Genomic DNA, 56,940 nt, shown 5'->3' on the forward strand with positions numbered 1-56,940 from the left:
AAAGCGACAGAAGGGATCGCCATGGGATCAATTAGGAGGCTAACTAATCTGATTCTTGATTTTTTAAGTATCAGATCAAAACGAATTTTAATGTAGAACTCAAAGTTTGTTTTTTGATTTAAAGGATTAGTAAATAGAAGGGGAGTTGCGAATTAAAACAGTCATGATACTTAAGTTTTCGTAAACCCTGGTCAAGAATCGATTGATTCTAGCACCCATCCCATGTAAGCAAACACGTCATACACATAGGTTGAGGGGCAACTCTTTTATATCACTAAGACATATGATCGGATAATATACCACCCAACTACAGTTGGACTGATTCTTTCATGCCACCTATAAAATATCAATGCACGAGTGCTACCCAAGTCCTTCTTCCATAATATGATAATTAGGAGACGCTCACGTGGGAAGGATGAAGGGGGCTTCAGAACCATTGTACAAAAACCAATGAGAATGTTTTTGCTTCCACAAAGTCTTAATAAAAATCCAACTTGTCGGATGAAGAAACGAAGGAAGAGCGCAAGTACATTATCAGCATTGGATATTTTCCGACCAAACAGACCAGATTCACAATTCCATTCTGCACACTTGATGGAACAACTATTATTTTTCATCTGGATAGTTCTGGATACTAAGAGTGAGCATTGGAGCAACGGAAATGTTGCTCCTTTGTAACCGAAATGTCACGAGTTCGAGTTGTGAAAACAACCGCTTTGCAAAGTAAGGGTAAGGTTGCGTATAACCTCTAAAAAATAATGGGTTTGTGGGTCAATTTTATTGTTTCATTGTATTACATTGGCTCCGTAAGCGTAAGAAGCTCTCTTTATATTACAAACTATACAACTAATATCTAATACCCTTAACTACATGTTCCCACCTCACTTGACAACATTTAATGTGAGGAGTAATTAACATTGACAATTGCCATGTCCATGTTGACAGACAACAACTTCTTTTATTGACAATAGCAACTCTTGTTGACACGTCCCCTCGAGTTGGTGCATAGATGTCGTGAATGCCCAACTTGCTCAATGAGCTGTGAAATATTGTACTTGTGACTGCTTTGGTGAGCATGTCTGCTAATTGATCTTCAAATTTACGAATGGAACTTCAATGAGTCTTGCCTCAAGTTTTTCTTTAATAAAATGTCTATCCACCTCCACATGTTTAGTTCGATCATGTTGAATCGGTATGTAAGCAATGTCAATCGGAGCCTTGTTGTCACAATGTAGACGCATAACATGCTTGGGCCTAAATCCCAAACTCTCAGTAAGTTCCTCACCCAAAGCAGTTCACATACTCTATGTGCCATGCTCTAGTATTCTGCTTCAGCACTTGATATAGCAACGACCTTTTGTTTCTTACTACCCAAGAGACTAGATTTCCACCAACAATAACAAAGTATCCTGATGTTGATCGTCTGTTAGTTACATCACCAGCCTAATCAGCATCAGTGTAGCCTTTAACGTCTAGATGATCATGTTTTGAAAACATTAATCATTTCCCATGAGCTGACTTTAAATATCTCAAGATACAGTTTACAGCATCCATGTGTGTTTCGCTTGGTGCATGCATAAACTGGCTCACCATGCTAACTGCATATGCTATATCTAGTCTAGTATGTGCAAGATATATTAGTTTACCAACAAGTCGCTGATATCTCTCTTTGTTGGTAGGTATCTGATTAGGATATTCACAAGTTTGTGATTCAACTCAATTGGGGTATCTACTGGTTTGCATGATAGCATCCCGGTTTCCGTCAAAATATCAAGAACATATTTCCGTTGTGATAGAAATATTCCTTGTTGTGAGCGGGCCACATCAATGCCCAAGAAATACTTTAAGGCACCGAGATCTTTCATCTCAAATTCACTTGCTAGATACTTTTGCAGTGCTGGCTTCTCTTTTGAATCATTTCCTATAACCACCATGTCATCCACATATACAATAAGAGCAATGATTTTATATTTCTTATGCTTTAAGAAAAGAGTATGATCTGAGTTGCTTTGCTTGTATCTAAAGATTTTCATCGATTTGGTAAATTTCACAAACCAAGCTCTTGGTGATTGTTTTAAACCATACAACGACTTTTTTAGTTTACAAACGTTGTTGGTCTGATTGGGATCCAGCTTGCATCCTGGGGGAAGCTCCATGTAAACTTCTTCTTCTAAATCTCCATGCAGGAAAGCATTTTTGACATCAAATTGTTGTAAAGGCCAGTCAAGGTTTGCTGCTAGGGATAAGAGTACACGAATAATGCTGATCTTAGCTACAAGGCAAAAGTCTCTTCGTAGTCAATGTCGTATGTTTGCGTGTAGCCTTTTGCCACTAATCTTGCTTTGTATCGCTCAATAGTGCCATCTGCATTGAATTTTACATTGTATATCCACTTGCAACCAATTGCTCTCTTCCCCTTGGGTAGGTTAGTTAACTCCCAAGTAGAATTTTTCTGGAGTGCTTCCATTTCTTCATTCATTGCACGAGTCCCCCTAGGATCATTCATAGCATCCTCTACACTACAAGGAATAGATACAGTGGATAATTGATTTACAAATGCCTCACATGATGTAGATAGCCTATGGAAAGACACATGGTTAGCAATTGGGTATTTAACCTTGGCTCTAGGATCAAGATCATACAACTGTTTAGGAATCCCTCAAGATTTTCGAGGGGGAAGTTGATATTTAGTGGACTCAATTTGACTTGACTCAGGTATGATCTCATCAGAAATAGAACTTCATCATCACTAGCCATTGTATAGGCTTAAGATCAGTGAAGTTGAAATAAAAGATGAAACTGATATGGGAAAAAATGAAGAATAATTTGCTTATGATGGTAATCGAGATATGACTTTGGCGAAAGCTTTTTCTGGTTTTGAGGTTCAAGAGTCAGTCATGATCGACTGCCCCGATACCATCTCAGAAATAATGGGTTTGTGGGTCAATTTTCTTGTTTCATTGTATTACATTGGCTCCGTAAGCGTAAGGAGCTCTTTATATTACAAACTATACATCTAATATCTAATACCCTTAACTACATGTTCCCACCTCACTTGACAACATTTAATGTGAGGAGTAATTACTGCCATGTCCATGTTGACAGACAGCAGCTTCTTTTGTTGACAATAGCAGCTCCAGCAGCTCTTGTTGACATAAGCCTCGCAAAACGGAGAGCCTTGTTGGCTTGGTGTTGCCCTTTATAGTTCTGGATACTGCTGATTCCATATGCTTTCTACATAAATGTGGATTACAGGAAAGAATAAACAGAAACGTGACTCCATTAAATCACCGATAAGTACTAAAAGAGAAGGGTTCCCATCGAAAACAAAAAACAGAGAATGGTTACACAGACGGGAATGGGGAGAACTAGCGAAGACACCGGGAGGAAAGATAACGAACAGGGAAGAGAGACACTAAGAACTCCTATGCTCTTTCACTGTTGTCTGAAGATGAACTGCCTGATAACATCACGCCTCCCCTAGCGCTTTCTTGATATCGGCCTGTGCCAAAGATAAGTTTTAAGCCATGATCAGAGTAATGCTTCTCTGTGAATACACAGAGAGAGAGAGAGAGAGAGAGAGAGAGAGAGAGAGAGAGAGAGAGAGTACCTCAATGCTCAAGGGGGAGGTGGTTGGGGCGTACCGTTCAATGACATGGCCATCCTTGTCAACTAAGAACTTGGTGAAGTTCCACTTTATACTATTCCCCAGAAATCCAGATTTACTTGCTTTGAGGAATTTGTACACAGGTTCTGTATCCGGCCCATTGACACGTACCTACATACAGAAAGGAGTACGGAATTTATTTTGAACAGCCAGATTTAGTTTACAAATCGCGCCACAGAACTAAAGATCTTAAAATAAGATACACTGCTCAGTGCTCAGACAGCAATCAACTGGATTAACACTCGTTATGGAGATAGCATAAGATAAGATAAGAGTATCTTAAACTGATGTGAGACATCAACAGTCAATTTCCGCTGCTTTCTCCTGGATGTAGGGCAAGCCAAATTTAAAACCAGTAACAGTTCCTCTGGTTAATAAATAAATATTTAATCGATTAGCTTGTTTGATTTCATGGTTTGTTTCCTGTCAATGGTTGTACTTTACTTTTGCACTCAGCTTGAAGCGCATCATCTTAGGAATTGAGAAGTGAAAGGTTTCCGAGTTCCACAGAAAAAGAAAATTGTTTCAGAAGTCGTGACCTCGAAGGGTGGCAAGGTTTGTTGTTTGTTTTCTAAAACATGTTGTAGTGGGGAAGGAACCCCATAATCTCGTGAGTAGAGGGTAGCATTAGGCTTAGCCAGCCCCTGCAGCCCTGCCTACGAATTATGTGAATAGGCCAAATTTACTTGGGATTTCCTTTTCTCAGAAATCAAAACAAACGAGGATTGGTATCCAGCAAGAGTAAGAGAATTCTATATCAGTATCAAGTTGTTGATCATGCCTTCCTCGAAAAGCTGTTTGAGAGAAAACGTTCTCTAACAGCTCGGGATAAATAGGCAGAAGGTAGCACTGAGCAGTATTTTTCTGTCCAGAATTTCAACATGGAAGAGAGATTAATGGCAAAATCCATGAGCCGCTAATAATATCACATCAGTAATCGTCTTTTTTCAAAGCTCAGAACAGTACAAGCACCTTATACGGTTAAGATAATCTGATTGATTAGCAGATAGTAATGGGGTAAAAGTTACTCGGTTACCTTCTTGAATATTGGATATTCAGCCTTGTATCTTGTACATGCAAATTGTTCAGCATCCTGACTTGTCCCGGGCTCTTGCTTTAGAAACTGATTGCACGGAAATGCCAAGATCTCAAAACCTGCAATCACTCATGTCCAAACCAAATCAAAAGACAAAACTAAACAAATATTCGCTCGAAGTCTTAACGGGCAAATGGCATCACCTAAACTTAGAAGTACAAGGGTAGCATGGCGAGGGATAAATCACACGAACAATTTCAATACACGGATTTCTACAAGAACTTGGAAACCAGCAACACAAACAAAATATAACATTTGGTTTACAAAACAGAAATAAAACCCAGAACTTCATTCAAGAATTAAAGCTACGTCCCAGAAACTCAATTCTAAAATGATACAACAACAACAAAGCTTCCACCAAGTGGGGCCGGCTGTATGAATCCTAGAACGCCACTGCACTCGGTTTTGCGCTCAATTCTAAAATGACAATCCCAACAATTTCGATAAACGGATTTCGCACCAGTAGTTGGAAATTAGCAATGAAATCATAACATTTGGTTTATGGAAAATGAAACAAAACAGAGTTTTTAAATGGGACAATATCATTTATTATTTAACCATAACTCAAACTCAATTCTGAATAACAAGTTCATACATATAGAGCTGCAGCAGTGAAAAAAGTAATTAAAAAGGAAAGAAAAAAAAATTAACCTTTCTCTTTGCATTTGCTGTAAATCTCAGTCAACTGGGTATAATTCGTATCAGTAAACCCACTGAAGAACAAAAATACAAGAATTAATCAATAGAAATTAAACCAAATTTAAAATTAAAAAAAAAAAAAAAAAAGTGAAGGAAAAAAGTGGAAGAAGAAGAACCATTTGGAAGCAACGTTGACGACGAGGACGACCTTCCCCTTGTAAACGCCGAGGTCCACCTCCTTCCCTCTGCTATCCTGCCACCACCACCCAGAGAAAATTCAGAAAGAACACAAAAAACCAAACTTTATCAAGATTTTCTGAACCAAATGACAGACTTGGAGAAGAAAAGCCATCATTTTGAGATGGGTTTTCTACCTTCACTGTGAATTCATGGATGGATTGTTCAGAGACAGATTGGAAGCCACCCATTTTCCCTGTTTCTCCCTCTAGACTCCCTGTTTCTCTCTCTAGCTGACTTTTACAAGGAAAAACAATAAACTGAGAAACTGTGGGAGGAAGGAGGAGGAGGAAAGGGTTGGACAGTTGCCTTATTTGTCATCAATCAATCCCATGGCAGGCAAGAGTTTCAAAAGTTTCTTAATTTAGAGGCAATTGGGTTTAAAATTTTCAGTTTCCAGTTTCTTGTTGGGTGATGAATCATTGAGGAGTCTGTTTGCTGGTCCAGCCAGTAATGTGTTGTTGTCTTTCTACAATTCCAGTTCCAACCGGTTTTCTCTACGGGTCAACTCCTACTCATGTCATGAGTGTAATACAGCGTTTTCGGTTATTTAAAACCATTTACGGCTCGTTTTAACTGTTTTTTTTCGTAAGAATTGTCTTGGCTGGTAATATTTTTTAAGTTCTTCGATGATTAGGTACTGGTTTAGTACTGAGGTTCTTTAATAAAAATTAGATATAAAAAAAAGTTTAGCTTAAAAAGGTATTTGGTAAATACTTAAAAATAGTTTATTTTCACAGTTTCAGGTGAAAAAAAAAAGTTGAAAACGTGAAGCAGCAAAAATGAGCTTATTCTCACAGCACATCAGAAACAGTTTTTTTCCACAGTACATCAATACCAAACCAATCCTAGAATTAGTCAAGGGCATCCCAAAGGCTTCCTAGGCCCAAGGACTAAACTATTAGGAAAATTGAATTTTTTTTTTAAATGTTGAATTTTATTAAAAATTGGGCAACTATACAAAACTAAATTTAGATTACATGTCAATGAAATATCAATTATTAAAGACACATAATCAAATATCGACGACATACTAAAAACCAATAATTTCAACAATTGAAATTTTAAAAATGATATGATGAAAATATTTAGAAAATGTTTATATTAGTTACAAGCATTTTTAAATTTTATTTTGTCTAAAGCATTCAGAAACGTTAACCCTTCCCCAAGAAATAGAAAACCCTTATTTTGAAACCAGTTTGGTATCTTATATTTGTATATCTACCCAACAAAGAACTAGTCTTTTTCTTCTTTTTTAAAGACAAACAGGGCATGAGACCGAAAAAATGAAAAACAGCTCATGTACCTTGGTGAGGGTCACGCTTTGAACAAAGCAATTGAGAAATAAAGCCGCATTCACTTGCATGATTGAGATTCTCAACAACTTCCCTCGTCAATCACACCAAAAATTGTTAATTAAGACCTTGTTTGGAAATGTTTTTAAAATGATTGAAAGCATTTTAAAAAAAATGCTTTGGAGTTCCAAAGTACTTGAAGTATTTCCTACAAAAAACATCAATTATGTACTTCTCATAAGAAGCTTCAAGTGCTTTTTTTCATGTTTACGAACGATTGGTTCTAAAAATATTTTCACCAAAAACGCTTTTAGTAATTTAAAAAAAACAATCAAATGAACCCTAAACTATACTCTAAATTGTGAACCTGGTGCAAACTTGGGGTGATGGGGGAGGTTTTCGAACCGGACTAGGATTCTCCGACTTCCTCTTTACATTCCCTTCCATCCCCTCCCCTCACATTCTCTATTTTGTCTTTCTTATAAAAACGTAATATAAGATATTAACATGACTTAACCGTAACCGTTCAAATAGGAAGGGAGGAAAGGAGAGGAAAAAAAAAAGGGAAGAGAACCCTACTCCTTTCGAACCCGGGTGCCATGAGCTTAAATGAAGGCTCCAACCGCAAAGGCAATCAACCACATGCAAACATACAAAGTTACTTCAAGGTTTCAAATTGTTGCATCATCTTGGTACTTGTATAAAAAGAAAAATCGAGCACATAAAAGTTGCTCCGAACCGACGAGTTTCTGTTAACAAATGTCACAAAATTCCTACGAAAGGGCTTTCAATAACTAAATTACTCTAAACATTTTGAGATAAAATTGGCTAAAAAAAAAAGAGGAAAGAAATGATACAATGCCAACCCTAAGAGTTAGTCACTGACGGCCTCTCATCAATTCAATCGTCTCTGCAAATGACCGTCTTCCCTGATCTGCGTTTGCAGGAGGAAGGATGATAGAATTACATATGTACAAGACCGAAAGCATTATATTCCAACGCTCGGTCTTCGGTGCCTTGTAGCCTCCTCCTCTTTCTAAACGTCTGTGCCTCGCGGCGTCAAGATGACCGACGCTCTTGAATAAGCGGGGCAGGAGCAAGATCAAAAATGGATCATTACCTAAAATTCATGAACCGTTATAGAATTAGCAAGAGTGTTTAGTGTTAACTAACAACTATTAGAAAAGGGTAAATTAAAGCACATTGTAGCTGCAACACACCAGTCCTGACGACAACTTGCTACATTTCGATCATCTTGGCCGCCAATAGCTTGGACCTGAAGCATAAACAAGAGTCGCTTAGCCAACGATTTTAATGTCCCTATATATTATAATGGAAATCCAAAACACCAATTTTTCCCAGCCTAAAACAGATGAACACGAATATATTAGGGGATAATTTTCTCCAGGCACAAAGCGAGTTATTACAGAAAATTCACACACCTCTGCCTGTGACGGGTATGGGACCTTCAAAAGGTGGTCTAAAGGGCATAGAGTCTCTGTGGCTCATCGAGCGGGGAGGATATCTCCAACCTTGGCCAGGTCCTCTTGTTGTTTCACATGGAGGGCCAGAATATGGGTCAGTTCCATAAGAAGTTTTGCCTTTATCAGGATATCGAGGACCTATTGCAAAAAGAGGGCCAACAATTCTGAAATCAAAATATTGCAATTAAATACAAAGCGTTGCTATCATAAAATTATTTGTACTCTAAAATCTTACCTGAAAAAGAATGTGAATGAAATCTCCAGCTATCGCGGGGCTCATACGGGCCAGGTTTCATTCTTTCATGGTTATTGTAACAGTTTTCCCTGTCCCCATAGTCAAATCTGTTGTGATGATAAGGAGGCGGAGCCTCACGTCGAGGCTTTACCTGTTGGTCTCCTTGAACATATGAGAACTGACTGGATGGTGGAGCACGAGGTGGTAGTAAAGGGTAACCTTTATTCTGGAAGGTATCACCATCAGAGTGCGGCACATTTCTATCTGAATATGTAGGAAAACTACTATAAGAGCACGATGTAGAATCAGGCATCTGTTTCTGATGATCTCTGCATTCAGAGGCACAATAATGCATGGCATCGGGAATTGTTTGGTTGACTCTTGGTGCATTCAACTGCTGAGGTGGAGGTTGAACTCTGTTGTCACGCACATTCTGCAAATGCACATCCAAAAGTTAGAAGAAAAGCAATATCATGACAATTTTTATACAGATTTAAAGAAAACAAGAGAAGTATGGCAAATACGCACATGTGTAACAGTGTAGGACTTTGAATCAACACCAATCATATAGGCATCGGGCAGAGCGCATGGATGATGGATCACATGAGGTGGAGGCAGTGGTGGTGGAGGCGGAGGAGAAGATGGTAGTGGAGGAGATGACGGTGGCACATCTCGAGGTAGTGGAGGGGCAAGGGACGGTTGATAATTCTGTTCAAACTGATTATGTGAAGCCTGCACACCATTGGCTCCAGTAACACCACAAGATGAACTCATGTTAACATCACAAGAAGGTGCCACATCCTCCATTTCAAGCTCTCCATCCACATCTTCCAAGATATGCCTATGTCTTTCAGTGGCAGGTGTGGTTTCTTCTTGTTCTTCATGGGCCTGAGGATTGTGCTCAGGAGTGACAGCCTCAAAACTTTCCCCATCAGAATCACATCCATCATCTTCATCCTTGAGCATGCGGGGCATACAAAGTCCCGGAAGTTGAAAACTTGAATTGCTGTAGCAAAAAAAGAACTCAATAAACAATTTGATATGAGAATCTGAGAAAATCTAGTAGTAAGGTCCAGCCAATTCAAACCTTCCATATTCGTCAACAAGCATACCCTCCATTTCTCTAAGAGGATCATCCAAAGACCTTTCCGTTCTCGCGGAGCGCCTGCCATATGCACCAGAAGAAGAAGACACACCATGAGTATCTAGTTCTCGCATATGGCGATGAATTATGGACTCTGGAACAATCCTTCTCTCTGACCAAAGTTTCAAAACCTTATACAAAAGAAGAGAAACAGGCAAGGCATTTAGCACAACGCATATGACATTGTAAGGTCCGAAATTTACGGAGTATTAAGCAATAATGAAGAGTGGGATGCTATTACAACATGCTATGAATGGGCAACAAAAAAAAAAGACCCTAAGGAAAAGTACTTGGCTTACCTTTAAACATTGTCTACGATTTTCATGTGCAGAACTTCCAGGAGGAGCAGCAGCTGACAATAACCGTGGCAGGATTGCTTGGATTGCAGAAGGGTACATACCACAGCCATCACCTATTTTTCAAAATCAATATCAAGACAACGAAATCCAACACATAGTATATTTGTAATTCCCTTAATTCTATTTGTGCGAGAGGATTAGCTCTGATAAACAACATAGATGTATTACCCTTCAACCCTCGGGTGCATTGAGCAATTGAATCCACCAGGAAGAATAAGTCTACCCTCCGGTGTAAGCTTGACTCAGTTTCCAAATAATGGGCAAGAATCTCCAATACCTGAGTTTTAAAGAAGAGAAATTATAAAAGGATGCATATTTTTCCTCCGCCAATATTTCAACATTATTTTAAGTACAACAAGAAATAGCAAAAAGAAGTTTTATGTATCCTCTACAACTACAAGGAGTGATGTTCCTGGTCTCCATCTAATCATCAAGAAAGCATTCATATACAACTACAATGACGAGTTATTACCGGTCTCCACTTAGTTATCATGAAAGCATTCATATATCTAAAATGTTTTACAAAAATTTGGCATAGAAAATTGAACTTAAAAAAGAAAGCCCGGAGGGGAAATAAGGTACAATTTTTTGAACCTACGTTAGAGATTAGATTTCACCTACCTTAGCAGCTACACCAAGCTTTCCACAGTCCATAGCAACACGAGTTGCTCGACCAATGCTCTCCTTGGTCCTTGTCAATGTTCCAAGCATTGTCTCAAATGATAAGAGGGTTGCATGTACTTCTGCATACCTGCCCACAGATTTTGGTCTTTGACTGACAACTGATTCAGACTTTCCGTCCTCACCAAGTATAGTAGATGCAGTTCTCTTGTTCTGCAAATCACCATCTGGACTACAACTGCCATTGTTCTGAAGAATATTACTACTATCTGAAGTTGACGTGTGACAGCCTGAGGTATTGGGAGGTGATGCATGTGCGAGAGAATCTCCTCCATCTGTTAGAGATGGACATGACTGGATACCAGAGGCATTTTTTTCACCCAAGTATTCATTTGGATAGGAAATTGAACTTGGATCATTCCCTGTTTTTTTATTTTCAACCTCTTTCACCACATCAAACCTAAGACAAAGAAATACAGAGCAATAGAGATTAAGAAAAGTACTTGCCTAAAAGTCCATCAGGTAAAGACACTGAGTGCAAAAATCAGTACCAAAACACCTCTATAATAATGGAAGGAAAAAAAAAGAATATACAAATTTAGAAACAAGGCATTAACTTACAAAATAGGAAAAGGTGGAGGGGACTCGTGAAATATGAACAAGAAACAATGAACTATCAAATTCTATGGCAAAACTATACTACTGAACAAAAGCTTACATGTCATTGATTTCTCTAGCATCTTGAACACGGGGTTCCAAAGCCTCAACTTTCTCACTGCAGCCCTCTCCACCATAATGAAGTGGACTAGCCTCGTTGAAAGGTGAAACTTCAGAAATATCATGGATGGTGCCTGATACAGGAGGATTTATGCTCTTCAAAGTATGCTCCGAAGTATCACATTCAATATCAGGATTTTCTGCTTCACAGTGGCTCAATTCATCTTTGTCTTTGCTTTTGTCCTTCGTAGGCAACTCATCAATTGAACTTTCAATATGCCGAATACCAGCCTCTCCTCTGTCCATATTAGGCGATAAATGCCCTGGACTTCCCATAATGTGACAACCAGAAGCACCACCACCAAGATCTTTACCAGCAACATGGTATCCAAAATCTGGTGATTCATCAATAGAACATTCATGATTTTGGGTGTTCGGACTCTCATTTTTTTTATCAGCAACCACTTCCACAACCGATTTAGCATTTTCCTCCAAGACTACAGGATTTAAACTGGTAGAGAATCCAGAAGCATCAACCCCTGAAGCTTTATTGCCCAAAGAGTCTTCACTCTGCAGTACCAATCCAGTCCCTGTATTACTTTCTACAGTAATAGCAGGGCATGTACTTGTGAAAGAAAGATGACAACCAACAGTAGACGTCTTGGCAACTGAAGATTCATAATTACATCTATCATCTTCAGCAACATTAGCTGACATGGCTTCTAGAGCGCGATGAAGACGCTTAGATGGAGGTAAAACAGCTTCGCCATCAACTGAGCAACTAAATGATTGGTCTTTCTTGGTGTTCCATAGCTGAGGTTCGTTTCCCAAAATGTGAGTGCAACCTCCGGAAGGTGAAATATTATCCAAAACTTCATTTACCACAGATAAGTCCCTATCAGAAGGACAATTTTCCTCACAATTTGATGATGTGCTGACTGGCCCCAGTGGATTGAGTACAACTTCCTTCTGACTTTCTTCAGTGTGTGCAAAGCTATCTACTTCCTCGTGAGCAGAACATGGTTTGCCCATTCGCACCCTGGCTCGTTTCACTAATGGTAGGTGCTCATCTCCATCTTCCTTGGAGGAATTTCCATTCATCTTCCCACAATCATTCTGCATAGTTTGATTACTACTTTGTTTTACCTCCAAAATTGTTTCCTTGTCCACCATAGCAATAGGGTCAGCTGCATCATTAGAAATTCGTTTTCTGTTTGGCTTCCTTTTCTTCTTGATAACAACTGCCTTTATTTGGAGATCAAGTGCTTTGACCAACTCAGCATCGCCATCCAAGAATTTGGCAACAGCCTCTGAGTGTTCACCTTTACAACCAGAATCAATAGCACTGCCTTCATTTAGACTAAATGTGTCAGAATCAACTGTCACAACTTCAGAACCATTATATTCAATACAACCATTTGAAACAAAAGCAGCTGAATTCACATCATCACACTCAGAGGCATCAGGTGATTTCCGTATTCGTTTATTCCTTCTTAGACATCTATCCCGAACTACGTTACCAGATACTTCCCCAGCATTCTTGTCATCATCATCACATGACATTCTTGAGTTGCGTACTCTACGTGATTCCATCCTGGATGAATGTCTTGACCTACGAGCTGGTGCTTCCTTTTTCAGTGAGACACAACTCCGTGATCGCAAGTCTCTTGATCTCTTTCTTGAAGAGTAGGTCACTGGAAGAGGTGTTTCAGTAACCATTGCTGTTGCAGCAGGTTCCTTGATTAAGGCTTCCTTATCGTGCATAGCATCTACTTGTTCAGTTGCTGAAGCGTCCTGTACAGAAACACTTGGCTCATTTCTATTTGTTGACTGTGAAGATTTAGAATGTGAATCCAGAATTGCTTCAGGAGCTTCTGACTGATCCTTTGCACACAAGTTCGACAAAGAGTCCACTGTGTTCCTTCCATTTGCAGTGGATTTGAAGTCATCAACTTGGTCCGCTTTCTTCATTTTATCATAAATATCAATAATCTCTTGGACTGCACGAACAAAATCAGCTCCGTGACGCTTGCCCAGAAGAGACTGTTTCTTCTCATCGGTAAATGCCTCGACGTCTGCAGGGTGGCAGAACGCTCTGCATAACAAAAACACTCAATAGAATAAGACAAACAGCAAGCTAATACCAAATCAGACTCATAGTGCACAGATACAGAATCAGTTGGATTAGTTAGGTCAACATCAACACAATCAAAAGGGCATGTGATGCAACATATATTGATATATATTGGTGAGCAACCTTATATTAACCAAGAATGTACTAGTTTATGATATTCATATTTCATTATTGATTGATTTAGCATTTATTAAGCCTCACAATTTCCATGTTTTTAAGATAATTTCCATCATTCCCATAATCTTTACCGGTATTCCCTTTTGTATGTAACCAGAGCATATGGAGTTCTCAGGATCCACAACTTTAAAGGCCAGAATCTGAGCTTACAATCATTCACCCACAATTCACAAAGCCCTCTGGGATGAAAAAAAATGCACACACGCACATAAATGCAAGGATACTCCTGTGTACATCCACATGAACAATACAAGTAAAGGGAAAGAAGAGATACTATCCTAGTGTATCAAATATAATTATATGCAACAAGTAGATAAATTAACTCATCCTTCATCATCAAAGGCTATGGAAACATATTTACACAAGTCTTGCATGTTACGACACAATTAAGATAGGAACAAATACACCCGGTATCAAACATGCTTTACAATTTATTACCAGAAGTCCAAGAGTGAACCCTGGATAGAGTATATTACATTCCAGTCTTACCCAAAAGGAACAGCATTCATCACTAACATCTCCCGTAGCTCAACCCACCCAAGTTAAATGCCTATAAACATATATATAGGGAAATATCGTCTTTCCAGAATGTCCAGCATGTTTGCTGCTAGATTGTCAACAGGGACCGATCAGGTTGTTACTTGATTGTGCAGTTCAGATTAAAAGTCTTGCAACATAGGATATTTGACAAGAGAACATTACCCTATATATGATATAAATTAAAATAGAAATTCTTCCTCCTTTCAAAAGCTTCACCTCAAAGCAAGGAGAGAAAAAAAAACAGTAAGGTCCCAAACAAATCCTCACTTATCGCTCTAACAATGGGTACAGAAAATCACACCCACCTTACATCATTCAGTGCCAAACAATAAAATTTACTACAGATTTAAAAACCAATCAGAAACTAACAAGCATTCATTATGGAAAACATCTTGCCCTATTACCATCATAATGTAATAATTACTAGCAGATTTGTTATGTTATTTTTATTTCAAAGGCAGATTTTTCCAAGCATAATTCAAAGGTGTGGACAGCAATTTCAAGTGTGGTCATTGTAACTGCTATTCAGCCAATTCTACATGCATATTTCTACATTTGTGGAAAAATAGGAAACAGAATGAAATATTCTCAGTGGGAGAACTAAATCCAGGAAAGTAGATTACACAGTATTTACATGTATCAAAACAGTAGATGCAACATATACTGGAGTCCATCCAATAAAATATCACAATCAAATCTAGAATTCAACTCACGGCCTCAAACTATGCTACTCAAAACTGACAAGATATACCGTAACCCACAATATCAGTAAACAATAGTCCTCCAAAAGCTTTGTTTTCCCCAATGTGGGACTATTGAGTAAAGGTTTCTATCCTTGGAGGGTGAATATGAAACTTTCTCATTTTAGTCCAATATTTGCAAGTTTTACCAACTATTTGTATCATTAGACATAGGGTATAAAAGACAAAGAGACTAGTAAGATTCAGAAACTCTTCAACTTACGGGTGACTAAACCAGTATAAGCAACCCATCTTTGAATTTTGGCATAACAATAAAACCTCAGATCGTGAATTAAACCAACCACTAAATCCATCCCATTTCTATCGATATATGTTAAATAATTCTTATTTTAAGGTTTAATTATGATATGAAACCAATTAAATAAACCAACTGAAAACAAGAGAGAGAAACTACATGCTAAAGAAAGTAAGAGAAAAAATTCGAATCAACTAAACCACTTTACTATAATGCGTCAGCTTAATTAAATAATTAATTATACTCTCATCTTTTGCAGAACATTGTTGGTGCATTCAAAGGAATGACGAATTAAAAGTTACTTATTGACCTTGTCACTGTACCTATCCAAATGACCATGTTTTATCCTGACTTAATGGAATAGGATAAGGTCCATAACTAATAACAATAAATCCCAAGTAACGAACAGGTTTTGGCTGTTATTACACACCATTTTCTAGTGCCATCGCTTTTCAGTCAGAGGCAGTCTACAGAAAAATTTCCACAACTAGAGTCTAGTACACCATCTTCACGTACTACTAATTAAACAAGGAGGACCAAAATGAAGGACAGGCACAATAACAGTGGTAGTGATTTTAAATTCACCAAATACATATATACAGTCTAGTCTAGCAACACAAGTTAGGATACCAAGTACCAATTTTAAAAGACAAGAACGATGTAATCAGCTTCATTCTTAAAAACACAGTACAAACATAGTAATCATACCTTACTCAAACAACATGACATCATATTATCATAAAGTACAAAGTTAACTTCCATCAGTAAGTCTGATCTGAAAGGAAAGTCATAACCAATCAATTATAGACTTGCACAACAGTGGAAACCACCACCATTGATGTTAGTTAAAGTTAATCAAGAAAGCATTAAGGACTTACATCTGTTGGGTTCCAAAGAAGAAGACTAGTACTTTCTTCCAATCAGCAGAGTAGCCCCACTTCTCCGGTTCACTTACCTGCAATCAGAAACTAAATTGATAAGCATTCGCACTGAACATAAACACAGACACCATTTTCTGCATTCCCATTTGGATTCACGGAAAGCAAGTCCGGTGACCAAAGCATGCGAAGAATCAAAACCAATGCAAAGGCTACACTTTCATAGCCACTGTGCAGAAGAATCACAATTATATATATAGGATGAAGGGAGCTTCCAACTCCGAATACCAAAAATAAAGAAAAATAACAAAATCCCAAACAATAGAATTGCCAAACCGAAATATTTACTCAATGAAATTAAACATAGAAATTGAAACTGAAATTTTCAGATCCAGAAAGAAAACCACCCATCCAAGAAGTATTCAACACAGTATCAAACTAACTAAGCTTGCAAAAAGCACAAAAACGCTAACCAGAGCATATTCCTCTACTGGGTAGTCGCCTTACCTCGGCATATGGCATAAATAAAGCGAGAAATAGTTCAATTTTTTTGGAAAAAGACTTACGGTAGCCGGCCAAGCAGGGAAGCCTTTGACTTTAGCAAGAACAAGATCGCCGACCTTCCATTGGCGGCGAGCAGCGGCGGCCTGAGCGGCCTTGCTAGCTCCTTTCCTCCGGCTGGGCGCCATTGAAGAACTACCGCACGCCGCTCCAATCTAATCGGGAAACCGCTATTTGAACTGAAATGAACACACGACGAACTCCGGGACGGCGGCGTGCCGCAAGCGCCCAACGAATTGAACAATCTGGCACTTCGCGGAAAATCTCCGGCGGAGATTCGCAGGCATTGAAGCACGAAGATCGATCGGCAACAGAGAGATAGAGGGAGTGACTCAGTCGAAACCCTAATTCTAGAGAGAGAGAGGGTCGGGGAGGGAGGGAGGGGGAGGAGAGAGAAACAGTATGATAGAAGAAAAGAGTTTTTATGTGGAAGAAGGGCAAACAGAGAGATGATGAGTTGGTTAGGCGAAGGGGTGACTAACGTGCGCATGGGGTGCGTAGTGTAAGTTTTGTTTTGGGCCTAGTGGTGGAGTGTGCTAACGTACGCTGGGGGTATAAGATTTCGGGTATCGCAAGGGCACTGACGTGCGAATAACACGTGACCCACCGACTGACAAATCAGTTCAGTCATATCCGATATCCGAAATCCAGCAGGCCATGCTTCCAAGTGTTCTGTTGGAAATGGGCCGACCCGAATATGTATGCATAGAAGGCCCAATACATATTTTTCTTTAAAACAAGTATTCTATTTTTATTTTACGATGAAGCCCACGCATTATGTGTGTAGATATTAAAAAAAATTATTTTTTTTCTTTATGATGACATATGTGTGAGGTTTGAGAAAAGAAACAGCAAAATTATTTTTTTTCTTTTTAAAAATGGGGACAACTGGTGGTAAGTTACGGTTATCGACCTCTTCCAGAGGCTGGGAAGACTCACAAAGACATTTCAGCCTCCTCCCAGTCACAAGTGTAGCTTCCACACCAGCAGCGAGTTTCGAACACGAAACCTCCAGTTTTTAGTTTTAAGGAAGCCTATTAATCTGTCATTTATCATTGGGTCATCAGCTAGTGGTTAAAAGAAATAGCAAAATTAGATTGTGTGAAATTGTATTACTGCTCATAATTTTATTTTGATGAAAAAAACTAAATTGTTATAAATAAGCAAAAATTAGATAAATAACATTTGTTAAGAGCGAGAGCGAATCAGATGTAATATATCACACTGTTTTGTTTATTAACTATAGAAAGATTGCAGGAAAAAGAGAAATTGGAGAATGCAAAAAATATTATGACTTGTCTTTCTTTTCTTATTGCTTTTGTATTGTATGTTTTGAGCACTAGTAGTGCTCTATTTGCTCTATTTATAAAGCAACTACCATGAAAATTTACAAAAACTTCACTATTTAGCATATGAATATTTACTGTATACATGTGAGCAAATATTCTCACTGATTACAACACTCCCCCTTGGATACCCACATATCAATATCAGTTACCTCGTTAAAACATTGCTTGGAAAAACCCAGTAGAAAAAAAAATCATACCGAAAGAAAAAAAGTACAACTTTACTATAATTCTAAGTTAATGAGGAAACGAAGTAAGAAGAACAAGAACAAAGAGAAGGAGGGAGAGGAGAGAATATATGGGTATTTTCTCACAGCTATTGGTGACTATTTTGTCACCTATATTTGAATAAATGAGAAAAGAATAAACGCAAGTGAACAAGAGTATGCGCAGAAAAGAAAAATAAGCGTATAAAAATCATTTTCTTCATTTTTTTAATTTTGTTTTTAAGAAATCATATATTTTCCAAAAAAAGAAAAAAAGAATGTAAAGTAATTGAAGGGTAGATCGGTCAAAGAACAAATTCAAATATCCCCTGCCAACGTTCAGAAGCGTGAGTCCAGCGAGGCCAAACACGCCTCCGAGCTTGTTGGCGCCATCCAACCGCTCTCTCTCTCTTCTGCCACCCATTTCCAAACATTTCCACCCAAAAAATCCCAAAATTTCACAATTCTCAGCCCAAATTTCGAGTCTCCACCCGTAATCTCACCACCAACCACCGTCGCCGTCACGGAATCCGAAAAGCTTTCGTCTTTCTGACTAGAAAGGCCGTTCGTTCGTGATCCCTTAACCTGTAACTTCCGCTGTGTCAAATAATTCATAAAAATGGCGAATTTTCAAGATATTATGATGTCAGCAGCCATCAACATTCTGTCTGCATTCGGATTTCTGGTGGCGTTTGGTCTGCTGCGGCTGCAGCCGTTCAACGACAGAGTCTACTTTCCGAAATGGTACCTCAAGGGGATGAGGGGAAGCCCCACGAGCTCCGGCGCCACCGTCAGGAAATTCGTCAATCTGGACGCCAAAACCTACTTCAAGTTCCTCAATTGGATGCCTGCCGCGCTGCGGATGCCCGAACCGGAGCTCATTGATCACGCCGGCCTTGATTCCGCCGCTTACATTCGGATTTATGTGCTCGGGTAGCCAACTTCCTTCATGCTTTTGCAAATTTAAATTTTTTGAGCTAATTACGATATACGTCTTTGAGATTTGGGGTCACTTTCAAAGAGGGACCCAAAATGTCAATTTTGTAGGGTCACTAAAGTATTAACGATTCAAATCATTTTTGTGTCTGACCGAAATTGAACGAGACAAAAAGAGTTGGTATGAGGCACCTGTTATGTAGACGTGCATGGAGGCCTAGATGGTTAGATACGACGCCGTTCTAATTACTCAACAGTTTAATACTTTAAGGTCGTAATGTGAGAAATTGTACGGAGGGGAAGATGTCTAGACACAAGAGGTTTGAATTGTTGACGGTTCAAATAATTAGAGCTCATTTGAATGTGTGTTTTGAAATGACTGAAAGCGTTTTTGGTGAAAATATTTGTAGAATCAATCATTAGTAAATATGCAAGTAAATCCTGAAAAAGTGCTTCTTGAAAGAAGCGCATAACTGGTGTTTCTTGCAAAAAGCACTTAAAGTGCTTTTGAAACCCAAAAATATTTTTTCTAAAAGCGCTTTCATTCATTTTAAAAGCACATCCAAACGAGCCCTTAGTAATGTAAGGAAACTGCAATGGCATATCCCTTGAAATTGACCTCGAACCTAAGGTGTATTTTGCAATTAGCTCTCTTTAGTTCGTTGTATGTCATAGAATTACCGAATCCCATTTGAAATTCAACGTGTCGTGAGAGGAAAATCGCCTATTATTTTGAAGTTAGACCTCTTCCAACTGTTAAGAGAGGTACCGCTAGAGTAAGAGCTAGTTCGTTCAGAACACATCGTGTTAAAACACTCGGAGTGCACATAACATGTTACATGTTTTCGAAACTCTTGCTAATTAACTCAGTAAATGACTTAATGATACTCATTTCACACAGCTTGAAGATATTCGTCCCCATAACCGCGCTTGCGCTTGGTGTTTTGGTGCCTGTCAATTATATGAGCAATACGCTGGAAAGGAGCCGTGAAGTAGTATTCAGCGACATTGATAAACTCTCAATATCCAATATTCCTTCTGGATCTCCCAAGTAAGTTTTTCATCTCCATTTCCATTTCCCCATGTTTTCTTCTTCTTTGTGAGAGGTACCCTACAGACGTCGTGGTCTCAGACCCAAGTTTTTTTTGTATCGTAGACAGGAGTGACAAGAGATGATCTTAATACTTAGTGCTACCATAGTTTTTCTGCCCTCAAAAGTTCATTACTTTTATACAATCCAAATCTGAGTTCTCTTTTGTTTTCGGTCTTATAGGTTTTTCGCACATCTCGTGATGTCTTATGTATTTACCTTTTGGACATGCTTTGTTTTATACCATGAGTACAAGACAGTGGCTACTAAACGGCTTCAATTTTTAGCATCTGAAAAGCGTCGTCCTGATCAGTTCACGGTGAGGCATCCCCATGGTGGTCTGTTTAGTTTTTTCAGTTATCTGTTTTTATACTTTGAGGAATCTGTTTACTCATAGCTGGGTTAGTTTTTTAGTTTGTAATTGTTTACGTTAACTCTACGTCCCTAACAGGTTCTTGTGAGGAATGTACCCCCAGATCCTGATGAATCAGTCAGTGAGCATATCGAACATTTCTTCTGTGTAAACCATCCCGGTCACTATCTTACGCATCAAGTAAGCGAGTTGCTGAACTTGGTTAGTTTTACTAGTTTGATCTGCGAAGGAATCAGCATATATATACTACTGAAAAACAAATTTAAAGAACATATATTAAACTATAAACCGACATTGAAATCAATTGTGTTACTTTAAATGCTTGTAGGTTGTATACAATGCAAATAAACTTGCACAGGTGGTCGACAAGAAGAAGAGTACGAAAAATTGGCTTGTGTACTACCAAAACAAGTTTGAGAGAAATCCCAAGACAAAGCCTACTACAAAGGTTTCTTTCTTTGCGTAACTTGATTTTTATGTTCTTGTGAGAGTCATTTGTTAATGTTTTGATTCCGTTGAGTTCGTCATCTCATATCCCATTAGACAGGTTTCTTGGGCCTATGGGGAGATAGAGTCGACGCGATTGATTACTACAATGATACGATCAAGAAATTGGTCGAAGAAGTGAGTATTTTTAAGGAGCATGTTTTCTTTCTTGTCACACAATGATATGTTGGACAGTCTGTGTTTGTTTCGTTCGTGCGTTCTAGATGCATAATAATGTAGATTTCATGCAGGAAAAGCAAGAACGAGAAAAGGTTATAAGTGATCCTGATGCCATAATGCCTGCAGCATTTGTTTCATTCAAAACGCGATGGGGAGCAGCTGTGTGTGCTCAAACTCAGCAGTCACGTAATCCTACCATCTGGTTGACGGAGTGGGCTCCTGAGCCACGCGACATCTATTGGAATAACCTTGCAATTCCATACGTTGAACTCAACGTGCGAAAATTGCTCATGGGTGTTGCCTTTTTCTTCCTTACTTTCTTCTTCATGATTCCAATTGCGTTCGTCCAATCTTTAGCTAACATCGAGGGGATTCAGAAGGCCCTTCCTTTCTTGAAGCCACTACTTCAGATGTGTGTCCCTGTTTCATTCTATTAGTATTGATTTCTTGTATGTGGTTTTAACTAATACAAAAAGGTTTTAAATCCTATCCCTTCTTTTCGTTTGTTTTTCTCTTGCAGAAGTTCTGTCAAGTCTGTTGTCCAAGGGTTTCTTCCAGGAATTGCATTGAAGATATTTCTCGCTATACTTCCCATGATTCTTATGCTTATGTCAAAGATTGAGGGCTTAACATCACTCTCACATCTGGATAGGAGATCTGCAGCGAAGTATCATTTGTTCATACTTATCAATGTGTTCCTAGGAAGCATTGTTACTGGAACGGCACTTCAGCAGCTTGAGAAACTTATGAACGAGCCCTCAACCGAGTAATGTCATAATTTTCCACAACTTAGTAGTAATGTTGGCATTGGCATTTGTGTGTACAGACTTGAAATTTTCAAACTTTCTTAATCAATGATGGGATAATATGACAGGAAATGTACGATTGCTTTTGCAGGTTCACAAAAACTGTTGGGAGGTCCATCCCAATGAAAGGTACATTCTTCATCACTTATGTCATGGTTGATGGTTGGAGTGGAATCGCTGCAGAAATCCTCAGATTGGTGCCGTTAATTTTGTTTCACCTCAAGAACACATTTCTGGTTAAGACAGAACAAGATCGGGAGCAGGCAACTGATCCCGGTTCCTTGAATTTCGCTACAAACGAACCTAGGACACAATTATATTTTCTGCTGGGTCTTGTTTATTCTGTTGTCACACCTATACTACTTCCTTTCATTCTCATATTCTTCGCTTTCGCCTACGTGGTTTATCGTCATCAGGTATGCTATCTAATACCAGCATTATGCCATTAGTAAATGCAGATTAGCTCATTGTTAGGTGGCTCTAATGGTTCCTTTTTGCTGCCAGATTATTAATGTCTATGACCAGAAATATGAGAGTGGCGCGGCCTTCTGGCCACAGGTGCATCTTCGTGTAATTATCGGTCTAATCATAGCACAAGTTCTACTAATGGGGTTGTTTAGCACATTAGGCGTTGCGAAATCAACATTCATTCTCATCCCGCAACCTATTTTGACACTCTGGTTCCATAGAGTCTGCAAGGGGCGATTCGAATCAGCATTCCTAAAATTCCCACTACAGGTAATTAGGTTGAAGTTCCCGGTACAAAGTTTTGTTAGTTATGTATAGAATGCCATTACCATAACGGCACATTTCTTGAGTTCTCATGCGTTTACTAACACACACGGAGTCATAAAAATGTGCGGCTCTCGCATTCTGAATGCCGTTACTATACCGTATTCTTAGCAATACCATATTCTCAATGTGCTTGGTTTGGCAACAAACAGGAGGCAATGGTGAAGGATACGGTCGAGCGTGCAACGGAACCAAACCTGAATCTGTTGAACTATCTGAAGGACGCTTACGTGCATCCCGTTTTCAAGGGAGGGCAGATGCAGAATCACGAAGTAGACGTTGACGAGGAGGAGAGCAGTCCTCTTGTTGTTACAAAGAGAACGTCTCAAATGGGAAGTAAACACGAGTCCGATGCCGGTCCTGAAATTCGCAGTTAGTTTTTCTTTCCGGCAGACACATCTTTTAGGTTCAAAGCCCTTCTCTCTTGTAAATGCACGAGGATCATGGACTTTATAGTGTTCATTCTGTGGATAATAGGGGGAGATTGCAGACATATTAGAAAGTCAATGTAGCAATGGAGCCTAATCTGTATGTTTAAACATGATTATTTTTTATTTACCAGCAATTCACCGTGTGATATGGAAGAAATTCTTAAATGTAACCGAGCGTATACATAAAAGTTTCAATTCACATTAAATTATTATTGTGGTTAACATTTGCTTTCATAATTACTCATTAAACTAATCGGGCTTGCTGGTTTAGTACGTATTCTTGGACTCTAGTTTGAGACCCCATAATTTTTCTTCTGATAATATTATATTCGAGAGAGGAGCCGTTTTAGAATTTTCTTTTCTCATACAGGCGACCAGATGGGGTGAGATCTGTGCTTAAAATATAATTATCGTTGAAACTATTGATATACAAATTTGTGAAAATATTGACTATACAGGGTGTTGCTCGGGTGGGATGGAAATAAGATAATGAACACTCATTTTTTTATAATCAATAAAATTTGTAAGACAAGTTGTGTGACACGTCAACACAAAACAGAATTTTTGACAAAATTGTGACAGAATGACCATAGTAATTTGACTACATTCATCGATGTTCAATTACGGGAACTATCGAGTCGTTCAATTTATGGACCATTTGTGATTAAAACCCCTTAAAAATATTATTAATCATAACAAAGTTTGAAGTTTAGCAAAATCGGACGGTCGAGCATTTTCGTAAGAACAGTTCAAGTCACTCTCACCCATCTCGATCTCGATCATCTTTGCTGCGTTGTGCGGCACATAAAATCCTGACAACTTTTCAGAGAACGAAATCCCAACAACTCTCTGCTTCTCTTTCTCTCTCTCTCTCTCTCTCTCTCTCTCTCTCTCTCTCCTGCTGTTTCTGCATTAGTCTGATTCTAACTGAGCAGGTCCAATGATGTAAGTTCGTATCTCCCTCTTTGTTGTCACCAAATCTCTCATTTTGTTAATGCTTATGATCTTCTGTCTAGTTGCTTACCTGCTGATGCATTTGATTTTTTTTTTTTATCAATTTTAGTTTTTAAACTTGAATTATGAACAACCCATCTGGATTTTTGTTGTTGTTTATACTCGAATTATGAGCAACCCATCTTAGATTTTCTCAGATTTGAAACTGGGTTCAACTTATTTTCTTGATTCATATAGTTTTTGATCATTTGTGACAACTCCCATGGATCCTGTTCTTTCTTTGATTTGATGGGTTTATGATGTGTATCTGTGTTGTCATTGCAATTGTATGTTGCAGCATGAAAAATTTGGAAATTATATGCTTCTTTATCGAATGCCGGTGATTGAAGAAGTTTGTTCATGAGATGATGATTTTCTAGGATCCAAATATATTAGGGAGATGTGGAAAATTTGTTTGTTTTTAACGAAAATTAATTTGCTTTCTCTTGAACAGAATGCCTCTGGACATTTGAGTAGGAGACCTTCGTGTTTGCGCTCTAGGATGGCAACTCTTCCGCTGTCAATCGCCATGCAGGCCTCCTGTTGTTTGAATTGTGGAACCACTGAATTGTCTAAGCTGACTGCTGCAAATCGTTATAGACACAGGCACAATGGTCTGCGTGGTTCTGTAAAACTGGGTATAGAGAGAAATCTAGTTTTCGGAGAAGTTGTGCAGAACTTCAAGGAAACGCCTCTAAGGGACCGTGACTTGAAAGTGTATGCTACATCCCGAGTTTCTGTTGAGCCAATGGAGCAAAGAGTCTACACCAGTACTGAAACTGAAGAAGCAGGCAAGGTATCAACTTATCGATTTAGAACAGAAACTGGGGATATGGTAAAAGTTTTTGTTAGAATGAAGAATGCCAAATGCATTGTGAATATTGAAGTTTCATCGTTGCACCTGTCTAGTAATGATAGATTACTGGTACTGAGTTGGGGAATTTATAGATCTGATTCATCTAGTTTCATGCCTTCGAATTTCAGAAGTTCGACCCCAGCTGACAGAACCACCACCCTTGAAACTCCATTCACTGAGACTTGTTCCGGCAGGTTTACTCTCGAATTGGAGTTTGAGGCTAAACAAATCCCCTTCTACCTCTCGTTTATTTTGAAATCCCCCGCAGATGCTGATTCGAGTGACTTGGACATAAGAAGTCATAGGAAGACAAATTTCTGTTTCCCGGTTGGTTTTGGTCGAGGCTATCCCGCTCCATTGGGTCTCTCTTTTTCTAATGATGGTTCCATGAACTTTGCCATCTTTTCAAGAAATGCAGAAAGTGTAGTTTTATGCTTGTATGGTGAGACCACAGCTGAAAAACCTGTGTTGGAGCTCGATCTAGATCCATATGTTAATCGATCAGGTGACATCTGGCATGCGTCATTTGAAAGTGGATGGGATTTTGTGAGCTATGGTTATAGATTTGATGAAGGGAATGTCTTGCTGGATCCATACGCTAAGATCATTTCGAGATCTGTTCCTCATGGGACAGGGTTGAAGTATCTTGGAAGGCTATGTGAGGAACCTGCTTTCAACTGGGCTGGTGACGTTCGACCTGACTTAGCAATGGAAAAACTTGTGGTTTATCGGTTGAACGTGACACGTTTTACAGAGCATAAGTCTAGTAATCTACCAACCAATATAGCAGGCACTTTTTCGGGTTTGACAGAGAAGTTGGAGCATTTAAAACACCTGGGTGTGAATGCAGTTTTATTAGAGCCTATTTTCCCATTTGACGAGCAAAAGGGTCCATATTTCCCTATCCATTTCTTTTCACCTATGAATTGGTTTGGACCTTCTAGAGGGCCTGTATCAGCTGTCAATTCTATGAAAGACATGGTGAAAAAATTTCATGCCGACGGAATAGAGGTCCTACTGGAAGTTGTTTTCACCCATACCGCTGAGGGTGAAGCTCTGCAAGGAATCGATATCTCATCTTATTATCACATAAACGGGGTTGCGGATTTGAAAGCCAGAAATGCTTTGAATTGTAACTATCCTGTTGTGCAACAAATGGTATTGGATAGTCTTCGATACTGGGTGACTGAGTTTCACGTTGATGGCTTTTGTTTTATAAATGCATCATCTCTGATGCGAGGGTCTAAAGGTGAATACTTATCTCGCCCACCTTTGGTCGAAGCAATTGCTTTTGATCCGCTACTCTCGAAGACCAAGATCATTGCAGACCGCTGGGATCCTCATGGCTCGGTACCAAAAGAAACTCGCTTTCCTCATTGGAAGAGATGGGCAGAAGTGAATTCGAAATTCTCTAAAGATGTGAGGAACTTTTTGAGGGGTGAGGGCCTTCTTAGTGACCTTGCTACACGGCTCTGTGGGAACGGGGACATCTTCTCGGATGGACGAGGGCCAGCATTCGCTTTCAACTTTATTTCCCGGAATTCCGGACTTCCTCTCGTGGACCTTGTTAGTTTCAGTGGTGTTAAGTTAGCTTCAGAGCTGAGTTGGAATTGCGGGGAAGAAGGGCCTACAGATAAAACTGCTGTACTTGAAAGGCGACTTAAACAAATTCGTAATTTTCTCTTTATCTTGTTTGTTTCACTCGGCGTTCCTGTTCTTAACATGGGAGATGAGTGTGGACAATCTACAGGCGGTTCCCCTGCATACAGTGACAGAAAAGCTTTCGATTGGAACGCACTGGGAACAGGTTTTGCTACTCAAACCACACAATTCATTGCGTTTTTAAGTTCGTTTAGGATAAGGCGGAGCGACCTACTTCAGGAGAGGAACTTCTTGAAAGAAGAAAACATAGACTGGTACGGGAGTGATCAATCTTCTCCAAAATGGGAAGATCCGTCCTGCAAATTCCTTGCCATGAAGCTGAAACCAGACGAAGAGGAAGCGACCGAACCAGGAGATGTTTCTCCCCCTATATGGGGTGACTTGTTTGTTGCCTTCAGTGCAGCAGCTCGTTCAGAGACTGTCATTCTGCCTCCGCCTCCGGAAGGTATGGGATGGTTCCGTTTGGTCGACACGGCTCTTCCATTTCCAGGTTTTTTCTCAACCGACGGCGAGCCAGTTCCGGAACAAATGGCGGGTTTGTTTGCGTACCAAATGAAGTCTCACAGTTGTGCTCTGTTTGAAGCCAGATGCTTGTAGCTTTATTAGTTAATCCATATAATTACTTTGTTGGTTAACTTTTAATAGGATACTTGGACAATAAGACATTGCAGTGCAGTAAAGTAGCACATAAGTCACTGCTGTAAATTCCATGTAAATTTTTGTTTAAAGCAATAAAGTAATTTTTATTGAATAATCTTTGATCTTTTGAAAACAACCACCACCAAACTTTATCTCACTAAATGGGGTCGACTGTATAAATCCTAGAACGTTTTGCGCCAAGTCTTCTGTTAGCTCTAAGTACTTTATATCTGTTCTTAGTCTCTTTTCGAGTCTTCCTACTCTTTCTCTACCCATTATGCCCTGACCCTCCGTCTCAAAGTCACACTTTTTAACCGGAGTATTTGTAGGTCTTCCGTTCATGTGTCCAATCTTTGGTCTTTTGAAGTTAAAGAGAAACCCTTTACTCCTTTAGCAAGGAAAAAGAAAAGGCTACAAAAACTACAAAAAACAAGGAACACAATTTTGCTACCACTGCAAATTAATGGCCAGGTCTAGTATCGATTCTACCAAGCGTATGGCACGCTGCTTTTCCTGCTGCTTCAACCTACTTGCAATGGCTTCAGGATCAAGCCCTTGTGCATTTTGTACCTCAATTTGCTCCGCCCGAATCTCTTGTAGCAATGCATTGACCTCCCTGACAAAGTCTACCCTCAGAAGAGCATCATCAGCTTCAACTGGTAGCCGGAGTGGTCCTTCATGCTGATCGAGAAGAAATATGACCGAATTAAGAAGTCAGAAAGGATAAACTTGACTTATAAATAGTTACAAATCATGACTTCCAACATAAATCTCAATCTGCATATTCCCAACATACCTTATCGATGTCAAATCCTGCTGGAACAAGAATGCTAAAGGGATCCTCCCGGGGGAAAGTTTCAATCATGCGCTTTTTGCATTCCTTCAGCCACCCTTCACCGTCAAAGCCATCATGCATATTCAAAAGATCATTGAGCAGTCTCATGGCAGGAGTAGCCTCCCGTTTCAGAATCTCAGCCTAAAGAAGAATACGAAAATTTTACACAAGGATTTAGGGGGTATCAAGGCTAATCTAAACTAATTTTGTAAGATGTTCTCATATGAAACCATTGAGTAATAGCAAAAGCTTAAATTCTCCCACTGGTTATGAAATCAAAGTATAAATAGGTTGACAGCGGGTTCCAAAATGCTAAAATGAACAATTTCATGGCTAGAACTTAGAATAGGATGAGAGCAGCTCGTACCTCGACCCTTCTGTATAGCAAATCAAGACTTCTAATAACATCCTTTTCATCCTGTAAAAAGGTCATAAATACCCAAAACCAATAAGCTGGAGAGAGAGAGAGAGAGAGAGACAGTGACGACGAAAATGTGATAGGTTATGTATAACATTAGACTGATCCAATCAACTTAATAGGTTGAGTTTGTTGATCTGGAGCAATCAGTAACCGCGGCCAGTTTGTAGACGGCAGCTACTGACTTTCTGGTTGCAAAACTTCATTTCTATATCTCTAAATCAGTTTCCTTAACAATCATTTTTTACCAAGCTAAATCAGTTTCTTTAGGAAATTGTTATAGTCTCATCAACTCACATCACGTCGAGCGAGGTCAAGGCGATTCCATATGACCATCAAAACAAGTTCAGTCAGTTCCCCTTTCTCAGCAGCTTCCTCAATTTTCTGCATATAAATCATGAACCTCAATTAAGTACAAGTACAAAAACAAAATGCAATAAAGCAAACATAAGAAACTGAAGGCAAGCCATCACAGGTGAAAACTGAATGTCTTCCTAAAGACTAAGACCAATTTTAGCACAACGGGTTTTCTGATATCACCTCTTCCACTTCTTCAGCAGCTCTGATAAAGCTCGAAATCAGCTTCCGAGCATTTCGGACATCTTCTTCGGGATAATCCTTCAATCTCATGCCAATCTCCCTATACTCTTCAACCTTTCTTTCCTCCTCTTCGTCCTCCTCTTGACGCCTTCGATGCAGCTCCCTTGTTTTCTCCCTTTGCTGAGCTTGCCATTCCTAATTCAGAAAAAAAAAAAAAAGCTTACTTCCACTTCCAACATGAGTAAAATACAAAACTTTACACATATAATTACAGAAAAACTTGAAATTTGAGTACCCATTTGGACAAATTAAAGGAAAAAGGACACTCACATCGTCGTAGTACTCTTTGGGAAGACCTTCAAGTACTGGTTCTTCCTTTTTCATGCTCCTCCTCAAAACTGCCACCAAAAACCCAGAAAAAAGCATACAAATTCAGAAAAGAACAAGTTCAACACTGCCATAAAAAACCCAGAAAAAAGCATCAAAATTCAGAGAGAAAATGTTCAAAGCTCCAACAAAAAACCCAGAAAGCATACAAACTTATTAGAAATAAGAAGTTTAAATTTGAAAAATCAAGTGACGTGAGAGTGCTGAAAGGTTGTGCTATGCACCTGAAACATGTTTTGGCTTCAACCGAGAGGGCCAGAGCCTTGCATGCGAGGAAGATGACGATGGCGTCTGTGAGAGTGGCAGCGCCGCGCACGTTAGCGGGAACCCCCTCGCTTCCATTTTCTCTTGTTTTCACTTGCTGAGTGTTTAACTGGGCGAGACAGCGAATCGTCGTATATTTACGATTAGTTTTCGTAAGCGAATGTTTGTGTTTAATTTAAATAAAAATATTTAAAATAATTTCTAATCATAATGAATTGATAAAATTGACAGATATCTGAAATCCTCACAAAGGAATCCGACGAAGATCCTTATTCGTGTTTACCAACTTTATGTTGGAAGCTCACGACAGGGGAGAGATTTGAGATAATATTAAAAATAGGCAGTGAGATTTCAATTTTCCCACAGTAATTTTTAAGGTTTTGAAATTTTTTCAATTTACAGATTTTAAATATTTAAATGTCTGTTAAATTGATAAGTTTTTTAGTCAATTTGATGCAAATGTGATTTACATGTTACTGTAATTACCAATTTCATGATCATCGTGTCATCGGTTTGATGAGTATTCAAATAATTCATTAGACATGAGGTGTAAATTCATACAATTTCAAAACTTTAGGGGTAACGTGAGATATTTAAAATCTCATGGTCTGTTTTGAAAATTACCCCAACCATGAAGGGTGTGAAATGTATTATTCTTTTTTCCATTTTTTTATGGGATGTGCTATTCACACACCTCTTTTTACTTCTCACACACCCTTTGTTAATTTTTGCACTTTGATCTTCTTTAATTCAGTCAATCCAATGGCCGCAAATTAAAAGGGTGTGTATGAAATTAAAAGGAGTATGTGGATAGCACACCCCTTTTTTATAAGATAAAAAAAGTGATCAGTTATTTTTGCTGCTAATCAATCGTCTATTTGGTTTAGTAATTTTCTTCATTTATTACTCGTAGATTATAACTTTGATCAACTTGATAATAGGATTGTAGAAAATTCTTTTTATAATTCCGTTTCATCGTTTCAAAAGAAAACTCGCAAGTAAGATAAAAGTGGGTGAAATAATTTCTGTGTCGTATTATTAACACTTCAAAATCATCATCATCATGTACCGCTTCTTCTCATAGTTGATTTATTTGGTTATTTTTTTGCTTGAGAGATGAGTGTTAAATGTTGTTTTATTTTCTATTTTTGAAGAAAAAAAACATTTGACTATTTCAAGTAATCAAAATGTTGAGCACAAAAACTCTTTATTATTCAAAAGAAAGAGTCGTGCAGTTTACTTGAATGAGCTATATTTCTCCAAAAACCACAACAAGGAATATCGTACAAGCAAAAAAGTTCTAAAAAACGCTAAGCACAAACCGGACAACGAGCAGGAGCCTAAGCGAGTTCTTTTATTTTTATTAAATTTATATGTAACAATAAAAACATATAAATAAGTTACTATTTATACAGTTATACTTAAAATATATAGTATTTTCACACACACACACTTGTATTTGAGAACATAAATGCAAAATAGAAGGATTTATAAATCATAAAGTGCTACAATGTTGATTGAATACATAAAATGAATAATGTACTATAAGTTATTTTACAAGAAAGAAAGTACACACTTATTTTACAAGATAGAATATTATATTCAAACCCTTAACCAAAAAAAAATCAAATAAATAAAAACGCCTAGGCCGCCTATGCTGCCGCCTAGAGACTTCACTGATTTCCTAAACGCCTAGCCCCTAATTGGGGTGCTCGGCCTCCACCTAGTGCCTAGGCCGCTTTCTCAAACAGTGCATACAAGACATACATGTCCGTTAGTCGTCTCTTCACTGAGAAAAACTTCTCTGCAACGGACAGCAGCATCCCCGTTGTAAGTAAGTTTTCCTCTGACGGACTCCTCCGTGCCTTGGCAACATTCAGACCTCACATTCAAGTACTAGTTCAGCTGCTGCGCCCATGGCCTCAACGCCACCGAGTCCCAGAAGGGCCAGAGCCAATTCCTCCTCATTCCACTGTCGAAGTCCCTTGCTCAGCATCTTCAATATTTCCACATCAACTTCCAGTACCCACTTTTGCGTGCATGCCACCATCAAGCTCACAAATCCAGCTACATAGGCTCGCCACATAGCCCAATCACAACCCAGTGATATTTTCCCGTCGAGTGCGCTTGCAATAAATCCCAAATGCCGCCCGAGAATCTTTGGTCGCCGCTTTGATGATGGTGATGCCGAGTCCACACCCCAAGCAAATGTCCCACAAAGCACTGCAAAGTAGGCAAGGGCATAACCACCCAACATGGCAACCATGCCACCAGATTCTTTGCCTTCCTGATCCAAACCACGGGTCGATATAAACCAAGAAGGCAAAGTTTCTCTGATCAAAGACTGAACTAAACTCGATCCGCCAGATATCCAAACTAAGGTGGCCCCAAGTGTAGCTGCAATCCTGACACGTGCCATTGCGGCAGCAAGAGAAACCTGTCCAAACCTCATCCCGTGCTTGGTCTTCCTCAATTTCTCCGCCCTCTCTCTGGGTAACCCGCAATTTGCGATATCTCTAACAGAATACATTAGAAGAGAGAGCACCTCTTCTGTCAGGAACATTACATCTCTGACAGATCGATGCACACGCAAGTATAGAATTCCGGGGGCAACAGGAGAAATCCCACCAGAGAAATGGGAACCAAAGCCATGACCAAGGAGGGCACCCACACTGCCGTTGCTGTAAGCACGAGAGGAGCTTAGCCCGAGAGTAGATGTAAAGCAGCTCTTAAGAAGCTGGACCACAGCATCGCTGTTGTGGTGGAAGACAGTTTGAGAAGCAGAAAAAACCAGGTAGTCACTCCAGCGCTTTACCTTCTGGGCCCACAATGAGGCTACGATCGGATTGCATGGCCATGGGCAACCAGCAGCTAAGGAGTTCAGGGCTGGTCCAATCAGGGTGAGGGCACGTTCAGAGGCTCTATCAAGTTTATAAGTTATTGTGAGACTTATGAGAGCAGCAAATGGTAAGGGAAGCATAGCTGGGGCGCTCCCACCTGCAAGCAATAAATTGAAGGCCTAACAGTGTTAACATGACAACTATTAGAAGTTTACAGCATAAACTCAAAGCTCCAATTTCACTAGTCTAAAATTTGTTGGTCAATTCAAATATCGACAGAACACATTCACTTTAGATCATGAGTGACGGCTGAAAGAAGTTGGCTCGAACTTCAGAGGCAATATGTCATGATTTTTCATATTACAACAATATAAGACATCTTGAAAAACAAAAAAGTTATTTCACAAAGTTGAATATAAGGACATACCAACTGTGAGGCTAGGCACATCAACACCAGTGGCAGCTAGAATTTTCTTTATCTGCTGCTCAACAAGTAATAAATTTGCAGCAGGGCTTGGCCAATCAGTTCCATTCATACAAGCTGGCTTCCATATTCCCCGTGTTACTTCAGCTGAAAAATAGCTTACCATGGTTCCCAAAGTTGCTGGAAGATAATCGGCAAGATCTTTCAGTCCTGAGATGAAGCATGCAATGAAGTTAACAAACCTTAACTCCGCATCTTTCTCAAAGGGGAGCTTTCAGTTCTGCTTTTCTATCAATGCATAAAGGGGATTCAACAAACCTGTAGCCAGTTCACGGGGAGAGAGTCTTCCATGGGCACATGCAGTAAGAGCAGCATCAAGGACAAATGGAGTTGCTTCAAGGATATCCCATGCCGGTACCTTGAGTCTAATAGTGGACTCATCAGTTCCCGATGCAGATGAATTACTACTACCTGAAGTTGCTGGAGTCAAGGGCTGACTACTTCTATTTATTTTTCTAAACATCAGGGTCAGGAGTGTATCAACAATCTGATGAACGGGAGTCCCAGGTACAAGCCCAGATAGGGTAGAGCAAATACACTTTTGATGTTGCTGGTACCAGAGTTTCAGTTTCGGAAAGAAATCCAGGGTAATGGTACCTGAAGGGAAGGTGATAAATTTTGAAACTCTTCTGCTTTTTATTCGATCCATGGCTGAATTACCAAAGGATGCTAATCGACAGTTTCGCAGCAACAAGAGGTATTCTGGACCACTTTGGCTTCCCACAGTTGGGTAGTCACCCATTATGTGTTCCAGAGGCGGATGATCAAATCTCCACAACCTCAATAGAAGTGTAAAAGCATTTGAGAACACCGCATGACATGAGAGTTCGTCCCCTGTTGTAGGTGTCCATGAGATATTGGGAACGCTTGAGCCAAAAACTTCGCAAATAGGCATCAATGCAGCTGCAAGTAGTGGAACCTAGAAGTGAATGACAAATAACGTTAGTTTTAGGAAAGCATGAAGGCCTAGGGAAAATTTCATTTCATAACACAAAGACCTTTTTCAATCTTATCTATTTCAACAAGGGATCCACATACCAATCCCAATAAGGAGAAAATCTGTACAGTATCTATAGATGATGCGCCAACCAGAAGGACATTAAAGAATGAAGCATAGCCGATCAAATGGCTATCACTCCCTGAGTAATCTGCAGGAACTGGAGGTGACAGCAATTTTATAATAAAAAGACAGGTGTGCTCCTGCGAAGGACAAAGAATTGAATAAGACTAACATGCAGTAGAGGCCAGCAGGAAGGAGTAAGGGAAGGAGAAGAGAGAAAGAGAGAGCCACCTGTATATTCCATCCACGAACAAGAGAAGCCCCGCAAAGAATGGTAGCAGTAGATATCTTCTCTTCATCTGAACCATTGACTGCAATCTCATATATTTTCTCGATCTCTGCTAAGCTTCCATCAAACCATGAGCTTAAATTCAGTTGCCATACCACTGGGTAAATTTACAAAATAGAGCATCTGATATACCTGGCTTCAGGAAAAAGAAGGGGGGTACCTAAAGATATGTTCTAGTCATTATTTGGTACCTAAAGATATGAGCTAAACAGCGCTACAAACTCAAAAATCATGGACCCAAAATAGATGATTCCCACTTGGAATTCATGTTTATGTAGTGTGACTATCACTGCCTATCAATCGCAGCCCTACTTACTTTGTTATGGCTAAACATACAAACAGACAAATTGTAGCAATGATACTATAGCATACCTAGAAGCTGGAGTGGCAACTAAAGCATTTGCCAGTGATGGAGTTAGAGGTGACCCCTTCATTATTGAAGACCAAGCAGGCACTTGGCCTGGAACATTGCGTAGCACTTGGTTGCTGCGTACACTCACATAGCCTGGCCAAAAATATGCTGATGTATCTAGGATATTCCGCGCAATACAAGCTTCAACAATCAGATGCCGCAAGTTTCCCACTGCAAGTGCAAAATATTAGGATAGTTCAAGGAAATATAGATAAAAAGTATCAAGCCCCCATAAAAGAATTAAGGAAAGCATGAATGCGAGATAACCATGATGGGAAGAAACATAAACAGGACCAAAAGGAAAACTATAGATGTTAAAACAGAACAAAACCCTCTGAAGAATAAGAAAGGAAAACACAATTGATCCTGAAAGCAGAATTAGACAAAAACATAATAATAATGGTAGACAAATGAAAGGTCTTAAACACCAAATCGAGAGCTATCTTATACCTTCTCAATAAAAAACTCCATCATACATCAAATTGCTGGGCTGAAGGAAAAATTAGTTTCTTACCACAATTTATTGGCATTTCGTTCACACTAATAGATTCGTGGTATCCATTACTGACTGTAAGGCCGGATCTGAACATTATAGCCTTAGCTGCAGCTTGATTTGCCACTGAACAAACAGACTGAGGTGGAGTCAACAAGGTCTCATAATCACCCAATCGCTGTAAGGAGGTAATTAAATCTCTGCGGCGCTTTCCAGGAGCTTGTTCCTTCCTTTGGTTAGTATGATCCCCTTCCATTTCCTCCATCAATTCAGCTTCCTCTTCTTCAATAATATTAGTAACCGCAAGTGTTGTAATACACAACAGCATGCATAAGCAGGTATCAAGACGAGGGACAGGTCCTTCTCTAGGATCCCTTTCCTATAAAACCAATCAAGAGGGAAAAGGGGATAAAAGGTCAATTGGACTAACACTTTTGAGGAATTTTTCTGTGCAATCAATCATTAGATATGGAAATTTCCAAATTGTTCGCATCAATTCTTACCCTTTGAACAAGCCGAAGAGCTGAAATCCATAAACCTAAAAATGCATTGTGCCATGTGGTGGCATTAACTGCCTGCAGAGCCTTCACTAAACCTGCAAGGTTAACTCAGATCAATATTCCTGGCTAGGAGTACTAGAATCTTATCAACTCTAGGTATGTACGATAGAAGAATTTAAATACAAAAAGTCGGCCCACACCAGTAAGGGATTCGACGGCACTAATTTCAGCTACTTCTGATCCATCCATAGCATCTTCAAGATACAGATCAATGGGAAGCCAAAAAGCAGATGAACTCACTCCGTGAGACTGACAGGCTGAAGACATTAAAGACCCAGAAGACAAGACAGCATGAAATTCTTGTTGTGAAATTGTTTTGCATTCCCGAGTCAGAAGTCGACGGCTATCAGATGTCAGCTGTAGAAGACCCTCTGGAGTTATATGTTTCATAGTCCTCAAAGCTGACGAGTTTGCCGCAAGCACTTGCAGTTTCTGAACGAAACCTCCCCAGTGCGATGGCCTGAAAAGAAGAGGTGATATGTTTGGTATCTTCACCAATGATGCTTTTCAGACTCTAATATGAGATTTTAAACTAGTCAAATTGCATCACACCAGCACTTGGCCAAACTGCTGTTTTCCCCCTTCTCCCCCACAAGCATGGTGTGACTAACAGAAAGATGCCCACTAACCAAAAAAGTAAATGGATATATTTAAAAAAAGAAAAGTAAAGGTTAAGATCCTTACATATTTCGACGGGCCAAGTACAAAATCCTTGAAGTTACTTTGTTTTGCAGAAACTCCACAATTATGTCAATAGCCATTGCAGTATTTGCTTTCTGCAAACCTTCATTTTGCTCACTTCTCTTCTCATTAAAGCAACCGTGACCATCTATTTCCATATCTTGTGGCCTGGTCGGCCATCTAGGCTTCTTATCTGGGGTAAGTTCCAGCAAACCTTCGTCATCTAGGGATGCATCAAGTAACTGCCATATGATTGAAAAGACAAACTCAACAATAAGAACTCCAGGTTCAGACACTTGAAGGCCATACTGCTGGGAAAGATGTAGAGCATCATCAATGGATTTTATGATCCTGCAATCGCATCAAAAGATATTATTAGAAATTATCATACAAGCATGAGACAGCAAAATGAAGAAATTACTGAGTTGACATAGATGGTGTTGAAAGGCTTTGGTTGGTTTGGTTGGTATTAGTTATAAAATTAACTTCTCTAAGATGAGCTGTTTCTTTAAATGGGGGACATGGGGGAAATGGAAAGGCAAAGGAGGCAAAAAAGTTCATCAGTAAAGAGCATTTCTTCAACAGAGGGTCAGGGAATCAGAAAGCACGAGACAGAAAAACCCAAAGAAATTACAAAGTAGACGTATATGCTGTTGAAACTTGAAAGACTTCGATTGGTTTATGACATTAAATTATACAAATAACTTCTCTATGAGTCATTGTTTCTTTCAAAGGGGCACTTGGGGGAAATGAAAAGGAAAAAGGGGCAAAAGAGTTCATCAATAAGGAGAATTTCTTTAACAGAGGAAAGGGGGGATCTGAACACCTTTGTGTAAACTGTCATGTTTAAACGAAAAATTAAATTCTTGAACTCTTATTAACTATTGAGAAACCAAATAAAATACGCAATTTGCATTCCTATGTATTGGCAGGATTGGTAGCACCTAAGAGCGCATACAAGCTAAAAAATCAAGGAAAAACAACTAAGCACAATATCTCATTGTCAAGGACTTTTTTGTCTCCTGAAATGAAGCCATGAATTAAGATTTTGTTGTCAAGAACTTTTGCAATAATGGCACATGGTAAAACAAAATACAAGTTCAAGGAAGGCTTATTGGGAAATAATATTATACAACAAAAAGAGAAATTTGAAACTTACTTCTGACTATTTGGTCCACTCAATTGAGAAGCAAATAAAAATGTATGTCTTTTAAGAAGTTCCATGTAGAGCCTATATGCTGCAGGGTGAAGCTGTCGATTTGGAACAACCCTGTATAAAACAAGACGACAATAAACGTAAGTTTTAACCAGTAAAAGTACATTTTAATAACAACAGCTGATTAAGCATAATTCTAAAGGAGATCATCCATCACACAAGACGGCACATGCATGAATTTTCGTCGACCAACACCAGCTCAGTCAAGAAACTACAGGCATGAAGACCTTAACTGCCTAAATAATTATTCATTCAACAATATCTTTCTGAACCATTTTCAAAGCATCGTCCGCCATATGATGATGCATAATTCAGCCACAAACTACCAACTATAATGCCACAAAGCCCCAGAATTTCATTTGAACTTGTACAAAGACTATAACTTTACAAGTAACTCAGACATTTCGCAAAAGCCGATCCCCTAGTGCCATATAGTCAGGTTAACCAATTCGCAAAATTTACCCGGCACGCGCATTTTAGTAACCATTCAAACCGAACAACCACACAGTCGAACATCGAAACGAATCAGATATTTCACCTACAACAATCAACCTCCCACAAAATCGTAAATTGTAAATACTTCACAATCTCAGATTCTCGCTCTCCTATAAACAACATACTAAAAATAGTAACTTTAACCCAAAAATTGTAATTCGGTATATCAAAACGAATGTAATGAGGGAGTGAGAGAGTACTTGGTAGAGAGAAGGGAAAGGACGAGCATGGGAGGGACGATCTTGACCGTCAGGGCCTTCTCGAGGAACTTCCACGTGATGGGCACGTGATTGGCCCAGCATATGTGGGAGACGAGGAGGTGCGCGAGCTCGACGGAGGGCAGGGAGACGGAGGCGGAGGTGAGGCTGGAGCTGAGCTGGACCGCCCAGAGGAGCGGGTCACTGTTCTTGTCCTGCGCGGACTTGGTCAGCTGGAGCACCGAGTCCCACAGCTGACTCTGCGGCGGCTGCTGTACGAACACGGCCATCGTCGTCGTCGTCGTCGTCGTCGTCGTAGTCGTAGGAGGAAATTAGGGTTGCATTAGAGAGAGAGAGAGAGAGAATCGGAGGAACTTTTGCTTTATTGGATTAGAATATATTCCGACTTCGAATTTGTGTATGATTTGGAGAGTGAGGGAGGAGTACAGAAGGCGCGGTTGAAGTCAGTTTTGGAGGCGGGTATTACATTTTTCTCCGTTGACTTGACTGGTAAAATCGTCCGTGACGTGCATTTCTAAAAAGGTAGGGGTCTACTATTCACCAATCTACTTTTCGGCCTTTCATATTTTTTTAATTTCCGATTGTCGAATTAATGAATTGAAGAATATTAAAGAAAAGAAGTTAATAAAAGGTAAATGAGAAGTAAAAAGAAGTATGTAGATATCACACCTCAAAAGGGTGATGCTACCACTGTCCACACTCCATTTTTACATCTCTCATACCTTATTAATTTTCGATCGTCGAATTGAAGAAGATCAATGATAAAAAATTAACAAAAATGTGAATAGCACTCTCCAAATTGAAAAAGGGCACTTCATCGTGCAGCTAAGTTGATTAGAGCGATGTCTCTTTTTCGTAATTTAAGAGTATAGGGTATGTTTGTGCTAGTCTTCTGTGTATGTTAAAATAGAATATCGCTCGGATAAAAATAATGTAAGATTATATTGTTTATGTGTATGTATCACTTGAATCTGCGGTCTCATCTTGTAATATTGTAGTTTGACGATCAAATACTTGATAACCCTCCATTTTAGATATCATTTCATTTCTACAAAAGGGATATTGTGCAATCTTCGTATTTTTATTTTTAAGTATAAAAAGGTTGGAGTGCACGATAAGATTTTGGAATGACGATAACACCACCCTTATTGAATTGTTAATTAAATGACTAAACGATTTTCCATTTGATTGAGATTTTTTATATTATTTTTAGAAACAATGATTATTAACAAATTTACTCAAAAATGACGATTTTGATTATCATATGACATTGCAAAATTGGAAGAACAAGAGAAAAGCAAGAAAAAGAAGATAAATATATTGTGGTAACCAAGTTTACTAGTGTGCACAATAATTTTATTTTTTAAAACATAGAAATTTAGATTTCAGAATAATATTTATTTTTAGAATATCAATAACAACATTCTTATTAAAATTTTAATTGAAAAATCAAACGAATCTAATCTAATTGAGTTATTTTATTTTATTTTTAGAAGTAATGATTATTTTTAGAATTTACTAGATAATGACAGTTTCGATTATCATATGACATTGCAAAATTGAAACGATAAGTAAAAAAAGAAGAAGAAAGATAAGATAAAACTAGAAGGGCAAATTTAATTCCCCTAGCTCTGGTTGTCGGCCAAAGTTAAAGCATATGTGGTCTTTCAAAAAAAATAAAATAAAAGTTAAAGCATATGTGTTTACTTAATTTCGTTGTTATTTCGTTGTATGCCATTGCCTCTACATTTTGTCTTGGGATTACTATTTGCTTAAACTTTCACCCTTAATTGACAAGTGACTCGGTAATGAAAAGGTATAGTTGAAAAAGTTGGACTAAAAATAAAATAATGACTGGGGCTCCGACCACATGAAAGTATTATATTACGATTAACTTTTTAAATTGGTCCTTGGATTTTTATAATTTTGGTCTCTAAATTTTATTTAACGTAGAGCATCAGAATTTTGACTTAATAAGAAGAGAAACTTTGTTAAAATTGTCCTAGACATTTCTCAAATCGAACGAGAGTAGCATGGGATGAAACAAAGCAAAATACTTGCATCTCCTTTCGAAGCCTATAGTATATTGTCAAGGACAATTCTCAAATGGAACGCGAGTAACATGAGAGGACCATGTATATCACTATTATAATGTTTGAGAAATTTTATTTGAACTCAATTATCTTATCTTTACACCTAATTAAAAAAATTTGTCTACCAAACTTCCAAATTCACCCTTAAATAAATAAAAATGAAGAAACAATTTTATAAACCCAAACGCAAACAACAAAAATTTCTCTCTCTCTCTCTCTCTACACCCATTTTATTTAATCCGGTGAACCTAAACTTAACACCGGCAACCCTCTCCAAAACCGTCAACACCCACCATCCCCTTACACTCTTTTTTTTTCTATTGTTATTATATGATGAAGAAAGTACCTTCTTTTTGTTTTTTCATTTGATTGGGTTATTTTTACAAGCACATGTTGGGTGGTGTTTTATTGTTTTTGAGCGGAAATTTACAATTCTTTTTTTTTTCTTGTTAGATCTCTGTTTTTTTCTCTAACCGTTAAAAGTTTATATCGTTTTCAATTTGGTTTAATGTTCAACAAATGGGTGCTGGAGTAAAAATGCACAGAAGCCTTGCGGCTATGGGGGTTTGACTATTTTTTTTTTCACTAAAATCCAATGTGTATAACTTATCGAAATTAAAAGAAAGCAAAGATGTAAGCCAGGAATTCAAGAGATAAGAGGAGACATATGAAGAATATTAGAGAGGGATCGTGGTTGTTGATGATGTCGGAGAAGAGTTGCCATCCTTAGGGTTGGGTTCACCGGATTAAATAAAAAAGGTGTACAGAGATTATTGTTGTTTGTGTTTTAGGGGTATAAAATTAATTTTTAATTTTTATTTATTCAAGGACATGTTTGGAAGTTTGGTAGACAAATTTATTTAGTTAGGTTTAGAGATAAAAAAAGCTGGGTTCAAATAAAATTTCTCATAATGTTTCTATTTTTAACGTATATTTTAAGTTGTGACTATAATTTTCAACCCAAAATTGCAAAAAAAATAAAAATAATAATTACGTTTTTTGAGAGGAAATTACCCTCTTTTTTGTAGCGAAATGAAAAATAATAATCATATGTAATGTCTTTTCAACCTGCAGAGCCCATGTCTTTTTTGGAAGGAATCCTCTACGGATTCCCTCCACCAAATATATCCAATCATCTAATTCGGGTCTTTGAAATTTAATTAAACGGCTAAAGTTATTATAACTTTTAAATGAGTCCCCTGTTTGTAGCCGTTGGATTAAATTTCAAGGGCTCGGATTAATTGATTTGGTGAATTTGGTGGAAGGGATCCAGAGAGGATCCATTTTCGTCTTTTCTCACCCAGAAACTAATCTGAAAGCTTAGTACCCTCCATTCTTTGCATCTTCCATCTTCCCCCTCATTCCCTGCGACTTCCTTCCTTCCTTTCCTTTGTTTTCCTCTTTCCATCTTTCGCACTGCTTGTGAGAACCCACTAGGGAAATTCCAACCTGCTTCATTACCTCTTCCCCCTGGCGCTCCCTCTTCTACTATTCTCCACTTCTCTCACCTGTTTCTTTTCCCTCCCTCTTGTCTCCCTTCTCTCTCCCATTTATTTTCCCTCCTTGATGGCTGACTTTGCTCCATCTCTCCAAAGGTGATGGCCTACCCCATCTCTTCTTAGATGTGGTGAGCCTCAGTCCACGAATGTCGGTATTTGTGGGCTCGAGAAACGTTCCAATTTAGGAATTTGTTTTCCTCTCTTTTGGTTATCCTCTAATTTCTCCCTATTCCTTGTTATTGTGTTCCAGATTTTCATTAGACCCAAATGAACCTCAAATCCCTAACCCATACTACAATTTCAACCCTCAAAACTATTTGTTGTCGTCAATTGCCTGCTTTCAATTGAGAAGTCCAACCGAGCTCCTATGTCAGATGCCACCCTGAAAGCAAATCATTGCTCATTCAGGTGAAGGTGTGCGAAACCAAGAGATTGGTTTTGGAGTGGAGCTTTGCCTTGCCTCCTTTATTGGTTTTGAATTCATGTCTACTCTGTCGGCGTTGGAACTATATTCTTGCATGTCCCAATGCAGTTGATATAGATGTGAGGTTTGGCTGCTCATTTCGGTTTGAAGGTTAATTGGTGATACTTTTCAATTTTATTTGGGCTATTTTGATGGTGTATGTTTGGGGTTTAGCTTTGTTTATTACTTGGGTCTTTTAATAGTCTGTATATGGCAAGATGTAGGGATGAATAAGTGTTTTTTGTGGTGCGGACTTGACGGTGTGGGTTGTCAACCGTTATTGGTTTCCAGAAAACTGTGGCAAGTCATTCGTCACCTAGGCTAGAGTTTCTTTACTAGCCACCTTTGGATCTCTTTTTGGGTCAAAGCTCGTTTATGTTTTTTCCATTTGTGTAATATTTTGTATTTGCTACAATGAAACCATTACACATGCTTTGTTTTCATAAGTGACATCTTATTTCTCTATGCCAGTCCTTTTTAGCGCTCGTAAGCTATAATTTGTTTGTTTCAGGCTTCGCTTAATGAATATTCTCTATTGTTGATGCACAAAACCGGAAGGTCTTAGAACAACAAAAATCCGACCGTGAATCTACAAGAAAGTAAAGAATACAAGATGTATCGTGGTTCACCCCAATGTTTGGGCTACGTCCACACTGATATTGATATTGTTTCACTCTGAATGGCGAATATACGAGAAGGCTAGAGGCAATGTGCTCTCTAGCCTATTTTCTGTGTTTGCCCTCTCTGAGATGTTTTCTCTCTTCCCATGGCCTAAACCTTGACCTCTTCTAATGAGAAGAGTGAGGAATCCTTTTATAGAATAAGGGCTCCTCACTTATTACATATTTGCCCATTCATTTATTACATAATTACATTTGAGTCTCCCGAGTATTTATACGAGGGCTAAATACGGAGGCCCTAAATATGGTACAAACAATAGTCCCCTAAGTCTTCAGTCAATATAATATGTTGGTTGGAGACTTAAAATTCAGTCTATGTGTGGGCCGAAGTAACTAGATGTTGTCTAAAACTGATACTCGATATGAGGCGTTGCTCAATGTGAAATGATGCTCAACTAAAAGTAGCACATGTTGCGAGGCTGTTTGGCTTGTGGCTTATGTTGCTTTGGTTGGCTCGGCTTGTGGCGTTGAAGGTGAGAGAGTCCCTTTTATAAAATAAGGGCTCACTCCTTAATACATAAATGATGGGCTAGAGTTGATGCTCGCAGCGAGGTGGTTGCTCAGCAGGCAGCGATGCTCTCTAATGATGGTGAAGAAGTCTCTTTTATAGAATAAGGGTTTGTTCCTCAATACATAAGTGATGGGTTAGGAGTGATGCTCGCGGCGAGGCGGTTGCTCAGCTGGCGTCGATGCTCTCTAATGAAGGTGAAGGAGTCCCTTTTATAGAATAAGGGTTCGCTCCTTAATACATAAGTGATGGGCTAAGAGTCTCTCTTTAATGAAGGTGATGGAGTCCTTTTTATAAAATAAGGGTTCGTTCCTCAATACATGAATAATGGGTGTTTTCTAATGAAAGTGAGGGAGTCCCTTTTATAGAATAAGGGTTCGCTCATCAGTACATAAATAATGGGCTAAGTCCCCCAAGTATTTTTCATGAGGCCCAGTTGCGGAAACCCAATATATGGTACATAGTGTAGTCCCATAAGTCTTCAATCAATAAAGTTTGCTGGCTGGAGACTTCAAATTCAATCCATGTATGGGCCGAAGTGGCAGTTGTTTGGAGGCGGTCTTTGTATACCATGCACTAAAGCTTTGTAGGTGAAACTTTGAAAGTGAAGTTTTATAGGTAAGGCCTTGAAAGTGAAGCTTTAAAGCTGGAGCTTTTGTAAATGAAGCTTTGAAGTCGGAGCTTTGTAAATGAAGCTTTGAAGTCGGAGCTTTGTAAATGAAGCTTTCGAAGCTGGAGCTTTTGTAAATGAAGCTTTCAAAGCTGGAGCTTTTGTAAATGAAGCTTTCGAAGTTGGAGCTCTGTAAATGAAGCTTTCGAAGCTAGAACTATGTAAATGAAGCTTTCGAAGCTGGAGCTCTCGAAGCTGGAGCTCTATAAATGAAGCTTTCGAAGCTAGAGCTCTGTAAATGAAGTTTTCGAAGCTGGAGCTCTATAAATGAAGCTTTCGAAGCTAGAGCTATGTAAATGAAGGTTTCGAAGCTGGAGCTTTGTAAATGAAGGTTTCGAAGCCAGAGCTCTGTAAATGAAGCTTTCGAAGCTAGAGCTTTGTAAATGAAGCTTTCGAAGTTGATTGACATGAGTGATGCTCATGAACGTTTATGTTGATTGACATGAGTGATGCTCATGGATGTTGACATGAGTGATGCTCATGAATGTTGACATGAGTGATGCTCATGAATGTTTATGTATGATTGACATGAGTGATGTTCATGAATGTTTATGTATGATTAACATGAATGATGCTCATGTATGATGGTGATTGTCATAAGTGATGCTCATGTATGATTTTTTGGAGGATGGGTTGTACTTTTGATCACCTGGTTGGTGATAATAACGGCAGGCTGCTGAATAATTTTGGAGTACTGGACGTACTTTTGATCATCTAGTTGGTGATAATAGCGGCAGGCTGTCGAATAAGTTTGGAGTATTAGACGTACTTTTGATCACCTGATTGGCGATAATAGAGGGTGAACCTTAAGTGTAGGGATTGAGGTTGGAGTTTGAAGCCATAGGGCCTGGCTCTTTTGGGCATATGGGCCTTCACCCTTCACATAACATTCCAGCCCACTATTTTGGGCTTGCCGACATTTTGCCCTTTTTTTTTTTGGCATGCTGCCTTATTTCTTTATTTATGAATACCTTCTGGTGGGGTTATACAGATGTCTCCAAAAGATAAGAAAAGTAAATCACATCATTCAAAAAAGCTGCCGGGACTTGGCAACAGCGAGATTTCTTCCTTAACATCAACCTCAGCGGTCTAGCTGTCGGAGGAAACCTTTAAGTGGAGGCAGGTTTGGTCAGCAGGCATGGTCTCTCAAGTAAGAACCCATTGTATGTTTCAAACCATTGAGGTAGACTCCCCATGACTTGCTGCTATGAGATTTGTGAGAGTAACGACAAAAAAACGACAACTAATTTTATCTGGTTGTAGGGATTTGAGGTGGTTCGAGTATTGAAGAGATTTGAGATGGTGATGAATTGATGAGTCATTTGATTTTTTTTTTTCTTTCAGGCAAGGTTCGATGGATGGAAGAGAGATAGATGAGATTAAGAGAGAGTGTGTGTCTGTGTCTCTGTGTGGGTTAGTGAGAGGAGAGAGAAGGAAAGAATGTGATTGTGTACTTTCATATTGAGAAAACATCATGATGGGTTTCTTTCATGGCCAACAATATCAAAGTGAAAAGTAACATCATGATGGGTTTCTTTCATAGCCGACAATATCAAAGTGAAAAGTGGAGACTTAATAATAAAAGTGTACTTATCTTAAATCTTTCCGTGGGTAGTAGGATAGTGGGTTGTATCATTAAAGTTTCATCATTTTCTGGTAGTACGAATCAGTGCTGGCATCGCTTTGATTTGATTCCCAAAACCCATTGCTCCCACTATCTATATCCATCATCAAGTATCGAGAGGGCAAAGTGGGGCCTAGGAGGGTCGTTCAATCCGTCATTGTCGCTTGGTTGGGCAAAATCAAGAGGGGTTGCTTCTAACATCAATGGCTTGCCTGGTTGCTGCAGTGAATTCTAAGCCTAATTATGGTGCTTCATGAGAAATTGAGAAGAGACAACATTTAGCTGAGAACCCCAACCAATAACACCAATTTGCTTAATACCTTTGAAAGCATCGGGCAATAAATGGAACAGATCTCTTCTTCCTCGCACAATATACTCCTCATGACCAGCGAGGTTGATCTTCTCCTTGGTAAAAACAGAGGTCTCGAAATCGAGAGAATGATGGGACTTAATGGACGGCAGTGACACCATGCAAGCTCTGAGAGCTGAGCCAATGTCGGAGACAATACCGCCGCGGTAGCTTTGGCTCTCAGAGGGTTAATGTGCTTGGAAACGGCAAATGAAAACCCTAGACTGGAGAGAGTCACCTGGGTTTTGGATGTTGACGATGACTGGGGAGCAGGGCAGTAGGTGGTGTCACCACCATCGTCGACGATCGGATCGGGTCCACCATTGGGGCCCCAGTCGAGGGCGCGCTCAGTACACCACCAGTACTCTTGGAGGGTCTCGCCCTTCCAGGCGAATACAGCGGCGTTGTCGCGAGTGATGACGGCGGCGTGGTCCTGGGTGGAGAAAATATTGCAGGAGCACCAGTGGACCTCGGCGCCGAGTACGGTAAGGGTTTGATGAGGACGGCGATCTAGATGGTCATGTGGAGGGATCCGGTGATGCGGGCCCCCTTGAAGGGTTGGGAGAGTCTGAATTCGATGCAGCAGAAGACGAGGGTTTCACGGACAGTGAGGTGAAGGTAGAGAATGTCGTCTTGAGAGACGAAACCGGTCCTATGGAGGATGACTTTGGTGAGGGCTCGATCGTTGGCGATGATAGTGCCCTGATGTTTGTGGGTGAGCCTACCGGCCAGAGCATTGAGGAGCGTTGATTTGCCGCTTCTTGATGGGCCGAGAATGGCTAGGATTTCTCCAAGGGACATCATTCTTGTGATTCTATGCAGGATTGTCCGTTCTTGTTTTTCTTGTCTAGGCTTATCCTTGTGACCAAACAAACACCATCTGTACTTTGATTTGTTGTCTATCTTCACTTTGTAACACATGTCCACGAACTTAAGAGTGATAGGAAAGCAATTAGTGGAAGAGATTAAGGAGGGCAAATGATTCGATGATTGATTTGAACCGTTGGGAGTTTGATTTCTTGGGTTTTTTGCAGATTCACAGTGGATATTGTGGTGAGATGAAAAAATGAAAAAGAACCGACAAAGCTTTTCATGTCGTTTCCCACAGACGGCGCCAAATGTTGATGCACAAAACCGGAAGGTCTTAGAACAACAGAATTCCGACCGTGAATCTGCAAGAAAGTAAAGAACACAAGATGTATCGTGGTTCACCCCAATGTTTGGGCTACATCCACATTGATGTTGATATTGTTTCACTCTGAATGGCGAATATACAAGAAGGCTAGAGGCAGTATGCTCTCTAGCCTATTTTCTGTGTTTGCCCTCTCTGAGATGTTTTCTCTCTTCCTATGGCCTAAACCTTGACCTCTCCCAATGAGGAGAGTGAGGAGTCCTTTTATAGAATAAGGGCTCCTCACTTATTACATATTTGCCCATTCATTTATTACATAATTACATTTGAGTCCCCTGAGTATTTATACGAGGTCTAAATACGGAGGCCCTAAATATGGTACAAACATCTATCATTGAAAAAAAAAACCCACGCTTTTGATTTGTTTCTCTAATTTTCGAAGGTTAAATTAATAAATATAAAATAATTTTTTTTGAAAAAAGTTGCATTACATATGTGGAGTTGGTTTTTGCCCTCTCTCGTCGGCAAGCTTTGCTTGGAGCTTGAATTAACCACCACCGGTGCTTGCACTACCAAATTTTATTTCCCCGACAAGAACATGTTAGAATATAGGTAGGAAACTAAATATTATAGAAGGTTTGTAGTGTTTCAATTGACATAGAAATGTCTTGCTAAAAAGCTTAAAACTATCATAATTCTAATAGGACAGTAAACTAGGATTGATCTATTATAAATAGTGGCCACGTGACAACCCATCCCGATTTATTTTACGAAATTTCAGAACGAAGGTATATTGGACTTTTCGCGGGTGAAAGATTTTTTGGGTTTTGCTTTTAGGCCTTACTTTGTGAGCAGGTGAGACCCATTTGCTTTTGGTTTCCTGGCCTCCCTTATCAATTTTTTGCGAAGTGGCAGTTCCTCCCACTTCCCCTTATTCTCTTCCCTTCCTGCGAATTCATCTTCTCCTCTCTCTTTCTCTCTATCTCTCTCTCTCTCTCTCTCGCTCTTTCACCCTCCATCTCTGCAACTCTCTCTTATTCTCCCAAACTACACACACACACACACACAACACCACCACACTACCCCACCATCTCTGGCAAACCCATGAACCACGCCTCAAATCACCATCATCTTTTCTCTCTTCTGTCTCTCTCATTCTGGTCATGGTAGCACAGTGACTGTGCTTGGATTTTCCCAGCGAGCTTCGCCGACTTCGACCAAGGTGAGCACCCTAGATATCTTAGATTTTGTTTTTGAGTAGTTTAGGGTGTTTTGAGGCATTTTTGGGGTGGTTTGAAGGTAGAGACAACTTGGAGGTTTATATTCCCATTTTTCGACGAGGTGTCGTGACTTGCAGATGTTTTCTGATCATATTCTGGCCATGACCCTTGCTTCATGGGCTTCATTTTGGTATTTTATTTGGTGACTTTTACTTGAGTTTGGAGCTCCATCGGAGCTCGGAACATTTTGTCTGTTTTCTCCTTTGATGGGTCCGGTGGCCCGTGAAAGTAATCGGGCCGATTGTGACCCACAATCTAGGAACCCAACCCAACTCCAGGCCAAATCCTTTGGGCCAAGCATCCCAATTGACTAGGCCCGACCCTTTTCCTAAGCCCTTAGCCTTAGTTAACCCTTTAACCCATTTGAGATATATATATCTCTCTCTCACAAATGCACCACCACCTCACTTTTAAATGGCCAACCAATCAATTACTAAATTGATATTGGCCTTTTCATTGCTGAGTGTTACTTCGACCGAACCTCTCCGATGGTGGCCTCCAAGGAATTAAATATCGGTAATATCGGAAATATTGGTAATCCAGAAACACGAAAATATCGATGGAAATATCGGGATATTATCGATATCGATAAAAATAATATGGAAACCACGGAAATTGTAAGAAAAACTTGGAAATTTTTATTGAAACTTTGCAGGATGTTTATTTAGTCAATTATCTATTAGTTTATCACAAAAAATTGGAAGGAAATGCATTGCATGATGGATTTAATTGATTTAAGTTGATTATATAGCGAGCTGGCAAACATTGTAAATGTAGAAAATATGTAGTAATTAATGAAAGAAGTTTAAACACACCATAATCATTTATATATAATGAATTAGTACAATATTTTACACTTTATACATTGCATGGTAAGATACATGAGTGACTTAGTACCACATAGAGTTCCTATGAGGTTCAAAATTTTCACTATCTTCGTCATCTCTATGTGTAGAGTAAGTGTATTTTAGCATATTTTCACAAAAACATAAGTGATATGGTGGTCAAGGTGTTGAAGGAGTAAAATGGGAGGGTTCGAATCCTCTTGGTGTTTTTTTAAATATAGAAATTTATCCTAGATAATAAATATTAGCTTGCAAGCCTTGCAGACATATTAACAACCATATAAATATTACAGGCTGAATATGTAATTACAAACACATCTATAGCGAGTTGGATAAGGTCTAGGTGTGTAGTTGACAAAGGGAGGGGTTTGAATCCCCTGGTGTTTTTTTTTCTTTCTTATTTTCTTTTCCTTTTCCTTTTTTTCTTTTCTTTTCTCCTGCTTTTCAACTAAATAATTCATAATTTAAATTTATATAACCTTTATATATATATATATATATATAATATATCTCAAACTTTTAAAATTATAAAACACCCACGTAGTGTGGGTGGATCTCAAACTTGGACAACTTTTTAAAATACAAAGAACCCACTACGTGGGTTTTCATAATTAAAACATGACCACAACTCTTTAAAATACAAAGAACCCATACGTGGGTCTCTCCCCTACCTCGAGACCCCATTTCCTTCTCTCACTCTCTTTTCTGCACTGTCTATCTCTCTCTTCTCTGCACTGTCTTCCTCTCTCGAAAGTTCGAAACCCTCTTACCTCTCTCCTTCTCTTGCCGTGACCACACACACACGCAGCAGCACCATCTGCTCGACTCGAGCAGATCGAGGACACCACCATCATCACACATCATCAGTCTTCTCTCTCCCGCCTCTGCGAGAATGGCGGAGCCCATAACTCTCCGGCGAGTCTTCTTTGATTTTCCGGTTAGGTAAGTCTCGGATCTCTCTCTTCGTGTTAGTGTGATATGCTGCACTGCCCTTCGTTCACCACCGCAGAAAGAACAGATAGGGAGCTTGTACTGATCTAGGGAACTATGGCGAAGGTAGCGCATTCGTCATCGCCGTCGTCGCCATCGCCGTCGGTGGTCATGTCAACTCCCGGTCCCTCACCTTCTTACCTTTTCGATTGATTCATGCATATGAATTGTGGTTGTGTTTTCAATCGCTCTGTAGCTTAGATCTTGATCTTAATCATGTTTTTGCAAGGTTTTTGGGATGAAATCGGCTCGGGAATCGGCACACCCATTTCCGGCGTTCTTCTCCGAGTAGCCCAGTTCCAAAAATATCCCGATAATTTCATAAATATCGCGATATTTTGACGAAAACCCTTTGGATACCTATTAAAATATCGGTCCGGCGAAAAATCGATAATATCGACGATATATCGCCGATATTATCGGCATTTTGTTCCATGGTGGCCTCTCATTGCTCGACCTTGATTGCAAGACAGCATCTGAGTTTAAGATCCTTGACAAACTCCAGCTAATGACTGTTTCACCAAAGAAGGATATCCCACGTGAAAGCCTACCACTTGAAATGGGTGGCTTTTATTTATATCACGAACCTGCCCTTATCTCCTAAAATCATATAATATTTTGCATGCCATCTTTTTTGGCCAAAAAAAATATGATTACACCAAAATTTTCTCTTCCTGACAAATGCCACCGAGTGGACCAAATGCTGATGAAAAGATCCTCAGCCAAGAGATAACAACTGGCCAAGACTCTACCTTAAAAACTTGTGAAATTAATGGGTACCACTTCACCATTGAACCACTTACTGCCAGCTAGAACCACCGTCGGCTATTTAGCTAACCTAAAACACCATCAGCACCGAGATCATGGTGAGGCAGCACCTTTAGACCGCCCTCTCCATCTGGTCGAATAGGATAAAGAAAACGGGATTGAGAAAAACTTGATACTCAGTAGCTCGGTCTACCATTAATTCTCGGCCATCGCTTCAGTGAATACTGCTTTTTGCCTCTTTTTCCCTACTTTTCTGCAGTAGACAGTAAACAAAAAAAGCCACATCGCATGCTGACTTGCAGTACAAATATATGCTGCATATATCTTTCCGTTCGTACCACACGTTGCCCTCTGCGAACATGGTCCTCCTGTTACCCTTGCTCTTGATCTTGTTACATAAGGAACTTCCAACTCTCTCATGTGATTCCATGTGCTATGAAAATTTGATTTTCCTCTTTTTTTTTTTTTTTTTTTTTTTTTAACAAGGCAAAGTAGTTGAAGCGTTGATGACTGGGAAAACAGACAAATCCCACTGATTGCATGTTGAAGTCCAAGGCCATTATGCACACCTCATACATCGTTGTTGATGATTGGGAAGAAAGACAAATCCCACTGATTCCATATGCAAAGTTCCATCAATTCCCCTTAATACTGTCAGCGTCTTTGCCTACCCTGCTGAGCTTCTCAAGCTTAACCAAACCGCCACCAAGTCGGTGCTTACAAATAGCAAGAACATTCACATCTTCCTAAGTTGTCATCGAAAGCAGCTGTCGAGCTCGACAAGTACAAACATAACTCGGCGAAAACAACTCTGCCGAACGAATCCTTCAAGAGGCACCTAAGGTGGCTATTTGTCGTCCTCTCAATAAGTGCACCTATACATAAAGACCTAATAATCATGTTTCCAAACGTGTGGGACTCGACCGAATGTGATTTTGAAGACTAAAGAGAATGACACGATCACTACGACCGAATACCAACCAACAAACCTCACCGCTAAACACAAATATTTATTTGGCGAAAAACATCCTGATATATTTGGTCCCTTTTCTTTTTGGCTTTTGACATGTACTGCCTTCACCGAACTTAAGCCATCTAATCCACATGCTAAGACAACTCGACGAGGTTAAAAACAAATTTTAAACGCCGATTATATCACATGGTCGCCCCTTTATTTTCTTAAGTATCGGCCCATAAAGCCGAATGGTCAAGAAAATAATTTATTCATATATATATATATATATATATATTAGCATATGAAAATAAAAAGCCGAATGGTCAAGAAAATAATTTATTCATATATATATATATTAGCATATGAAAATAAAAGTGACTAAACTTCAACAAGGAGGAGGCCAATGATGCTTTATTCCGAGCTAAGATCTTTTTATATCAAAATTCTCAATTTGATTTCGCTCTAGGCCAAATAAAGAATCATCTCCAAATACTTTTGACTTGGCGAAATATTTTTCATTATCGGCCGCCGAATGTGTTGGACAATTATTAAGCCCCCCAGGCATGCTAATTTCGGCTTTTAACTCGAACAACTTAGCTGAACGAGGTTTCTCCATATCAGCTTTATCGCCAATAATCATGTCGATTGGCGTAGTTTCAGCGTCTAAGACCATGTCACCAATTACTATATCAACTGATGTGGTTTTATGGTCTAGAGCCGTGTATCAGACTTATTCGTAATTGGAACATTCCTCTGACGAATCACTTTCGAAGTCGATTTTTGACTTAGAAACTTGAACCTTTTCTTCTAGGCCCACCACACTTTCAGTCTCGACCAAAAAAACAGGTGGCCTAGGTTTTTCTTCAACCGTCTTGACAATTTTCTTAGGTCGAATTTTGATTGTGGCCGGAGCGAAAAATTGCCCCTCGACCTTCTAATCCAACCATTCCTCAAATAGAATTGATTTGTAGTGGGGAAAATGTTCTCCATCTAGCCAGGCATTAAATCGAGCCCTGTCTTCATTTACCCATTGCTCTTGCAGGTAACATGAGCTTTTATTCTCAACATGTAAGTGGATGACTTTTGCATCTCTCAATGGCCATAAAGAACTTTCTCCACTTCCAAAGATCTTTTACTTTCCTCATTGTGTTTTTCCAATTGCCCTAGGAGCTCGTACAATCGGCTACATGAAGCCGGATAGGAATCTTGATATATCATATGAACTTCGTAGTTTTAGCACTGGGTCCTACTGGGCGTGCCAAAATGTTGACCTTAAAAACAACCAAGCCTACGTGGCGTACAGGCCGAGTAACTAATGAGCTAACTACATCATTTGGTTATGTGCGGGGCGCGCCAACTCGACTGCCGATGAGTAAAATGTGTTGATGTTGAGTTGAGCGCGTTGCTGACTTCTTGATCTTGCGACTGTGACCAAGGAAGGAACACGTCTCGGCTTTCGGGTTCCAGAGCCTGAAGATAAGGCTGCTAGTTTTGCAAAGTTCAATATCAGATTCTGCTTTCAATGTGCCGAATGTAATAACCTGGTAACATCTCACTTCACTGAGAAGGCTGATAAGATGACCTCTACCAACAAGGACTCGAAAATCCTTGTCGACCAAGACTTGGATAGGTAATCAGTCGACTTCGAAGCAGTGCTGTTTATCCAAACTGAAGATGCTCCGCGATCGGCTGACTCTACAGCAACAATGTTGTTTATCTAAATTGAAGATGTCACCGGTTGCCTTTACATTGTTGTGGAGTAGAGATGGAAGCTTTAGAGAACACGTGTCTTGAACTGAATAGAAGGGCCTGCGCTTACCACTAAAACACATATCAATCTTGTATTCTGTCATTCTACCAAAATTTTCCAGTAAAGTTGGTAAACAAAAGTTCTAGTTTTTTATGAAGGTTTGAACATTAATTTGCAGAAGAAACAGAAAAGCAGATGAACAACCGAAGAAAAGAAATGCAGGATTGTAGAGGAGAAAGAGTTGTTTATCATCCACGTTAAGCTCAACTGAATGAGCATTACAAACTTTTGTCCAAGAGTTGCTACAGAAGCTCTCTTAATAGAAAACTAACAACCTCTCTTAATGGAAATCCAACTAACATAATCACTCTTAACAAAAAACTAATTGATTTCATCACAAGTACTATCACTGCTCACTGGCAATGTTGCTACATCAATAGAATGGGACTCTTCAAGTAGTGATGGTGGCTGTTCTATCATCGTCTTCAGTTCCTCTCTTTGACTCCACAAAACCATATATAACCCACAGATGATTAAAACCCCTCCTAATATGCTGCAGGGCATAAAAAAAATATAGAGATATTAGAAATATTTCTCATGCAGTTTTCTGTTTTTTTTTCTCCCTTATAATTTAACCAGAAAATAGAACAAAGTAAAATACCTTCCTAAGTGTAACTTCTCATCTAACAACAAAGTCGCAGCTAAGGCCACCAGCAGAAGGCCAAGAGGGTTGAAAATAGCCACAAACAAAGGCCCTCGCATGAGCACACACCATGCGGTCAGAGTAAGAACCAATCCCGAAGTAATGACTCCCTACATCATATAAAACACAGGTGTGGAACAGCTTAACCTATAGTCTTGACAAACTGAGGATGCTAAGCTAAATACAGAGATAAGGCAGGATATGGAGAAACTGTAGCTCACAAGGATTCGCAGCAGAAAATTGCTTATGGCTAAATACAGATAAGGCAGGGCATGCTAAGCTAAATACAGATGGTGCAAAGAATAATTGCTTAGTCAGTCATATTACCGAATACACTGCCGTGAAAAGTTTGATGCCCCAGCCCAACTTCCACTGACTCCAGTCCCTCTCCTTGCAGAGGGCAAAAGCAGTAGACTGGATTGATGCCATGATAGACATCAGGGCCGTACTTGAGTACTGGCAAGGGTAATCCCTAGTCATTTTTTTCTGTATTGTATATATACCAAGTTAATATTACAACACAAGTTAAACAAATCATACGGATTAATTTATGAATCCATGGCTGGTTACTATTATACATATTAATATATTAATAACCTGAAATATCAGCCACAGTGCAAAAGAGATGCTACTGCAGAGTGCTAAGACGGAGCCCAGCAACTGAGTGCGAGTGTTTCTGTGCAAGACCTGGCTGCTTTGGTGGGAATATTTACGTAAAAGGTTTACGTCCGTCGACCAAATGACAATCTCGTGGCCTTTGTAGAAAGTGAAGATCATTGTCCCTCCTACACAAACCAATGTACCCACAACTTTTGCCCTACCCGCGTGTGTCCCAAGGGCTAACTTCTCCATTCTGAGATTTAATTTTAACCCGAATTTTCATATTAGTCTAAATCTACATATTTGAATATGAAACTGCTGTTTAATTAATTAAGTAATTACTTATGTACAAGTATGTTTAATTAATTAAGTAATTACTTCTGTACAAGTACGTACCTAAAACATAATGCTATGAGGAACGTGATGACTGGAATAAGGTTATTGAAGGCTACGGCATATGTTGCCGATGTTAAGCCTAAGCTCTCTATGTAAAAGTTTTGTGCCATGGTTGCCCTGCAATAATTCAACGTATATAGAAGTACAAAAATAAAAATAAAAATAAAAACTGAAATACACTAATTATGACTAAAACACATCAAACTAAACTTTAATGTTAGAAATTCTTGTTTATCTCCAAGGTATATTATAAAAGAGCAAAACAAAAAAAACAAAAAAAAATCATGCTCGGAAATACAAAATAACCTAAATAGAGTAAGATATGTGATTAATAAAGAAACACAAAAGGGAAATTTAACTTTTGAATATGTTTTAGCATTCTTACCCCAATAATCCGGAGATAAAACCTTGAAACAGGATACCTAAGGTAAGTTTGGGCCTCTTCCTGTTATTTTATAAGTTAAATAACAACAATTAGCTAAATGAAATGAGGAGAGAAAGAGAGAGACAGAGATAGAGAGCATATTATCATATATTAATTTCGAAGAGATCATGATCATTGATGAACCTTTCAAATATAAGGGCAAGAGGAAGCATAAGGGCTGCAGAAAACATGTTACGGTAGGCAACAAGGATGGTGAAATTCATTCCAACCTCTGCTACCAGTTTGTAAGATATATTCATCCCTACATATGACGCCTGAACCACCAGCATCATCATCACTGGCTTCAACCCTTGCACTACACTAGTACTACAACACATCAGTTTCTGCCCCATCCTATCTCTCTCTCTCTTTCTCTCTCTCTCTCTCTCTCTTTCTCTCTCTCTCTCTCTCTCTCTCTCTCTCTCTCTCTCTCTCTCGCCGTC

General features: G+C 39.2%; 6 protein-coding genes across 9 annotated transcripts; 2 read left to right on the plus strand and 4 right to left on the minus strand.

The window, feature by feature from the left end:
• Positions 1 to 2,935: 2,935 nt before the first annotated feature.
• Positions 2,936 to 17,215, minus strand: LOC103449033 (protein HUA2-LIKE 2-like). 3 transcript variants are annotated; one of them, XM_008388308.4, is made up of 16 exons: positions 16,786 to 17,210; positions 16,220 to 16,296; positions 11,496 to 13,589; positions 10,778 to 11,237; positions 10,325 to 10,433; positions 10,097 to 10,209; positions 9,741 to 9,928; positions 9,182 to 9,659; positions 8,654 to 9,086; positions 8,377 to 8,556; positions 5,777 to 5,862; positions 5,579 to 5,655; positions 5,415 to 5,476; positions 4,704 to 4,822; positions 3,611 to 3,778; positions 2,936 to 3,502 (listed from the first exon to the last, which is right to left on the minus strand). In XM_008388308.4, exons 1-16 carry the CDS (start codon positions 16,906 to 16,908, stop codon positions 3,470 to 3,472), a joined length of 4,800 nt encoding a protein of 1,599 aa, XP_008386530.1. In that variant the 5' UTR covers positions 16,909 to 17,210; the 3' UTR covers positions 2,936 to 3,469. The 3 variants fall into 3 exon arrangements, with proteins under 3 accessions (XP_008386530.1, XP_028945030.1, XP_028945032.1); XM_029089197.2 differs by lacking the exons at positions 2,936 to 3,502; positions 3,611 to 3,778; positions 4,704 to 4,822; ... (1 more) ...; positions 5,579 to 5,655; positions 5,777 to 5,862 and adding exons at positions 7,597 to 8,054; positions 8,155 to 8,210 and having other exon boundaries at positions 16,786 to 17,215; XM_029089199.2 differs by lacking the exons at positions 2,936 to 3,502; positions 3,611 to 3,778; positions 4,704 to 4,822; ... (2 more) ...; positions 5,777 to 5,862; positions 16,786 to 17,210 and adding exons at positions 7,597 to 8,054; positions 8,155 to 8,210; positions 16,050 to 16,116 and having other exon boundaries at positions 16,220 to 16,287.
• A 1,463-nt stretch (positions 17,216 to 18,678) lies between these two features.
• Positions 18,679 to 23,648, plus strand: LOC103449034 (CSC1-like protein At4g02900). Its single transcript, XM_008388309.3, has 11 exons — positions 18,679 to 19,265; positions 20,170 to 20,319; positions 20,542 to 20,677; positions 20,810 to 20,911; positions 21,060 to 21,179; positions 21,275 to 21,355; positions 21,469 to 21,809; positions 21,918 to 22,163; positions 22,295 to 22,619; positions 22,708 to 22,941; positions 23,148 to 23,648. Exons 1-11 carry the CDS (start codon positions 18,952 to 18,954, stop codon positions 23,370 to 23,372), a joined length of 2,274 nt encoding a protein of 757 aa, XP_008386531.1. The 5' UTR covers positions 18,679 to 18,951; the 3' UTR covers positions 23,373 to 23,648.
• Positions 23,649 to 24,200: 552 nt separating this feature from the next.
• On the plus strand, positions 24,201 to 27,691 carry LOC103449035 (isoamylase 2, chloroplastic-like). Its single transcript, XM_008388310.4, has 2 exons — positions 24,201 to 24,371; positions 24,874 to 27,691. The coding sequence occupies exon 2, from the start codon at positions 24,922 to 24,924 to the stop codon at positions 27,532 to 27,534; it is 2,613 nt and encodes an 870-aa protein (XP_008386532.1). The 5' UTR covers positions 24,201 to 24,371; positions 24,874 to 24,921; the 3' UTR covers positions 27,535 to 27,691.
• Positions 27,692 to 27,943: 252 nt separating this feature from the next.
• On the minus strand, positions 27,944 to 30,276 carry LOC103449037 (protein PALE CRESS, chloroplastic-like). Of its 2 annotated transcripts, none has more exons than XM_008388311.4 (7): positions 29,981 to 30,276; positions 29,700 to 29,767; positions 29,370 to 29,564; positions 29,127 to 29,213; positions 28,779 to 28,829; positions 28,373 to 28,552; positions 27,944 to 28,257 (listed from the first exon to the last, which is right to left on the minus strand). In XM_008388311.4, exons 1-7 carry the CDS (start codon positions 30,096 to 30,098, stop codon positions 28,024 to 28,026), a joined length of 933 nt encoding a protein of 310 aa, XP_008386533.1. In that variant the 5' UTR covers positions 30,099 to 30,276; the 3' UTR covers positions 27,944 to 28,023. The 2 variants fall into 2 exon arrangements, with proteins under 2 accessions (XP_008386533.1, XP_070664415.1); XM_070808314.1 differs by lacking the exon at positions 29,981 to 30,276 and adding an exon at positions 29,832 to 29,902 and having other exon boundaries at positions 29,700 to 29,775.
• A 1,216-nt stretch (positions 30,277 to 31,492) lies between these two features.
• On the minus strand, positions 31,493 to 39,265 carry LOC103449038 (mediator of RNA polymerase II transcription subunit 33B-like). The gene is made up of 12 exons (XM_008388312.4): positions 38,751 to 39,265; positions 37,999 to 38,109; positions 36,843 to 37,190; positions 36,299 to 36,618; positions 36,102 to 36,193; positions 35,620 to 35,977; positions 35,066 to 35,276; positions 34,636 to 34,750; positions 34,383 to 34,544; positions 33,603 to 34,263; positions 33,288 to 33,494; positions 31,493 to 33,017 (listed from the first exon to the last, which is right to left on the minus strand). The coding sequence occupies exons 1-12, from the start codon at positions 39,035 to 39,037 to the stop codon at positions 31,897 to 31,899; spliced, it is 3,993 nt and encodes a 1,330-aa protein (XP_008386534.2). The 5' UTR covers positions 39,038 to 39,265; the 3' UTR covers positions 31,493 to 31,896.
• A 15,450-nt stretch (positions 39,266 to 54,715) lies between these two features.
• On the minus strand, positions 54,716 to 56,832 carry LOC103449059 (WAT1-related protein At1g68170-like). Its single transcript, XM_070807793.1, has 6 exons — positions 56,642 to 56,832; positions 56,074 to 56,190; positions 55,675 to 55,930; positions 55,405 to 55,563; positions 55,036 to 55,187; positions 54,716 to 54,927 (listed from the first exon to the last, which is right to left on the minus strand). The coding sequence occupies exons 1-6, from the start codon at positions 56,791 to 56,793 to the stop codon at positions 54,756 to 54,758; spliced, it is 1,008 nt and encodes a 335-aa protein (XP_070663894.1). The 5' UTR covers positions 56,794 to 56,832; the 3' UTR covers positions 54,716 to 54,755.
• Between the last annotated feature and the right edge of the window lie 108 nt (positions 56,833 to 56,940).

The sequence above is a fragment of the Malus domestica genome, chromosome 11 (genome assembly GCF_042453785.1).
Source record: "Malus domestica chromosome 11, GDT2T_hap1".
Lineage (NCBI taxonomy): Eukaryota > Viridiplantae > Streptophyta > Magnoliopsida > Rosales > Rosaceae > Malus > Malus domestica.

What these genes read in the sequence shown, in the direction of transcription:
- LOC103449035 (XM_008388310.4), top strand. Translation starts at nt 24,922, where the DNA reads ATGGCAACTCTTCCGCTGTCAATCGCCATGCAGGCCTCCTGTTGTTTG.
- LOC103449059 (XM_070807793.1), bottom strand. Translation starts at nt 56,793, where the DNA reads ATGATGATGCTGGTGGTTCAGGCGTCATATGTAGGGATGAATATATCT. An exon ending in CTTGCCCTTATATTTGAAAG is followed by an intron (nt 56,191 to 56,641) that starts GTTCATCAATGA and finishes GAATTATTGCAG; the next exon opens with GGCAACCATGGCACAAAACT. An exon ending in CTCATAGCATTATGTTTTAG is followed by an intron (nt 55,931 to 56,073) that starts GTACGTACTTGT and finishes ATTAAATCTCAG; the next exon opens with AATGGAGAAGTTAGCCCTTG.
- LOC103449034 (XM_008388309.3), top strand. Translation starts at nt 18,952, where the DNA reads ATGGCGAATTTTCAAGATATTATGATGTCAGCAGCCATCAACATTCTG. An exon ending in AGACAAAGCCTACTACAAAG is followed by an intron (nt 21,180 to 21,274) that starts GTTTCTTTCTTT and finishes ATATCCCATTAG; the next exon opens with ACAGGTTTCTTGGGCCTATG. An exon ending in TCAAGAAATTGGTCGAAGAA is followed by an intron (nt 21,356 to 21,468) that starts GTGAGTATTTTT and finishes GATTTCATGCAG; the next exon opens with GAAAAGCAAGAACGAGAAAA.
- LOC103449038 (XM_008388312.4), bottom strand. Translation starts at nt 39,037, where the DNA reads ATGGCCGTGTTCGTACAGCAGCCGCCGCAGAGTCAGCTGTGGGACTCG. An exon ending in GTTGCCACTCCAGCTTCTAG is followed by an intron (nt 34,751 to 35,065) that starts GTATGCTATAGT and finishes GTTTGATGGAAG; the next exon opens with CTTAGCAGAGATCGAGAAAA. An exon ending in TGTGCCTAGCCTCACAGTTG is followed by an intron (nt 33,018 to 33,287) that starts GTATGTCCTTAT and finishes TATTGCTTGCAG; the next exon opens with GTGGGAGCGCCCCAGCTATG.
- LOC103449037 (XM_008388311.4), bottom strand. Translation starts at nt 30,098, where the DNA reads ATGGAAGCGAGGGGGTTCCCGCTAACGTGCGCGGCGCTGCCACTCTCA. An exon ending in GAAGCCAAAACATGTTTCAG is followed by an intron (nt 29,768 to 29,980) that starts GTGCATAGCACA and finishes TTTTGGTGGCAG; the next exon opens with TTTTGAGGAGGAGCATGAAA. An exon ending in TTGACCTCGCTCGACGTGAT is followed by an intron (nt 28,830 to 29,126) that starts GTGAGTTGATGA and finishes ACCTTTTTACAG; the next exon opens with GATGAAAAGGATGTTATTAG.
- LOC103449033 (XM_008388308.4), bottom strand. Translation starts at nt 16,908, where the DNA reads ATGGCGCCCAGCCGGAGGAAAGGAGCTAGCAAGGCCGCTCAGGCCGCC. An exon ending in TCATTCACATTCTTTTTCAG is followed by an intron (nt 8,557 to 8,653) that starts GTAAGATTTTAG and finishes TTTTTGCAATAG; the next exon opens with GTCCTCGATATCCTGATAAA. An exon ending in CCTCCCCCTTGAGCATTGAG is followed by an intron (nt 3,503 to 3,610) that starts GTACTCTCTCTC and finishes TCTTTGGCACAG; the next exon opens with GCCGATATCAAGAAAGCGCT.